Source organism: Callithrix jacchus, chromosome 9 (assembly GCF_049354715.1).
Source record: "Callithrix jacchus isolate 240 chromosome 9, calJac240_pri, whole genome shotgun sequence".
Taxonomy (NCBI): domain Eukaryota; kingdom Metazoa; phylum Chordata; class Mammalia; order Primates; family Cebidae; genus Callithrix; species Callithrix jacchus.
In genome coordinates, this window is record NC_133510.1 from 22,938,206 (window position 1) to 22,996,303 (window position 58,098).

General features: G+C 41.1%; 1 protein-coding gene and 4 pseudogenes across 2 annotated transcripts; 2 read left to right on the forward strand and 3 right to left on the reverse strand.

Annotated features, from left to right (window-relative positions):
* The first annotated feature begins 9,072 nt into the window (after positions 1-9,072).
* Positions 9,073-22,139, forward strand: CLEC4A (C-type lectin domain family 4 member A). Of its 2 annotated transcripts, none has more exons than XM_002752311.6 (6): positions 9,073-9,407; positions 10,993-11,109; positions 14,042-14,140; positions 18,893-19,044; positions 20,406-20,521; positions 21,678-22,139. In XM_002752311.6, exons 1-6 carry the CDS (start codon positions 9,332-9,334, stop codon positions 21,823-21,825), a joined length of 708 nt encoding a protein of 235 aa, XP_002752357.1. In that variant the 5' UTR covers positions 9,073-9,331; the 3' UTR covers positions 21,826-22,139. The 2 variants fall into 2 exon arrangements, with proteins under 2 accessions (XP_002752357.1, XP_078194133.1); XM_078338007.1 differs by having other exon boundaries at positions 9,090-9,407; positions 18,968-19,044; positions 21,678-21,971.
* Positions 22,140-23,260: 1,121 nt separating this feature from the next.
* LOC100385365 (glycine cleavage system H protein, mitochondrial pseudogene) lies at positions 23,261-23,788 on the reverse strand (annotated as a pseudogene).
* A 12,726-nt stretch (positions 23,789-36,514) lies between these two features.
* Positions 36,515-37,828, reverse strand: LOC100385725 (calponin-2 pseudogene; annotated as a pseudogene).
* A 10,686-nt stretch (positions 37,829-48,514) lies between these two features.
* Positions 48,515-49,889, reverse strand: LOC100386079 (homeobox protein Meis2 pseudogene; annotated as a pseudogene).
* Positions 49,890-51,096: 1,207 nt separating this feature from the next.
* Positions 51,097-55,061, forward strand: LOC100386431 (folate receptor alpha pseudogene; annotated as a pseudogene).
* Positions 55,062-58,098: the final 3,037 nt, after the last annotated feature.

The window sequence follows — 58,098 nt, forward strand, 5'->3', positions numbered from 1 at the left end:
TTTTATTTACTTGTGGGTCCTTAGCCTGGGTTTGTATAGGCTTGTGATGTTTTAACAGCATTTTTATTGTTTGACATTTATTTCAAAATTTTGCTAGGAGTCTCTCTCTGTCACCCAGACTGGAGTGCAGTGACCCAATCTCGGCTCACTGCAACCTTGGTCTCGAGTTCAAGTAATTCTTCTGCCTCAGCCTCCCGAGTAGCTGGGAGTACAGGTGCATGCCACCACACCTGGCTAATTTGTGTATTTTTAGTAGAGGCAAGGTTTCACCATTATTGGCCAGGCTGGTCTCAAACTCCTGACCTCGTGATCCGCCCACCTCAGCCTCCCAAAGTGCTGGGATTACAGGCATGAGCCACCATGCCCACTGTATTTAGTTTTCTTTTCAAAGACATACGATACAGGCTGGTATGTTTTCAAAAAAGCACTGATATACTTAAATTGCCTGCATCTGAGCCAGTAGTAAAATGATTGCCCATTGTGACTTCATGCTCTAACCTGTCAAAGGATAACATCATCCCCTCAATTAAAATAATTCATTAAGACTGACTATGGATTCTTTGGTTTGTTTTTCAACATTTTCTTTGTTTCTATTATGTGTATTCTGCCAACATACCTATTATTGGGAAAAAATGTCATTGAAGCATTTTGTGTGGGTGCTGCATCTGGCTGCATATTGGCATGCGACCACTAGAGGGCATGCTCCTCCTTGCAACTGAAACAGTTGTAGGAATTTGCTCAGCCTCCTGGTGGCAGGGGAAGCATTTTTATTTACTTATTTATTAATTTATTATTGTTATTATTATTTGAGACGGAGTTTCGCTCTTGTTACTCACACTGGAGTGCAATGGCGCGATCTCGGCTCACGGCAACCTCCGCCTCCTGGGTTCAGGCAATTCTCCTGCCTCAGCCTCCTGAGTAGCTGGGATTACAGGCACCCGCCACTGTGCCCAGCTAATTTTTTGTATTTTTAGTAGAGACGGGATTTCATCATATTGACCAGGATGGTCTCAATCTCTTAACCTCGTGATCCACACGCCTCGGCCTCCCAAAGTGCTGGGATTACAGGTGTGAGCCACCGCGCCCGGCCTATTTTTTTAATTATTTTTTCAACAATCTAAGATGGGACAGGAACAGGGGAAGCATTTAAAAAGAAAGAGATGAAGACTATCTATCTGGGTCATTTAATCTATGGAGTCTAAGCCTGTAATTGATCTAAAGTTTGTTGAAAATGTAGAAAAATAGCTGTTTTGGGCAGTCAGAAAATGAAGTACTGAATGATCTTTAATACTTCAATAAATATTTGAATAGGGAATATACTTAATTTTAATGACACCCCCCCTCCCATCTCCACCCATCATAGAGGATGAATGGGCAGTAAAGAGTTGTGGTCAGGAGCATGGATTTGGGAGAAGACAGACTACTGTGATACAAAATTTGTCTCTGTCACTTACTGGCTTTTTGACCATGGAAAAATTAATTGAACTTTGTTTGCCTCAGTTTCCTCATATACAAAATGAGAATAGTACCTATGGAATATTGTGACTGTAAAATAAATTTAAAAATTAAATTGCTTAGCTGGGCATGGTGGCTCACTCCTGTAATCCCAGTGCTTTAGGAGCCTAACGGTGGGAGGATCGCTTGAGCCGAAGATTTTGAGGTTACAGCGAACTATGATGGTGCCACTGCACTGCAGCCTGGGTGACAATGAGCTACTGTCACTGAAAAATAAATACATAAAGTAATTAAAGTGCCTAGAACAGGGTCTGGAATGTGGTCAGCTCCATTTAAATATCTGCTGCCGGTACTAGTACTGCTTCTAATTCTGGCTGTCAGGTGTGTAATGCGGTGGTATAAAAGCAAAATGACAGGAGTTCTTTTTTTATTGTCTTAGAAGTGAGGCAGATGCCTAAGACTGGGGCAGGAAGTAGGAAGAGTCATCTGATAGAGGAGAAATGGGGAGTAAGGAATGGTAGGGAGACATGTTTCTGACTGATTCTAGAGTGAGGATTTAACTCCTTATTCTCCTTATTTGTGATCCTGCTCAACCCCTTTTATAGCTTTTATACTATATACCTTTTCACAGAAACCCAACCAACTGCCTTCTTATCCTATAGTTTTTGAGCACTGATCATTTGCTTGGAACTAGCTAAGTGCTTTGTAAGGATTGTCTCATTCAATCTTCACACGACCCCCTGGGATTCTTACTTCTGAGAGGTCTTTTTTATTTTTTTTACTTCCCTCCCCACTTCACTTCTGAGAATTCTTAGTTCTTTTTTTTCTTTTTTTTTGAGATGGAGTTTCGCTCTTGTTACCCAGGCTGGAGTGCAATGGCGCGATCTCGGCTCACCGCAACCTCCGCCTCCTGGGTTCAGGCAGTTCTCCTGCCTCAGCCTCCTGAGTAGCTGGGATTACAGGCACGCGCCACCATGCCCAGCTAATTTTTTGTATTTTTAGTAGAGACGGGGTTTCACTATGTTGACCAGGATGGTCTCGATATCTTGAGCTCGTGATCCACCCGCCTCAGCCTCCCAAAGTGCTGGGATTACAGGCTTGAGCCACCATGCCCGGCCGAGAATTCTTAGTTCTTACTCTCTGGGATGGGTAGTATGGTTATCCATATTTCACAGATGAGGAATCAAGCATAGAGGGGTTAAATGACTGTACTAATCTGTACCTAAAGTGATAATATGCTAGTGTCAAAGCTAATAGTTAATGAATTGATTGTAGCTACCTCTGCACCTTCATTTTATGAAAAGGAAATCTCCATATTCATATTAATATTCCAGCAAGACTGATCTAAATTATGCGCTGCACTATTTCATAGTACAGTGCCTTTGTATGCTCTGGTCTTTCTGCCTCAAATACTTTTCTCCTAAGTTCCTATTCATTATAGAACCTTTCCTCATAAACTCAAGCAGAAACTATCTCTTCTTTCTCCTTTGTGCTACCACTGGACAATGTATAACTGGGTCTTATGCGTCTCCCACTGTATTGAACTTTATGTATTTTTAAAGTAGGAATCATGTCCCTGTCTTCCCCCGTTCTCTGACTTTGAATTCAATGTTTGACACATGATAAAGACAGGATAAAGTATATAGAACAGTGTGAGCACCCCCCTTGCTTGCCCTTTTCTCTCCTCAGTCCCTTCTGCAAAGTCAACTATTGTCAATGATTTTGTATGCGTTTCTCTAGACATCTTTTTTTTTTTTTTGAGATGGAGTCCGGCTCTGTTGCCCAAGCTGGAGTGCAGTGGCACAATCTTGGCTCACTGCAACCTCTGTCTTCCTAGTTCAAGCAATTCTCCTACCTCAGCCTCCCGAGTAGCTTGGACTACAGGTGCATGCCACCATGCTCGGCTAATTTTTGTATTTTTAGTGGAGATGGGGTTTCACCATGTTGGCCGGGCTGGTCTTGAACTCCTGACCTCAGGTGATCCACCTGCCTTGGCCTCCCAAAGTGCTGGGATTTCAGGGGTGAGCCACTGCCCTGGCCTTCTAGACATCTTTTAAAGCATTCTCTTTCTGTATTTATCTGCCTATGCAAAGATCCTTTAATAAAATAAAAATTACATGTAAATTATTTATATTATTATTTAAAAAATTAATAATGTTTTGAAGTTCTTTCTTTGCCCATGCATTTGTCTTTGCTTGTGTTTAGTTTGTGCTTAGCACTATTAAGGCTCTCTAATGTATGGATGTACCATAATGTATTTAGCCTCTGTCCTCATTGATAGTAACATTTCCCACATTTTTCACACTAAATTTTATACTGAACATCTTTTACATATAATATATACTTAAATGAAAAATTTAAAGGACAGATTCCCCAGAAATGGACTTGTGGGTGAAATGTGATTAATTAAAATAAAAAAAAAATAATTTCAACTTTTTTTTTTAGACCCGGGGGTAAATGTGCAGGTTAGTTATGTGGGTATGTTGTGTGGTGCTGAAATTTGGGATGTGACTGATCCCATCACTCAGGTATTGAGCATAGCATCCAACAGTTTTTCAACCCTTGTCTCCCTTCCTCCCTCTCCCAACATTTAAAATTTTGATAGGTTTGTTGCTATATTATCTTCTGCCTAACATATATACTTAATATAAATCCTGAGACCGTTTGCTTCTCTATTTACTTTGTCAACATATTATTTAAAAATATTTTTATATTTAGTTAATATATTGGGCGAAAACATATGCATTTTTCTCACTACAGTGAGATTGTACTCTTTTTACATATTTATTTACTGTCTTTTTTTTTTTTCTCATGTGTTGTCACGTGTTTAAGTTTTAGTTGTGAGTTTGTCTTTAGTGTGTATTTTCCTCATGGGCAGTCCTGGGTTGTGGAAGTATTTCTTTGGAGTGGTTTTGCATTTGCCTTTTCTGAGTCCTCAGGGAGCAATGGCCACCGTACCTGGCCATTAATAGGTATATATTACGGGCCAAGTGCTGTATTGACCAGAGCAAGTCAATTTGGAAAGCAGCTAAAATTGGAGTCACCCTCTGATTAAATTTGTGACCATCTACTCCCATCCGTTCTTTATGACCCATCTGTATTGGCAAGATGAGTGAATTAAATCAAGAATATAATAGGAATTGCTTATGCTTCAGTTTTGAATCCTTTGCTAGTGGTACTACTTTTTGTGATTTCATTATAGATGCTTTACTGCTTTTGATTTTATTTTGCTAGGAAGGTGAAGTTCAGGAGCTTCAGTTTGGCTTTTGATCACAATGGACCTTATTTCACAGGTCAGGGAGACAGTGGGATTCTGGACAACAGCAATTTGGGAAATAACTGGAGGGTGACTTCAGGCTCTCAGTATATCTGCTGCTTTTGTGGGGATAGGAAACTTCGTGGACTTGGAGTGTCTGTGATGCTTTGGGAAATATATGGGTATTCTCCATATATTTCTTTATCAGTTTTTGAGATCATGTTTTATCACAATTAGGCCTCTAGTTTTCACTTAAGAGACATAGCAAAGCTTGAATTCAACTGAATTTGCAATTTTTAACTGTAGATTCCAACTAAAACTTTGTTTTTTGGCCTTTTCAGCCTGTAGCTACGAGCAATAAAGAATTCTTTTTAATATAGTTATAGAACTTCTAGTTTTCAGTTTTTACCTTGGGTTAAAAATTTAGAGGTCGAGCACGGTGGCTCACGCCTATAATCCCAGCACTTTGGGAGGCCGAGGCGGGTGGATCACGAGGTCAAGAGATCGAGACCATCCTGGTCAACATGGTGAAACCCTGTCTCTATTAAAAGTACAAAAATTAGCTGGGCATGGTGGCGCGTGCCTGTAGTCTCAGCTTCTCGGGAGGCTGAGGTAGGAGAATTGCTTGAACCCAGAAGGCAGAGGTTGCGGTGAGCCGAGATCACGCCATTGCACTCTAGCCTGGGTAATATAAGAGGGAAACTCCGTCTCAAAAAAAAAAAGAATGTAGGACCCTTTGAATTTGTTATTCTCTTCCTTTGGATTATCTAGTGCCATAAGAAGCAACTATTCTACTCTGCAGTTCTTAAATTCTTTCCCTTGGGGTTGTTTGGGCTTTTTTTTTGTGGGGGGGAGGGCGGTGTGGAGTCTTGCTCTGTTGCCTAGGCTGGAGTGCAGTGGCATGATCTTGGCTCACTGCAACCTCTGTCTCCCTGGTTCAAGAGATTTTCCTCCCTCAGTCTCCCAGGTAGCTGGGATTATAGGCACCCACCTCCACACTTGGCTAATTTTTGTATTTTTAGTAGAGACAGGGTTTCGTCATGTTGGCCAGGCTGGTTTTGAACTCCTGACCTCAGGTGATTCACTCACCTTGGCCTCCCGAATTGCTGGGATTACAGCATGCAATCAGTAATAGTAAAGCATATCTTCCTTGAAATTTTAAATACATAATAACAGATGTTTTACTGTTTTATCTCTGTGCCTTAGCAGATCCTCTTTTATACTGCCTAAGGTACTTGTGCCCCATTTTGGAGATCACTGTCCAAGAGATCTCTTGGTTAAATAATTTAAAGGAGTAAGGGGGTAGATTCTATTATTGTTTCCAAGTGTTTATGTTCTCGTTTGTGAAAGGATTAAACTTTGATACCCTTGACATGTCTTTCTGTAGGCAAAGTACATTTCCCTGTCTCACAGGTTTGTCCAGGTAACTTGCACTGGCCAACAGAATCGCAGTGAATACAATGTACACGTTATCTGAATAAAGGAGGCTAGCTACCACATGGTTCAGCTTATGAGGAGCTATTCTGTAATATCAGCTCCAAGAATGAGAAAACACTTGGAGAGGAACCAAGCAGAGTTGCAGTCAACTCCAAGCTGACCCTAAGTTCATGTGTAATGTGAGTGAGAAATACCTGTTTGTTGTAAGCCACTTGGATTTTGGGATTGTTGGTGATACAGTGTAATCCAGTTATAATGTAACTTATTCCAGGGAGAGAGCTATAATTTTAGGAATATGTTTTGCTTTCTAATTATGAGCTTAGATCATAAAGCCTCTGAGAATCAATGATCATTATTTCAGGGACTATGTGTGTATACCTGTCTATGTGCCAGTGCGAGTTAGGTCCAATCATTAATTGTGGGGAACTTAAAATTCCCTTATCCTTCCCTTATGCTTTGTGATTCCCCTTTCCCTATTAAATAATTTGATTCTAAATAAAGCAGTAGCAGTTTAGGCAGAACAAGGTAGGTGTCTATGGTGGGGTGGCTGGGAGAACAGCAGTGGTCTGGCACAGGGTGAGAGCTTTAGCAGGGTGAGAAGGGTGACGATGCAGGCTGTTGGCTTGATGGTGGTGCTGGAGCCCAAGCAGAGTGAGAAGATCCCTGTGGAGGTGGGAAAGTGTTCTGGCATGGAGAACCAGAGCCTGTGCAGGACAAGCAGATGTCCACTCCTGGCAACGGCCTGGTGCAGGGTATCAGAGGATAAGAGGATTGATGAGGGTATCTACAGTAGGGAAGCCTGATATGAGAGGTCAGAGCCTGAGAGGTAAAGAAGGCATCCATGTGGTGGGATAGTCAGGTGCAGTGAGTTGGAGCACAAGCAGGGTGAGGAGGGCATCCATGCATGAGGTGACCTTCTGTAGGGAGTCAGAGTCGCAAATGGGTGAGCAGAGTACTCTGGGGGGGGCTGGTATGGACGTCAGCATGTGGGATGGGTGAGGAGGACGCTCAAACTTAGTGTTGGCCCAGTGGGGGTTGGGACTCAGCACTTAAGCAGGATGAAGAGGGAGCGCTTCCTTGCTGAGGGTAGACCTGGGGTGGGTTTCAGAGACCAAGCATGATAAGGAGGGTGTCAATGTGTGGGGTAGCCAATCTGCTTAGGGAACTCACATCCTAAGCAGGGTGAGATGGGAATTATTGCTGGGGGATGGAGGACCTTCATGGAGTGTCAGAGCTTAAGCAGGTTGAAGAAAGCATCTATGCAGAGGGTAGCTTTGGTGTGGATTTCAGAAACTTGGCAGGATAAGGAGTGGTCCATGTGGTAGCACAGCCCAATGAGGAAGTCAGACCCCTCCAGGGTGAGGGGGCTTCCACCCATGGGGGTGACCTTGTGTGGAGTGTTAGAGCCTAAGGGGGTCTAAGTGGTGACTAGGGGACCAGCATCAGGAATCAGAGTGTAAGCAGAGTGAGGAGGGCTTTCCTGCAGAGGAGTGGTCTAGCACTGGGAGTCAGAACCTTGGCAGGGTGAGAGGGATGCTTGTGGGGGAATGTTCATGGGGGTGGGGAGTGGGCTGACCCTTTGCCAGCACCCTCAAACAGAGTGAGGAGGGGGGCATGAGTGCAGGGAGTGGCAGCTTGGAATGGGGAGTCAGAGCTCAACTAGGAAGAGAGGAGCATGTTAGCAGGTGGAGACTGACAGCATCCAGGAGATTGATCAAATAAGGAGTAGGTGAAAGGCAATGAAAGCAGGTTTCTTACTGCCACAGAAAGGAGTTAGGAATGTGGAAACGGAGAAAATTAGAATGAACCCTGTGGTGTTAGATTGGAATTAGAGGAATTAATGTGCACTCATGGTGTTCAACGTATTTAGATATAAAAATAATACAGAAATATAGAGGTGTGTGTTTGTGTGTGTGCATGCATGTGTGCATGTGTGTTATGCAGGAGAAGGAATTAGCTGGGAAAGATTAAAAGGAGGATCATTTGTGGAGAGTTGAGGGCAGAGAATCCAGGTGTGAGTGGAGAGCATATCTATGGAGCGATTCCACGTGAAGGATTTAATATTTGGAGTGTTTTCCTTTAGGCCTTTGGAAAAACTCATATTTAGTGCTTTAAGTTTATCCCCTTCTGTAATGTGATTCTAGTTACTTATCCTAACTGTCGAAAAATAGTCATATATATTGGAGGTGGTGTGGGATTAAAAGGTTAGGGAAGCAGGGAATAAAGGCTGGCCTTCCCTCTCTTCCAACATCCAATAAAGGGGGCTGCTTTCTGGAGTTCTGGAGGTTCTAGCAAGATGAATGCAGACCCTTGAGAGAGTTAGTTACCAATAAGGAAACACAGAGAGTATGGAGGAGTAGCTTCAGAAGGTGTGGGGTTTAAACTTTGCCTTCCCCACCATGCAAGAGGAAACTGACTCTTCCAGGTGGGGAGGTTGATGCTGAGTTTTGTGTCAATTATACTCTTAGAATGTGGTACCAAACATGTTATCTACTTCCTTTTATTCAACTAGATGAGTGCAGAGGCACCAGATAGGCACATATCCTCCAGAGGGCTCTCATGAGAACTAAAACTCACAGTAAACACTGAAAACCTCAGTCCACAGAAGAGCCTTTCCTCAGGACCAGTAGAGTGAGAATCACAGCCTTTAAACAACTGCAAGCAAAAGTTGCCTGATCAGCCAAAAATGATGAGAGGAACGCAACATAAGCAAGTCTTTGTTCAGGTTTTTTTTTTGTCAAAAGTAGTTACATTTGTATGTGGAAACACACAAATTGTATTTTTTTTTTTTTTTTTTTTTTTTTTTTTTACCAGTGAGGAACATGATTCTCAAGAAAGACTTCTCTAATTGCTTGGTTCCTCTTCTTTTTCCTTCCTATTTCTTTCCGCAACCTTTTGGGTTCCCACTTTAATTACATTTGCTTGCAGTTGTTTAAAGGCTGTGATTCTCACTCTACTGGTCCTGAGGAAAGGCTCTTCTGTGGACTGAGGTTTTCAGTTTTTACTGTGAGTTTTAGTTCTCATGAGAGCCCTCTTGAGGATATGTGCCTATCTGGTGCCTCTGCTCTCATCTAGTTGAATAAAAGGAAGTAGATAACTTACTACCATGTTTGGTTCTCATTTATAAGATGTTTTAAGAAAGATTGAAATACATTTTCTGAAGAAAGCAGGCCTCTTCGCAATATGATTTCGGAAATCACTTATGCTGAAGTGAGGTTCAACGATGCATCCAAGTCCTCAGGCATCGACTCTTCTGCAGGTAAAGATCATTTTCTGGGGGTCAGAATGAATGATGAGATGAAGGATGAGGAGAGGGTTTATGAATAAGGCATAGGTGTTGTCAGTTGCTGGTTCTCTGATTATGTCTGGGAAACACAAGAGTCCCAGAAGATCAAGTAGCCTACAGATACACATTACAGGGTGTATATTTGTATTGTGGGGAAGAAAAGATTTTTCTGCCACCCTCTTTAGCCTCCACTCTGCTTCCTATAAGAGACAGAGGTGAGAGAAATTAACTCCAGTTCTGAGCTAAGGAGTGCTCTGATGCACCTGTGTTTTCTGAGGCTGAGTGGGGCTGGGGTTAAGAGATTGAGTACAGCTTCTGAAACTATCAACCCAGATGCAGGGGGTCCTGATGAATTGGTGAGATTTGGTTTTTGATCAGTTAGAAGGAAAGAGTTTGGGTGGACAGTGGTGAGGGTATATTTGTTAGTATTGGATGAAAATGAAACAAAAGGCCTTTGCAAATGAAAGACTAGAAAGTCTACACAAAGGAAGTCAGTTAAAGCTCCAGGAAACTTTTTCTGAAATCAGAAAATCTATTTTATGTTGCATCTCTGAGACAGACTCTTTTACATTTGGGAGTAGACGCAAGGTAATTTGGGTGTCATGTGTAATATCTCAAGTATAGAGCAAAAGAGAGAAAAGAATGTATACAGAGTAAGAAACTATGAGGGAAGGACTATATTTGTGCTTTCTAAAATACCTCTGTGAAGCTGTGGAGAGCACGTTGGGAATCTTTTTCCCCCCTTAAAAACTTTATATAATTTCTTTATTATATAAGTATTAATGTTCATTATGAAAAAATTAACTAGCGGTACACAGACATTTGAATTACAATTCTCTTATCATCTAGAGAAAATCATAATTTGCATTTTAGTGAATATCCTTCCACATACAAATACATATAATGTGCATATATATTTTACTAAAAATGTAATCATATTATATAATACTGAAGTTTTTCACCCCATCGTTTGACAAAATATCATAACTTTAAGAAAGTGATACCTAACCATGAAATGGTAACTAAAAAGACTAACCTTATTCTAAAGATGTGATGAAGGATGATTATAAAGATTTGCTATAGGATTATTTAAGGTTGGAAACAACCTATTATTTAAATAAACGATGAAATACTATGCAACCATAATAAGGAGTGTTAAAGAAGAAAATATAATGGTATGAAAAATGTTCACGATACAGAGTCAAGGAAAATAACAGATCAGAAATCAGTATTTATGGTACGTCAGTGATGTGGGCAAATTTGCATATATGTATATACACATTCAAAAATTTACTAGAAATATACCAAAATATGATATATTATAACTTATATGGCATAACAGTTATCCTCAATTGTAGGAATTTGTACTTTTATGTATTTTCTAAAGTTTCTACAATGAATATGATTATATCCTTTCTATTCCTATTCTCATATGATTTCATGTCATACCATTAGTAACTGTGTGTCATCCAAGAAAAGGGAGAGAAAGAGGAGGAGGAAGAAGAGGAAGTAAGGACAGAATTTATTACTGATAAAACTAATTTGGCTTCTTCTTCAGCTTCCAAGGCAAGGACTGCTCCTCACAAGAGTAGTACTGGGTTTCCCAAGCTGCTCTGTGCCTCACTGCTGATGTTTTTCCTGCTAATGGCAATCTCGTTCTTTATTGCTTTTGTCAGTAAGTATGCCAGCTGAACCATAAACAATATCTGCTGCACATGAAGAGAGGGTATCCTTTAAAAGTTGACATTTGAAAATGAGTTTATTCAGAAATCTGAAATGAAATTTTCTCTGGGGAGACATAATTCTTGGAAGTCCATTGTACATTTTGCTCTAGATTTAGTTACTGTCCTGTAAAAATATTGGAATCCATCATCATTAGAGAAACTGAAGCATTAATGTGGGTGTATGTATTTGTGTTGTAGAGTGAAATCTATGTGGCATCATCTCTATACTAGACACTATGTGAGGACTAATCTGTATTTCCTTGGTAGCATTTATCAGGCCACTCTTATCTGAATGCATGCTTATGTTTTGGGATCACCAGGTAGACAAGAAGGAGATGGGAATAAATATTTCAGGAAGAGTTCTTCACTGACTTTTACTCTAATTATTTCTGTTCTGCTCAAGACTGTGTGGGATCTAAAAGCCAATTTAGCAAATTAGGTGAATTGCTGCATATCTTCAGCTTTCAGCATTTGTTGGATGTTTCCCCCCCTGCTCTGTCAGCCAGGCTGGGCCCAGTGGTGCAATCTTGGCTCACTGAAACCTCCACCTCCCGAGTTCAAGTGATCCTCTCACCCCAGCCTCCCAAGTAGCTGGCATTACAGGTGTTCCATCACCATGCCCAGCTAGTTTTTTTTGGTATTTTTAGTAGAGACAGGATTTTCTCATGTTTCCCGGGCTTGTACTGAACTCCTAGGTTCAAGCAATCTGCCTGCCTCAGCCTCTTAAAGTGCTGGGATTCGAGGTGTGAGCCACCACGCCTGGCCCCAAATTTGTAAAAGGCATAAAAACCAGTATAATGTCGGTAGATTCTTTATTCATTCCTTTGGTCATTTCATTGTCCGTCTACTGGATGTCAGGCACTGTGCCAGATAGAGAGTCAAGAAAGCCACAGTTCTTTGTCTCAAGAAATTTAGAGAATGGTCAAATGAACCAGTGGGACCAGTGGTTATAACATTGTATGGTTAAGTGTTGTACAGCTAAGAAGTATAAGTGCACAAGGCTGAGGTAGGCTTCCCGGAGGAGGTGACATCTAGAGCTGTGCGTACCAAGAATGACCTAGAGATATGAGAGAGCATGGAATTTGGGGAAACATACGTATGCACGACTGGACTGAAACGTAAGTATGATGGAACATACAGTGTTAGGAACTAAGAAATGAAGTTGTAGGCGACAGAAATAAATAGGACTCAGCTCATGAAGAGTGCTGTATATCGTGATAAAGAGTTTGAGATTATTTTCCCTCCTAAAGGTTATCAATTATCTTTTGCTGGCTAATAAGCTGATCTAAAACTTAGTGAATTAAAACAGCAACTATTTATTTAGCTCATAAATCCGTGGCTAAGAAATTTAGTCTGGTGTCAGTGGGGAGATTCCCCCAGTCCTGGCTGAATTCACTCCTGTATATGTGGTCAGGTACTGGTCACAGGCAACTTGGCTTCTGAGGAAGAGGATGTTGGCTGGAATGGCAGGAGAGATTTGGCCACATTTCTCTTATCATTCATCAGGCTAGCCTGGGTTTGTTCACATGGCAAGTGGCAGGCTTTTAAGATTGAGAGCGAAAGTAAGCAAGGCCTTTCGAAGTCTCACCTTGGAACTAGTGCAGAGTTGCTCCTGCACATTCTGTTGGCCAAAAGAAGCCTTACAGGCAGCCCAGATCCAGGTGGTGGAGAGATAGACCTAATTTCTTGATTGAAGAAGCTGAAAATCACATTGTAAAGCAGTGTGGATACAGGGAATGTTGAAAGTTGTGGCCATTTTTGCCATGTCACAGTCATGGAGAAAATTGAAGAATTTTAAACAGGGAATTGATATAATCAGTAGCAGGTTTGGGTTTGGAAGATGATGATTTAAGTTTTGGGCATGTTGAGTTTTATATGACCGTGAGAACCTCAAAGGGGCATGTCCACTGGGAGACTCATTTGTCTGGATTTAGGGAGAGAGGGCTGAGCTTTGGAAGTCCTTCACATAGAGGTAGTAGGTGATGCCATGGGAATATATGATATCACTCAGGGAGAGAACTTAGTATGAGAAAGAGGGATAAGGATGGAACTCTGGAAAATGTTATATTTTAAAGGAGGTGGATGGAGGAAAAGGAACTTATAAAAGAATGTAAGATGCAGCAGCAAGAAATGTAAGACAAAAACAGCAAAGAGTAGTGTCCCAAGCGCTAAGGGGGGAGGTAACTGGGGTCAAGCATTTAAGGAAGACAAATAGGAAGATAACCAGGTAACCCTAGGATATTACTGAACATCCATTTCAGGTATGGTTTTAGTGAAACAGTGGAAGTAAAACCCAGAATACGATTGGTTAAGGAACAAATGAAAGGTAGGGATAAAAGAGAAGAAGTTCAGTTTCTAGAGGGAGAGGTGGGTTCATTTTAAATTAAGAGAAGCCAGAGATCATTGGTGTGCTGAGAAGTATGAGCCAGTTGGGATGGAGAGAGTAATGGAAAGACGAGGAAGAAAATAATGTCCTCTTGTAAATTCTCCATTCTCTAAGGTAACCCAGAACTCCTCAGATTTAGTTTGCCCCTCTCCCCTCTGCTGCAGAGTCCCAGGGTGTGCACATCCTTCAATACAAGTGTTTATTGCCATCCATCCCCCTACCTCCAGAGTTAGCTTTTGTATACATCTTATATTAACTGTTGAAGGAGAATGTGGAATCTCTTTAGATCCATTATGATGGAACTGTTGTGTCCTCTTCCAACTACTGATCTTTTAGCTATTCCTAGAGATATCTATAGTTTCAAAATGGGAAATCTTTTCCCTCTACTCAAGTAATAGGGCATTTGTAGGATTCGTTTCAATAAAGAATGCAAGAAAGTAACGATAAGGAGCAAAGTAAATGCTACCAGGAAAAAAATGGTTTATTCTCTTTTCCAGTTTTCTTTCAAAAATATTCTCAGCTTCTTGAGAAGAAGACTACAAAGGACCTGGTTCATACAACATTGGAGTGTGTGAAAAAAAATGTGACCACAGAAGGTAAAAATTAATGTGCCTAGAGTTCAGTTGCTGACTATACTATGTAAGGATCCCAAGTCAATATTTCCAATAAAGATTCCAAGGTAGATCATACTGAGAAGTTGAGTCTCACAATAATTCAAGCTACAAATATACAAATATATAGGACATAAAATTCTTTTGTTATTGTTTTTTTGAGACATGGTCTCACTTTGTTGCTCAGGTTAGAGTGCAGTGCTGCAAACATGGCTGGCTCACTGCAGCCTTGACCTCCTGCACTTAAGCGATCCTCCCACTTCAGCCTCCTGAGTAGCTGAGACTACAAGCACAGGCCACTACACTCAGCTAATTTTTGTAGAAAAGGGGTTTCTCCATGTTGCCCAACCTAGTTTTGAACTCCTAAGCTCAAGCGATCTGCCTGTCTCAGCCTCCTGAAGTGCTGGGATTACAGCCGTGAGCCACTGTGCCTGGTCGTAAAATTTGTCTATATACTCATATATCTAATTTGTCTATGGAAAAAAAATAGAAGCATAATTGTGAAAAAGGTTATATTGCTTTTAGACTTCTTCAGCCTTTGCTTCTTTCTGAATTTTCTATATGCATTTTCTCTTTTTCTGATATATCAGTTAAAACCATTTGATGAAAATGTGATGATGGTTTTATTATGGATGTGAATTATTTAAATTTTTTAAATTAATAGATTATTATTATTATTTTCGAGATGGGGTCTCACTCTGTTGCCCAGGCTGGAATACAGTGGTGTGACTATAGCTCACAATAGCCTTGATCACCTGGGCTCTAAGTAATCCTCCACCTCAGCCTCCCGGTAGCTGGGATCAAAGGCGTGCACCACCACACTTGGCTATTTTTTTTTCTTTTTGAATTTTTGTAGAGAGAGGGTCTTGCCATGTTGCCCAGGCTGGTCTTGAACTCCTGGCTTCAAGCATTCCTCCCACCTCAGCCTCCCAGTGCTAGGATTACAGGAGTGAGCTACCGTGCCTGGCCAATAGATTATTTTTAAGAACAATTTTATATTTACAGAAAAATTGAGCATGTAATACAAAGAGATCTCATTTTGCCCCTGCTCTGCACACATGCTGTCCCCATTATTAACATTTTACATGAATATAATGTATTTTTTACAAATAATTAACCAATATTGGTATATTATTATTAATTAAAACGCACAATTTTCAGATTTCCTTAGTGTTCACCTAATGTTTGTTTTCTGTAATAGGATCCTCATCCAGAACAACACATTACATTGAGTTCCCATGTTTCTTGAGGCTCCTATTCGCTATGGTAGTTTCTCAGATTTTCCTAATATTTGATGACCTTCACAGTTTTGAGCAGTACTGGTCAGGAATATTGTAGAATGTCCATTAGAATTTGTCTGATGTTTTTCTAATAATTAGACTGGGCTTATTGGTTTTTGGGAGTAAGGTTGCAGATGTAAAATGCTATTTTCATTACATCATATCAAGGGTATGTATTATCAAAATGATTCTAGGCCAGGTGCGGTAGCTCACACCTGTAATCCCAGCATTTTGGGAGGCCGAGAAGGGTGGATCACCTGAGGTCAGGAGTTCGAGACCAGCTTGGCCAACATTATGAAACCCCATCTCTACTAACATACAAAAAATTAGCTGGGTGTGGTGGTGGGTGCCTGTAATCCCAGCCATTCAAGAGGCTGAGGCAGGAGGATCACTTGAACTCAAGAGGCAGAGATTACAGTGGGCTGAGAGTGCACCATTGCACTCCAGCCTGAGCAACAAGTGCAAGACTCCATCTCAAAAAAAAAAAATGATTATTGACTATCGATGTTGATCTTGATCACTTGACTAAGGTAGTGTTTATCAAGTTTCTCCACTGTAAAATTACTCTTTCCCTCTCCCCACCCCCTGCTTTCCATACTACACTGTTTGGAAGGTATAGCCCACAATTAAGGATTGGGGAGTTATGCTCTCCATTCATGAGGGTGGAGTATGGTATCAGTCATGGTCAGCAGGCTGGAGACTCAGGAGTAAGAGTTGCAGTTTGAGTCCAAAGGCCATCTGCTGCAGAACCTTGAAGAACCAATGCTGCAGATGAAGTCCAAAGGCAGTCCACTGAATTTCTTTTTGCTCAGAAGTCTTCTTTTTGTTCCATTCAGATCTTCAACTGATTAAATGAAGTCTACTTACATTATTGAGGGCAGTCTGCTTTGCTCAGAGTCCAGCAATTTAAATGTAAATATCATCCAAAAACATCCTCACAGAAATATCCAGAATGTTTGACCAAATATCTCGGCACTGTGTGCCAGATAAGTTGACACATAAAATTAACCATCACAAGTATCTATATAATTTATTTGAAATTTTGCCCAAATGATATTTGTCTCTTTATTCCATTTATTTATTTATCCAGTCATTTATTTATATCTGCATGTACTCATGGATATATATATATATATTTTTTTTTTTCTTCAACTTTTATTTAAAGTTCTGGGGTACATGTGCAGGATGTGCAGGTTCGTTTCATGGGTAAACGTGTGCCATGGTGGTTGCTGCACAGATCAACCCATCACCCTGGTATTAAGCCCAGCATCCATTATCTATTATTGCTGATGCCCTCCCTCCCTACGCCTGCTCCCTCCACCCCATTGTGTGTTGTTTTTCACCATTTGTCCAACTCATGGATATTTATTTTAAATTTTGGATTACAATTCAATCCTACTTTATTTTGTAGTTCCAGCTTTGGACATTGGAAACTCTTTCATTTGACTCCTGTGACCCTTTAACATATCACCACAATGTGTTTTTACTTTTCTTTTGGGTTAGCACTTCCTCACTTTCTGGGACTGCAAAATGCTTGAGACTCACATTGTACATTTCATGTCCCTATCCTAAAATCAGATATTTCTTTGAGGAACCCTAATTGCTTTGATTGAAGAACAGTGTTCTATAAATTTTGATAATTTGTATTATCAAAATTGAATCATTCAGTTCAATGGATTTTTTAAAATTTCCGTTTAGACGTCTCCTTTGACTGCTGGATTATTTAGAAGTATGTTGTTTAGTTTCAAGTGAGTGGAGATTTTCCTGTGTTCTTTCTTTTATTAATTTCTGGTTTGTTTTCACTGTGGTTGGAGAAGATTATATGATTTCGGCAATTTAAAATTTGTTGAGGTTATTTAATGTCCCAGGATATGTTGGTTTGTTTTAGCATATATTCCAGGGGCACTGGCAAAGAATGGGTATTTGGTTGTTGGGTGGAATGTTCTATAAATGTGGATTAGATCCTGGTAGTTGATAATACTTTTAAGTTCTTCTGTGTTCTTGCTGATTTTCTGTGTAGTTCTGTCAATTTTTAAGAGAGATGTGTTGATGTATCCACCTAAAATTGTATATTTGTCAATTCGTCCTTTCAGTTGTATCAGTTTTGCTTCATACATTTTGGAGCTTTGTTTGGCCTACCTATACACATTTGGGGTCACTTTACAAGGGTCTGTTTATTTTTCTTTCTGTCTAGTTTTGTGTGTGTGTGTGTGTGTGTGTGTGTGTGTTTTCAGACGGAGTCTTGCTCTGTCACCCAGGTTGGCCTGCAGTGGTGGCATCTTGGCTCACTGCAACCTCTGCCTCCCAGGTTCAAGTGATTCTCTTGCCTCAGCCTCCTGAGTAGCTGGGATTACAGGTGTGCGCCACCATGCCCAGCTAATTTTTATATTTTTAGTAGAGATGGTGTTTGACCATTTATTTATTTATCCAGTCATTTATTTATATCTGCATGTACTCATGGATATATATATATATATATATATATATTTTTTTTTTTTTTTCTTCAACTTTTATTTAAAGTTCCGGGGTACATGTGCAGGATGTGCAGGTTCGTTTCATGGGTAAACGTGTGCCATGGTGGTTGCTGCACAGATCAACCCATCACCCTGGCATTAAGCGCAGCATCCATTATCTATTATTCCTGATGCCCTCCCTCCCTACGCCTGCTCCCTCCACCCCATTGTGTGTTGTTGGCCAGGTTGGTCTCAAACTCCTGATATCAGGTGATCTGCCCACTTTGGCCTCCCAAAGTGCTGGGATTACAGGTGTTAGCCACAGCTCAGCCTTTTCTGTTTAGTTTGTTTCTGTTGTTCAGGTGATAGTTTCTGTTGTTTTGTCTTCCAATTCACTCTATCTCCTTCATTCTGCTATTGAGTCCATCCACGGAGCTTTTTATTTTGGTTATCCTATTTTTCAATTATAAAATTCCCATTTGGTTTTTCTTTATATCTTATATTTCTTTGCTGAAGCTTTGTAGTTTTTCATTTGTTTCAAGGCTGTTTGTATCTCCTTGTTGAAGCATTTTATCAATGGCTGCTTTAAAATCTTTTTCAGATAATTCTAACATTTTTGTTGTCTTGATTATTATTTTTTACTAAATTAGAAAACTTACTGGTTCTTAGTATAATGAGTTATTTTCCATTGCACTCTGGACATTTTTGCATTATAGTCTCAGAGTCTGGATCTTATTTAAACATGTTTTATCAATAGCTGGCCTTTTCAGATACCATGTCAGCAGGAGAAAAGGGGCCCTGCCTCCTCATTACTGCCTGATTGAGGTAGACTTGGCTTCCTTACACCTGAGGGGCAGGAGCTCTTGGTTACGTCGGAGTGGAGATGGGAGTTCCAGTTTCTATGTGGTCTCCCTTGGCTCTTAATTTTAATAATCCACACACTTTAAAAAGCATTATTTATATTGCACTCTAGGGAAGAGTATGTGTCCCTCTTCCCAATACAGAGACAGCCTGGAACTGTTGCCCAAAGAACTGGAAGTTGTTTAGTTCCAACTGCTACTTTATTTCTACCGAATCAGCATCTTGGCAAGAGAGTGAGAAGAAATGCGCTAGAATGGAGGCTCACTTGCTGGTGATAAACACTCGGGAAGAGCAGGTACTTTCTATTAGATAATGGGGCTGTGAGCCCTGCCTGATCTTTGTATATCTCTCTTGGCTAAGAAGGAGGTTTTTGTTATTTTGGGATTTTTGTGCTGTGGCAGAAGGCTTTCAATAAAATAGAAAGGGCTCCTACACCTTTATATTCCATACCTTCTTCCTGCTTCAGTAAAACTAACCTCCCCAAAAGAAATTGTGGCATTAAAGATATATGAGGGTTGAATGGAAGGATGAAAATATTTGAGTCTGAAATATCAATTTGTTATTTCAACATGTTAATGTTTTATACATGATTAACTATGTAGCAGAGAAGAGGTATTAAATTGAGTAGAGAAAATAAATAAAGTTAAATAATGATGAATCACAACATTCAGGAATGAAATTAAAGAATCTCTGAAGTTATGAAAGGAAAATGACTGAATCTGCCAAAATTTTCTCATGTATAACTTTGAAGAATGTAATCTCTTAGTGAAGAAAAGAGGGGAAGCAAACCTGAGATGAGAATTTATTTTGATCATAGAAATTGCTTCCATACTGGTTTGGCATGATGGCTCATGCCTGTACTCCCAGCACTTTGAGAGGCTGAAGCTGGCAGATCACTTGAGGCTGGGAGTTCAAGACCAGCTTGGCCAATATGGTGAAACCCCGCCTCTACTAAAACTACAAAAATTAACCAGGCATTGTGGCACACACCTGTAGTCTCAGCTCCTGGGGAGGCTGAGGCATGAGAATTGCTTGAGCCTGGGAGGCACAGGTGCAGTAAGTTGAGATCATGCCATTGTACTCCAGCCTGGGCAAGAGTGTGAGACTTCTTTCTCAAAAAAAAAAAAAAAAAAAAAGGCATTGCTTCCATATGTACTGAAAATCATGGTCACAAATGATGTATTTGATTCTGTCCTGCTCAGCCAGAGACCTGAATTCCTATGCAGAACTCCCATGTAGCTGTTGCTTGATCCTTTCCTTTTCTTCTCATTTCTCTAAGGTAGTTTTTTTTTGTTTTTTTGAGACAGAGTCTTTTTCTGTTGCCAGGCTCCAGGCTGGAGTGCAGTGGTGTGATATCTGGTTACTGCAACCTCTGTCCCCTGGGTTCAAGCAATTCTCCTGCCTCAGCTTCCCGAGTAGCTGGGACTATAGGTACACCAGCATGCCCAGCTAATTTTTATATTTTTAGTAGAGATGGGGATTTCACCATGTTGGTCAGGATGATCTCGATCTCTTGACCTGGGAGGTCAAGAGACCTCGTGATCCACCCACCTCAGCCTCCCAAAGTGCTGGGATTACAGGCGTGAGCCACTGTGCCCGGCCTAAGGTATTAAGAATTCAGTTCAAGCTGTGACTCCTTTTTTCTCCACCCCTCAGAATTTCATCTTCCAGAATCTGGAAGAAAATTCTGCTTATTTTGTGGGGCTCTCAGATCCAGAAGGTCAGCGACATTGGCAATGGGTTGATCAGACACCATACAACGAAAGTTCCACGTGAGTATAGAATGAGATAAAAGAATCTTTTGTCCTGGATCATGCAGAGAGCTTAGGGTATTCTAGCTATCAGTTCTAAAATTAGAATAGCTCACTCTTCTTTTAGCTCTTGGGCACTAGGTTAAATAACTTCATTATGTCATTTAATTTGTACAAGAACCCTATGAGGCATACGTTTTCCCACTGTAGATATGAGGAAATTGAGTTTGGGTCACCTAGTGGTGTCAAAAATAGTTCTCAGATCAAGGGGGATCTTACTGTGTTTGTAACCAACAAGTATATTTACCTGTCTCTACATAGTGAAAATCCATGTTGATTAAGACCATAACCAATTATTAAGATTTAATATTTCTTTTTTTTTTTGGGGACAGAGTCTTACTCTGTCACCCAGGCTGAGGGCAGTCGTGCAGTCATGACTTACTGCAGCCTTGAACTCCCTGGCTCAAGTGATCCTCCCTTTTCAGTTGCTGGAATGACAAGTGTGTGCCACCACACGCAATCAGGTTAAAGATTTCGTATTTCTTATGAAGCAAAAATGCTAAATTCTGATACTCTTATATCTCATATTTATGTAATTCTTTAAAAACTCAAGTAGTTTACTGGATTACCACCTTTGATCCCATATCCACTGTGTGAAATACATAGTGATATTACTCTAGTTTCCAGTTTTTAGATAGAAAAACTGAGAATCAGGGAAATTAAATTACTTATCCGGTAACAGGGATAAGTAGAAGATCCAAAATATTTTACTAGTTGTAGTCTAGAAAGACTTTAAAAACAGTGCATTAAAAAAAGGAAAAGGAAAAAACTGTATTGACAAGTGGGATCAGGGTGAAATCTTTTCATCATTTGAGAACACTCTATAGGTTGACAAACCCATAGAAAAAGGACATAAGGATGGACGAATAGAAGAGAATCTCTAGAAAATCTGCTGTGAGGATATTCAAAGCACTAAGATAGAGAACACTGAGAGATGTAGGCGGTTTTCAGGGAAAATGCCAGAAATGTAGATAGAGGAGAAACTGGATGACAAATGGCTGAAAGGTGGATTTGGGCATATCTGACCCTAAGTGCCATGAAGTTCATCCCTAGCTCCTCGCCCCTGTCTTTAACCCTTTCGAAGCTCTGTTGGAAGAAATCTTTTTTTCCTTTTCAGATTCTGGCATCAAGGTGAGCCCAATGATAGGAATGAGCGCTGTGTTACGCTAAATTTTCGTCGTTATCCCAGAAGCTGGGGCTGGAATGACGTTTCTTGTGACGGTCATCAAAGTTCAGTTTGTGAGATGATGAAGATCCATTTATGAACTGAACATTCTCCATGAACAGGTGGTTGGATTGGCATCTGTCATTATAGGGATAGATAATAAGCTCTTCTTATTTATGTGTAAGAGGGGGTCTATAGAATGTAGGTGGGCTGTCAACTATTCTACTTACGAGAGAATTGGTCTGTACATTGATTGACTCACTTTTTCATAAAATGAGCATTTACTGAGCATTTTTTCATGTGCCAGAGACTGTACTGGAGACCCCTATTGTGCACACATGGAGAGAACATGAGTCTCTCTCAATTTTTGCCTGGTTGCTAAAGAATTATTTACCAATAAAATTATGTGATGTGGTTTCTCCTCCTATCTGGTTTTCTCTTCATCCCTGCTATATTGATGTATAATTGACAAATAAAATTGTATATTTTTTAGGTTTACATATGTTATGAAATGATTATCATAATCAATTTGGTAAACCCACACCGCTTTCTTAAAACATTATGAGATTTTTTAGCTCAAAGCTGTTGTTCATGTCAGTGTACTTTATGTGTGGCCCAAGACAATTCTTCCAGTGTGGCTCAGAGAAGTCAAAAGGCTGGACACCCCGTCTTACATGTTTTGGATATTAACCCCTTGTCAGATATATAGTTTGCAAATATTTTCTCCCATTCTATAGGCTGCTCTTTCATTTTTTTATTGTTCCCACTGCTATGCGGAAGCTTTTTATTTTGATGCAATCTCATTTGTCTATTTCTGCTTTTGTTTCTGGTTTTCTTATTTTTAAATGAAGTTGAATATTTGACTTCTTATTTTGCTGCAAAGCTGTTGCTTCACTGTATAAAACTAGCACCAGCAAATCTACTAGCTTTCAAAATTAAGATAGTGTTGTTCTTCATCTGACACTGTACATTCATCAACAAAAAGTTCTCCACTCCCAATGAAAGACGATTAAGTATTTTGAACCAAATCCAGATATAGATGTAAGCAAGTGACAATATTACATAAGGCTTAAGACAACAATGTTAGCCTTGAATTACATACTATTAATAACTAGATTTTACCATAGATAATTTCATGAATTCTGAATACTAGAGCCTAGTCTAAAAATCATAGGGTATTGTGAAAAAGAAGCATATTTTATCTGCAATAATTAGAATTTTTTTTGTTGTTTTTGAGATGGAGTCTTGCTCTGTTGCCCCGGCTGGAGTGCAGTGGCATGATCTCGGCTCACTGCAACCTCTGCCTCCCGGGTTCAAGTGATTCTCCTGCCTCAGACTCCCAAGTAGCTGGGATTATGGGCATGTGCCACCATGCCCGGCTAATTTTTATATTTTAATGGCGATGGAGTTTCACCATGTTGGCCAGGCTGGTCTTGAATTCCTGCCCTCAGGTAATGTGCCAGCCTTGGCCTTCTAAAGTTCTGGGATTACAGGCATGAGCTGTACTTCATCTAGTTCTGAAGGGTTACTGAGTGTCACATGATCAGCCAATCATCTTCATAACACTTGGCCTCCCAAAGTGCTGGGATTACAGGTGTGAACTGTAATTCATCTAGTTCTGAAGGGTTATTGAGTGTCAACATGATCAGCCAATCATCTTCATAACAAGATTTGTTGACAACTCTGGATTTTCTTCAAGGGATTCATTAATTTCAGTTACTTTTCCTGATTAAGGAGTAAAGAGTTCATTAGTAGCTTTCATACTTTCCAAAGCACCAAAGTCATCTTGTTTGTTCAATTTTGTCCCAACTTCAGGCTTACTGCAGTAAACAACAGCTCCCAAAGATTCCTGTGCAAAATTGCTGATTTCCACTGTTCCAATACCATTTTCTGTTATTATGCATTCATATTCCTCTGTGAATTTATGCACTGAAAGCAGAACGTGTTTGGACGGCGCCTTCCCTCAGCCACCAGAGCCTCTGCAGGCAGGGTGCAGCAGGCACCAAGGGTGCATGCAGGCTTCAGACCACTGCCTGCAAACTCCATGCCACTCTCAGTTCCATGTTCACAGGAGCTTTTCTTCTTACAGCTATTAAAAAAAATCATTGCCCAGGCTTTTTTTTCCTATTTTTCTTTCTATGAATTTTATGGTTTTAGGCCTTACATTTAAGTCTTTAATACATTTTAATTTTCATGAGTGGTGTAAGATAAGGTTTTGGTTTCATTCTTTTGCATGTGGATATCCAGTTTTTCTAACACTATTAATTGAGGAAACTGTCCTTTTTTATTTTGTATTCATTCTTGACACCCTTGTCAAATATTAGTGGACCATATACCTGGGAGTTTATTTTAAAATTATTACTAAATAATCACTTAAAATCATAAATTTACATACACTCGTATGTTTATTGTAGCACTATTCACAATAACATAGACATGGAATCAACCTAGATGCCCATCAACCGTGGGCTGAATTTTAAAAAATGTGGCACATATATACCATGGGATACTACACAGCCATAAAAATGAAAATAGTTAAAATAATTAGCCATTTTAATTATTAGGAAATGGCTTTAGCCACACACAGTGACTCATGCCTGTAATTCCAGCACTTTGGGAGGCTGAGGCAAGTGGATCATGAGGTCAGGAGTTTGAGACCAACCTGGCCAACATGATGAAACCCTGCCTCTACTAAAAATACAAAATATTAGTTGGGTGTGGCAGTGTGTAGCTGTAATCCCAGCTACTCAGAAGGCTGAGACAGGAGAATTGCATGAACCTGGGAGGTGGAGGTTGCAGTGAGCCGAGATCACGCCATTGCACTCCAGCCTGGGCAACAGTGTGAGACTTCATCTCAAAAATAAAATGAAATAAAATAAATAAATAAAATAACTTTATTAAATAATTATTTCAAATAATTATTAATTATTTAAAAAACTTTCAAAACTTTCAAAAAGAATAAACAAGTTAGATATAAATGTAACCAAAAAGTAAAAAATCAGTATGCTGAAATTATTAAAACATTGATGAAGGAAATTTCAGACACAAAGCAATGAAAAGATATCCCATGTTTATGTAGTGGAAGAATTAACGTTAAAATGTTCATACTGGAGTAATATTAGCAAGCTAATTTACACTAGAAGCCTTTAGTGCTCATCCCCACACAAGGACATCTTGATGAGAATAACTAAAGGAGGCTACAAGAGTATAACAAAGGAGAAGCATAAACTCTGTAGAGCATGGAAACCCAGAATGGCCTTATAGAGAATAGAAGGAAACACCTTGCCTTTGCCCCCTCCTCCCTCAGTTGGGATCAAGTCAGAACGAGGAAAGACTTCTCACTGCAGAAAAAAGGTAAGTAAGAGGCCCTCTGCAGCCTCTATCACCACATTGGACACCTATAGTTCTCACCACTGAAAACTCCTGCACTTGTCATGGGTGCAAAGCCCACCCCAGGAAGCTTCTTGGGGTCCACATGCCTATGCTCCTCCCAGAGGAGTTGACATTGTGCCCCATTCCTCATGGCTGAAGGGGCTACTGTACTGCAGCATCTTGGACCTGGAACTACTGCTGGAGTGTGTCCTGCTCTATATGTGAGAAGCTATGGCACATTTCTATTTCTGAGACTTTGTTGAAACTGAACCACCCCAGTTTGGTGGAATACCATCCCTGAGCTGGGCTGCTGTGGGACTACCTTGTGGCCGAGTGGCATTATCTTAGCTGCCCAGAGGAATCATGCTCCTGACTCTATTCTGAAGTGGCACTCTGCTTCCTAGGGAATTAGTTCCTTGGTCACCCAGAGCAGTCATGGCCCCTGGGCCAGTACTGAAACAATATATTGCCTCTTGGGGAATTGGTATTTTGGCTGAGGCATGCATAGCCATCACTGCATCTATTAGGAAGTAGAGCCACCACACCTGTCCCAATGGGTACACTAAAACCCATCTGCAGGTGAAAGCTTTCCTATTAAAGCCACTCTGTAATGTTCAGAGGTGCTGAATGATCCACCAGACAAGCAGACATCAAAGTAGGGACACAAGAAACACGATAAAGCAAGAAAACATGACACCACCAAAGAAACACAGTAACTCTTTAGTAACTAATACCAAAGAACAGACAAAGCAGACAACCTACAGAATGGGAGAAAACATTTGCCAGCCATACATCTGACAAAGGTCTAATATGCATAATCTATAAGGAACTTAAACAATTTCAACGAGCATAAAACTAATCCTATTAAAATGGGCAAAAAACATGAACAGACACTTCTCAAAAGAAGACATGCATGTGGCCAACAAATGTATGAAAAAAATGCACATCATCACTAATTGTTAGAGAAATGCAAATCAAAACCACAGTGAGATATCATCTCACACCAATCAGAATGGCTATTACTAAAAAGACAAAAAATAACCGATGCTGATGAGGCTGTGGAGAAAAGGAAACATTCTACTGGTGAAAATGTAAATTAGTTCAGCCTCTGTGGAAAGCAGTTTGGAGATTTCTCAAAGAACTTAAAACTACTATTCAACTCAGTATGCCCATTACTGGGTATATGCCCAGGAGAAAATAAATTGTTCTCTCATAAAGTCACATGCACTCAATGTCCATTGAAGCACTATTCACAATAGCATAGACATGGAATCAACCTAGATGCCCATCAACCATGGACTGAATTTTAAAAAATGTGGTACATATACACCATGGGATACTACACAGCCATAAAAATGAAATCATGTCCTTTTCAGCAACAAGAATGCAGCTGTAGGTCATTATCCTAAATGAATTAACACAGGAACAAAACTCCAAATTCTGCAGGTTTTTACTTAAAAGTGGGAGTGAAACACTGAGTACACACTGATATAAAGATTAGAACAAGAGACACTGGGGACTACTAGAGCTGGGAGATTGGGAGGGCAACAGGATTGAAAAAATACCTATTGGGTACTATACTTACTACTAGGATAATGAGATCATTCATACATTAAACACCTCAGCAACACACAGTATTCACTCATGTAACAAACCTGCACATGTACTTTGGAATGTAAAATAAAAGTTGAAAACAGAAAAAAAAATTACAATAAAAGAGAATGAAATCATGGCCTTTGCAGCAACTTAGATGCAGGTGGAGGTCGTTATCCTAGTGGTTAATTCAGAAACGGAAAACCAAATACCTCATGTTCTTCTGTATAAGAAAGAGATAAACATTGGGTACACATGGACATAAAGAAGGCAACAATAAACACTGGGGACTACGAAGAAGGGGAGGAAAAAGGGGAGAAAGGGTTGAAATACTACCTATGGGGTACTGTGCTCACTACCTGGGAGCTTCATACCCCAAACCTCAGCATCAAGCAATATACCAGTGTAACAAACCTGTACCTGTACACTGAATCTGAAATAAAAGTTAAAATGATATAAAAAAGAAAATACTTTAAAATGTCATATTGTTATAAAGAAGCCAGCAAAAAATACATAGGTAAAAATGTAGGTAAAAGTATTACAAAGATATGTCAGGAAGTCAATGAATAAACCATATTATGCTAAAAAAAAGATGGAAGACTTAAATGTAAACTGAAACTACAAAACTCCTAAAAGAAAACAAGCAGGAGAAGCTGCTTGATGTTACTTTAACAGTGGTTTCTTAGATATCACAACAAAAGGCCAGGCTAGAAAAGCAAAAATACATAAATAGAACTATATCATACTAAAAAGCTTTTGTGTAGCAAAGAAATTAATTGACACAATGAAAAGATAACCAACAGATTGGGAAAAAATATTTGGAAATAATAAATGAGATAAGGGGTTAATATCCAAGATTTGTATAAAACCCATACAACTCAATAGTGAGAAAACATACACTACAACCAGATTTTAAAATAGTCAAAGGACTTGACTATCAGGATTTCTTTAAAGAGGATATGAAAAGGGTCAGCAGGTACATGAAAAGGGGCTCAACATCACAAATCACCAGGGAAATGCAAATCAAAATCCCTGTGAGATGCCACCTCACACCTGTTAGGATAGCTATTATCAGAAAGACAAGAGATAACAAGTGTCGTTAAGAGTGTGGAGAAAAATGAACCCTTGTACACTGTTGGTGGGAATGCAGATTGATGCATCCACTACGCATAACAGTATGGAGACTCCCAAAGAAGTTAGAAATATGACTCAGCAATTCCTTTTCAGGATATATACCCAACAGAAATGAAATCACCACCTTAGAAATATGACTCAGCAATTCCTCTGCAGGATATATACCCAACAGAAATGAAATCACCGCCTTAAAAATATGACTCAGCAATTCCTCTGCAGGATATATACCCAACAGAAATGAAATCACCACCTGGTAAAGACATCTGAACTCTCACATTCATTACAGCATTATTCACAATAACCAAGATATGGAAACAGCCTAGGTGTCTATCAAAGGATGAAAGATTTAGAAACACACACACACACACACACATACACACACAAAATGGAATATTTTCAGCCTTGAAAAAAGAGGGAATTCTTTCATTTGTTGTAACATGGATGGACCTGGAGGATATTATGCTAAGTGAAATAAGCCAGACATAAAAAGACAAATATTGCATGATCTCACTTATATGTGGAATCTAAAGAAAGGATCAAATATATATATAGACATATAATAAAACAGTGGTTAACAGAGTTGGAGGGGATGTGAAGATGTAGGTTAAAGGGTACAAAGTAGTAATCTGTAGGATGGACGAGTTGAAAGATGTACAACATGAGGACTATAGCTAATAATAGTGCATTATATTCAATATTTTTACTGATGAGTAAATTATAGCTGCTCTTGCCAAGAGGCAGAGGGGATGAAACTAATGTGATGATGGATATGTTAATTTGTTCCACTATATTACCCATTTTACTATATATATGTGTGTATATATATATAGTAAAACATATACACTACAACAAAATTATATATATATATATATATTTTTTTTTTTTTTGAGACAGAGTTTTGTTCTTGTCCAGGCTGGAGTGCAGTGGCCCTATTTCCACTGACTGCAACTTCTGCCTCTTGGGTTCAAGTGATTCTCCTGCCTCAGCCTCCTGAGTAGTTGGGCTTACAGGCATGGGCCACCATGCCCGCCTGATTTTGTAATTTAGTAGAGATGGGGTTTCTCCATGTTGGTCAGGCTGGTCTCGAACTCCCAACCTCAGATGATATACCCACCTTGGCTTCCCAAAATGCTGGGATTACAGGCGCGAGTCACTGTACCCGACCTATATAGATCTTATAATATCATGTTGTATATCTTAAACATACACAATTAAATTTGTTGAAAAAATAAAGTGTCCATGCTACTCAAAGTGATTTACAGATTCAATGCAACCTCTATTAAAATTTGAGTATTTTCCCAAAAATAGAAAAAAATCCCAAAATTTATTTATTTATTTATTTTTGGGACAGAGGCTCGCTCTGCCACCCGCGCTGGAGTGTATTGGCACCATCTTGGCTCATTGCAACCTCCGCTTCCCAGGTTCAAGTGATTCTTCGGCCTCAGCCTCCTGAGTAGCTGGGACTACAGGCACGCGGCACCATGCCCGGCTAATTTTTGTATTTTTAGTAGAGACAGGGTTTCAACATATTGGCAAGGCTGGTTTTGAACTCCTGACCTCATTATCTGCCCGCCTTGGCTTCCCTAAGTCCTGGGATTATGGGCATGAGCTACTGCGCCTGACCAAAAAAATCCTGAATTTTGTATGGAACCACAGAAGACCGTGAGTAGCCAAAGTAATGTTGAGAAAGAGGAACAAACCCGGAAGGAGCTAACTAGGTCTCTTTTTTCCCTTTAGAACCTTCTGCCACGTGAGGACTCAGCATTTGTAGCACTTGTTTCTTTTTGCCCTTCCAGCGTGTGAGAAGGCAGCAATATGGCACATACCCTTATATGACACTGAACCTGTCTGTACCTTAATCTTGCACTTCCCAGACTCATACTATGAGAAATACATTTCTGTTGTTTATAAACTGCCCTGTCTCAGGTATTATTTTAAAAATAGCAACAGAAACAGACTAATACACATGATGTACCTTTATTCATTCTTATTATTATTTTTTTAGATGGTGTCTTGCTCTGTCACTCAGGCTGGAGTACAGTGGCCCGATTTGGGCTCACTGCAACCTCTGCCTCCTCCTGAGTATTTGGGACTACAGGTGCGCACCTCCATGCCCAGCTAATTTTTGTATTTTTAGTAGAGACGGGGTTTCACCATGTTGGCCAGGCTGGTCTTGAACTCCAGACCTCATGATCCACCCACTTTGGCCTCCCAAAGTGCTGGGATTACAGGCATGAGCCACTGTGCTCCGCCCATCCTTTTACTTTTAATCTATCTTTGCCTTTATATTTTATGTAGGTTTCTTATAAAAACACATAGTTGGGTCTTTCTTTTTTAATCCACTCTAACAATCTTTGTAACTTGATTGGCATATTTAGACTATTTACATTGAAAGTGATTATGGATATTGTTGGGTTAATATCTACCATATTTGTTACTGTTTTCTACTGATTGCTATTGTTGTTTCTTCTTGGCCTCCACTCTTTTCTACATTCTCTGGTTTTAACTGAACATTTTATTTTATTCAATTGTATCTCCACTCTTAGCATACAAATTATACTTTAAAAAACTTTTCAGTGTTTGTCTTTGAGTTTGATGTATATATTTATAGCTAATCCATGTCCACTTAAAAATAACATTATACTGCTTCACAGGTAGTGTACATAACTCAACAGTATCCTCAATTCCTCCCTCCATCACTTACAATTCTATGATCGCCATCATAGAATTTCATTTTTCCATATGCAATAATCACCAAATACATTGTTGCTACTGTTATTTTAAACCAACTGTTATCTGTTAAGTCAATTAAAAATAAAAAGTAAAAGATTTGATTTTAACTTCTTTCCCTCCTTCTCTTTGTAAACTTGTGTAAATCTGAGTAAGTAACCTATATAATTTTCCTTGTTTCTGAAGAATTTCTATTGACATATCTTGCAAGGGAGGTGTACTGGCAACAACTTCTTTCAATTTTTGTTTTTCTGAGAAACTTTTCACCTTTATTTTTGATTTTTCTTTGAGACAGAGTCTTGCTGTGTCATCCAGGCTGGAGTGCAGTGGCATAATCTCCACTCACTGCAACCTCTGCCTACTGGGTTCAAGCAATTCTCGTGCCTCAGCTTCCAGAGCAGCTGGGAACATAGGCACCTGCCACCACACCTGGCAAAAAAAGCCTCTTCACTTTAAAAAAACATTTATTTATTTAGTTGTAATTGTACATGTTAATGGGGTAAAATTTGATGTTTTGATGCATATTTATGTGGTATAATGATCAAATCAGGATATTTAGCAAACCCATCACCTCATGCATTTGTCATTTTTGTGGTGAAAACATTTAAAACCTCTCATTTAGCTATTTAAAAATATGTAATACCTTTCTGTTAACCATCACCAGGTTACTGTGAAATAGAGCACCAGACATTATTTCTCCTATCTAGTTGTATCTATTTTTATTTATCAACCTTGTCCCTTCTGTCCCTTCTTCTCCCCTCTTCAATCTCTGGTGCCTACTATTCTACTCTCTGCTTTATGATATCTACTCTTTTTCATATTTTTAATTTTTGTGGGTACATAGTAGGTGTATGTATTATGGTTTACATTGGATATTTTGGTATAGGCATGCAATGTGTAATAATCACATTGGTATAAATGGGGTATCTGTCACCTCAAGTATTTATCTGTTGTGTTACCAATAGTCTAGTTTTTTTTTTTTTAGTTATTTAAAAATGTACAATTAGGCCAATGTGGGTGGATCACCTAAGGTCAGGAGTTCGAGAGCAGGCTGGCCAACATGGTGAAAGTCTGTCTTTACTAAAAAAAATACAAAAATTAGCCAGGCATGTTGGTGGGCTCCTGTAATCCCAGCTACTCAGGAGGCTGAGGCAGGAGAATTGCTTGAAACTGGGAGACGAAGGTTGCAGTGAGCTGAGGTCGCGCCATTGCAGTCCAACCTGGGTAACAAAAGTGAAACTCTGTCTCAAAAAAAAAATTATATGATTCATTCTATTTTTTATTCATTCTATTTTTTATACCCATTAACATCCCCAATTCTTTCCCATCTTCCCCCACACTATGCCTCGCAGCCTATAATAACCACCCTTCTACCCTCTATCTTCATGAATTCAATTGTTATAATTTTGAGTGGTCACAAATTAGTGAGAACATGTAAAGCTTGTCTTTCTGCACCTGGCTTATTTCAGTTAACATAATGACCTCTAGTTACATCCATGTTGTTGAAAATGACAGAATCTCATTTAAAAATATGTAATTTTATTGTAAGTTCTGGGATACATGTGGTGGATGTGCAGTTTCATTACATAGGTAAACGTGTGCCATAGTGGTTTGCAGCATCTATCAACCCATTATTTAGGTAATAAGCCCAGCATGCACTAACTGTTTATCCTGATGCTCTCCCTCCCCCAACCCCACCAATAGGCAACAGTGTGTTTTGTTCCCCTCCCTGTGTACATATGTTCCATTATTTAGCCTCCACTCATAAGTAAGAACATGCAGTGTTTGGTTTTTCTGTTCCTGTGTTAGTTTGCTGAGGATAATGGTTTCCAGCTCCATCCATGTCCCTGTAAAGGATATGATATCATTCCTTTTTATGGCTGCATAGTATTCCATCATATATATGTACCACATTTTCTTTATCCAGTCTATAATTGATGGGCATTTTGGTTGATTCCATGTCTTTGCTATTGTGAATAGTGCTGCAATAAACATTCACATGCGTGTATCTTTGTAATAGAATGATTTATATTCCTTGTATATATATTTAGTAATGGTATTTTTCTGGGTCAAATGGTATTTCTATTTCTAGGTCGATGAGGAATCACCACACTGTCTTCCACAATGGTTGAACTAATTTACATTTCCACCAACAATGTAAAAGCATTCCTATCTCTCTGCAGCCTTGCCAGCATGTGTGTTTTGTTGACATTTTAATGATCACCATTCTGACTGGTGTGAGATGGTATCTCATTGTGGTTTTGATTTGCATTTCTCTAATGATCAGTGATATTGAGTTTTTTTTCATATGTTTGTTGGCCACACAAATGTCTTCTTGTTCTTTGCCCACTTTTTAATTTTATTTTTTTTGTAAATTTGTTTTAAGTTTCTTGTAGAGTCTGGATATTAGGCCTTTGTCAGATGGATAGATTGCAAACATCTTCTTCCATTCTGTAGATTGTCTGTTCACTCTGATGATAGGTTCTTTTGCTGTGCAGAAGCTCTTTAGTTTAATTAGATTCCATTTGTCAATTTTTGCTTTTGTTGCAATTACTTTTGACATTTTTGTCATAAAAATCTTTTCTCATGCCTATGTCCTGAATGGTATTGCTTAGATTTTCTTCTAGGGTTTTTATAGTTTTGAGTTGTACATTTAAGTCTTTAATCCATCTTGGGTTAATTTTTGTATAAGGCATAAGGAAGGGATCTAGTTTCAATTTTCTGCATATGGCTAACCAATTTTCCCGGTACCATTTATTAAATAGGAAATCCTTTCCTCATTGCTTGTTTCTGTCAGGTTTGTCAAAGATCAGATGTTTGTAGATGTGCAGTCTTATCTCTGGATCTTTATTCTGTTCCATTGGTCTATACGCCTGTTTTTGTACCAGTAGCATGCCGTTTTGGTTATTATAGCCTTGTAGTATAGTTTGAAGTTAGGCAGTGTGATGCCTCCAGCTTCATTCTTTTTGCTTAGGATTGTCTTGGCTATATGGGCTCCTTTTTGGCTCCATATGAATTTTAAAATAGTTTTTTTCTGATTCTGTGAAGAATGTCAATGATAGTTTAATAAGAATAGCATTGAATCTATATATTACTTTGGGCAGTGTGCTATTTTCACAATATTGATTCTTCCTATCCATGAGCATGGAATATTTTTCCATTTGTTTGTGTCCTCTCTGATTTCCCTGACCAGTAGTTTGTAGCAGTAGCTTCCCTGAGCAGTGGTTCTCCTTGAAGAGATCCTTTGCTTCCCTTGTTAGCTATATTCCTAGGTATTTTATTCTCATTGTAGCAATTATGAATGGGAGTTTATTAATGATGTGGCTCTCTGCTTGTCTGTTGTTGGTGAATAGAAACACTTGTGATTTTTATCACATTCATTTTGTATCCTGAGACTGTGCTGAGGTTGCTTATTGACTTCAGAAGCTTTTGGGCTGAGACGATAGGGTTTTCTAGATACAGGATCATGTCATCTGCAAATAGAGACAGTTTGACCACTACAAGCAGAAGTCCAGGAGACTGACATGGTAAGAAATCTTACCTTTTACTGGCTTTGTTAGGTCCCATAGTCTCTCAGTCATAGCCTCTGGAGTTAACAGGGTGATTTGGCCTCCTGGCTGGCTTTCCAAAATTGTACAGGAGGGGAAACTCTCTTCAGCCTCTGAAGATTTGATCATCAAGTCTGTGAGATAAATTAATAGTAGGAAAAGTAACAGGAGAAAAATCATTTTAATTATGTGCATATACACAGGAGTCCCACAAAATGTGAGACTCGAAAAAGCATCAGATGATGGCAACTTCTGTTAACATCCCAAGCTACAGAAACGAATAGGGGTCTGGGGCTTCTGGAGGGTCGTGGTGACAAAAGTTGTGGAAAGATGAGAAGAAAACAATGCGTGAGTGAATAAAGATTGCCTTCTTATGCAGATAGTCTCTCAGCTAATAAAAGTTGTCTTGGAGCAGCCCCTTAGAAGAATGGATGACAGCTGGTGACAGAGTCTGTCTGGGTGTGGTGTGTGGTGTCCTTCAGTTGCCTCCAATCTCTTCTCTTACAGCACAGCTAACCTTCCCTGGCTGTTGAGATTCCTGTTCAGCGGACTCATGAGCTTGCTTTTGGAAAATCTATTTTTAGGAAGATAAGGGGACTTCAGAGAAAGCCCTTTCCTGCACTTCAGGGAAGAAAGAGGAGTGAGAGACAGGAGAGCAGAAGGTCAGTGAGGCGTTGGCTTTCCTTTAGTTTAAAGCACTCAGACCACCAAAGTGCTAGCCACTGGGATCACGTTCTCTGAACCCCAGTATGGCCAATAACACCTGTTTGGGAAATGTTGGTTTATTTGGTAATAATGTGTTATTTTGGATTACTTAACATTAAATAAGAATGAAGTTAGGAGCTCAATGTAATGATCAAAATGGAAATCCTTTAATATCCTTTAAAATGGTAACCCATTAAATTTAGAATAAAATAGGTGAGAAGGCATAGATTTTTAAAAAATACATGTACAGTAGATTTTCTGTTCTTATAAAAACCATTATTGATTTTTTTTCCTTCTTACAAACAGGTTTTATTGCATTTGGTCCACAGCTGGGTTTCACATTATCTCATGCAGCAGGGCCCCCGGGTGACGGTCCCTGTGCAGTACTTGGCAGGGTGTGTTGCCCGAGGAGATGGAGCAGTAGAGCTGGTCAGGCCCAGAAGGGAGGAGGGCTGGGGCTCCTGAAAACCTACTGAGGCACCGGGCACAGTGGCTCATGCCTGTAATCCTAGCACTTGGGGAGGCCGAGTCAGGCAGATCACGAGAGGCCAGGAGTTCCAGACCAGTCTAGGCCACTGTGGTGAAACCCTGTCTCTACTAAAAATACAAAAATTGGCCAGCGTGGTGGAGCACCTGCAGTCCCAGCTACTTGGGAGGCTGAGGCAGGGGAATCCCTGGAGCTCGGGAGGTGGAGGTGCAGTGAGCGAAGATCGGCCCACGGCACTCCAGCCTGTGCAACAGCAACAACTAAAAAAAAAAAACCACTGAGGCTACGGGGAGGGCAGGGTAGCATGGAGACGGGGTCAGGCTTAGCCCCAACAACTCAGAATTCCGCTTCATTGTACAGGCTTCATTTTCCCCAACAGGCCTGGGGGCAGGTCTGAGGGTCCTAGGGGAAATCTAGCCACTTGGGAGCCTGAGACATTTAGCATTGTGGCCAGGCCCCCTTTCCAGGGGACTCATTATCCAGCACCCTCTCCACTGTCCCCACCCCATTCCTTCGGGGGGAAAAAAAGTATTTTTCTTTTTCTTTTCCTTTTTGAGACGGAGTTTCGCTCTTGTTACCCAGGCTGGAGTGCAATGGCGCGATCTCGGCTCACCGCAACCTCCGTCTCCTAGGTTCAGGCATTTCTCCTGCCTCAGCCTCCTGAGTAGCTGGGATTACAGGCATGCGCCACCATGCCCAGCTAATTTTTTGTATTTTAGTAGAGACAGGGTTTCACCATGTTGACCAGGATGGTCTCGATATCCTGACCTTGTGATCCACCAGCCTCTGCCTCCCAAAGTGCTGGGATTACAGGCTTGACCCACCACGCCCGGCCATAGTATTTTTCTTTTGTTACTGCTTCCTGAAACTTTTGTGGGTACAGAAACCACAAACTGATTGGGTGACAAAAGTGAGAAGAGACGAGGCAGCCAGAAATCTTCAGGGACCCGCTCCCTCCAAGCCCAGGGCTCTTTTTCCCAGCATAGCTCGGCCCACAGCCTGGACATGCCAGCAGGGACCCTTCCCCCCGACACCCGGTGGCTCAGTCCTGTGAAGGACCAAGGCAAGTGGGAAAAAGCCCTACTGTCTGATCCCAGGAACCACTCAGAGGCCCTCGGCTGATTGGCAGACCTGAATAGGTCAATTGAAAAAAGAGGAAAACAGAAAAACTCAGAAATCCAGACGGGGAGATGGCGTGGGGACAGAGCATGCTGGGAGCCTCAGCAGCCTGCCTCCTCCTGGTAGTAAGGGGGATATTCAGGGGCCTCCCCTGGGCCCGGGCAGTCGCCAGCATGGGAGGGAGCCAGCCACTGTGCCTTGCGGGCAGACCTTGGGGTCGTATAACTGCCGGCCCAGGCTGAAGACCTGGCAGCTCTGATTGGCGCCCTGCGTGTAGCCCATCTGCAGGGACATGGAGGAGTTATCACACTTGTTGGTTCCCAGTTTGGTGTCATAGATGTGCTGCCGTGTCCTGGGAACCGTCATGCCCACCTGGCTGGCACACTTGTTGGTGCCCTTCTGGAGGCTGATGGTCGAGTGGTCCATGGGGGGCACGATGTGGTTCTTGGGGTCGTAGAGATGCCTCCTCGTGCTGCACACGGTCATGCCCATCTGGCTGGCGCATTTGTTGGTGCCCATCTGCAGCTAGATGACGCACTGGCTGGCCTTCATGGTGGCGTCGTCGAAGTTCCGCTCCTGCTTCTCCGAGTACTTGATGCCGATGTCCACCCCGCTCTGCAGCCCCTTAGTCTTGGCCTTGCCTGCCAGGGCGAGAAGAGACACCTGCACCTGCATCACGTTCCCGCTCTCAAAAGGTCGTTGGCCTTGAACAGGTCCACAGGGCTCATGCCGTAGCTGACCATGGCCTTGATGAAGTTGGAGAGGTTTTCTAGCTGGTGCCAGTTCTGCATGGAGCGGTTGATCTTGGGGACTGAGCTGGCTGTAGCTTGTTCATGAGTGTGCATGAGATAATCCCGTCCTTCAGGCACTTCTGGAAGTCGGGGCTGATGGAGAGACCGGTGAGTCCCTAGATCCAGCTTCCGAGCTCTGCCTCTTTCTGAGGGTCACACTTGGACAGGAGCCAGTTCTCTCTCTCTCTCTCTTTCTTTCTTTCTTTCTTTCTTCCTTTCTTCTTTCTTTCTTCTCTTTCTTTCTTTCTTTTCTCTCTCTCTCTCTCTTTCTTTCAGACAGAGTTTTGCTCTTGTTACCCAGGCTGGAGTGCAATGGCGCGATCTTGGCTCACTGCAACCTCCGCCTCCTGGGTTCAGGCAATACTCCTGCCTCGGCCTCCTGAGTAGCTGGGATTACAGGCACATGCCACCATGCCCAGCTAATTTTTTGTATTTTTTAGTAGAGATGGGGTTTCACCATGTTGACCAGGATGGTCTTGATCTCTTGACCTCGTGATCCACCCGCCTCAGCCTCCCACAGTGCTGGGATTACAGGCTTGAGCCACTGCGCCCGGCCAGGAGCTGGTTCTTGACCTTGGCTGACAGCTGGTACTAGGAGCCCTTGTTGAACTGCGTGGAGCTCATGGCTGGTGGGCACAGTGGTCGGACGGGGGCCGGACAGGCGGGGCCTATTATTGATTTTTAATTATTTTAAATTTAAACCATTTTAAAAGTCCTTTTATACAATGTAGTGAACAGCAAACCTGGCCATTTAGAAAGAAAAATCTAGCCTTGCTCTCCACAAATCTTGCAGAACAGTTTTCAGTTTCAGGATTTTGAAATATATTTTGAATAGACCAGTCTTTTTGAAAATGGCTAGAGACTTTTACAGTATTAGAACTGACACTTTTTTAAATGTCAATTTTATTTTATAAAGTGACAACTTTTTATTGTTAACTAATAGTAAACATTTTGTAAGGAAATGTAAGGAAATTAAAACAGGTTTTATTTTTAAACAATTAGTTTCAAAGGAAAGAGCAATACTGACCAGATAAGGAAGTACTTAACTGTATTTCCTGAGAGAAGTTACACACACACACGCACACACACACAGACTCTTCAAAAGCCAAATTCCAACAGTGCAGCTATTGTCTTTTTTGTGGCAATAATTACTTCAATCGAGTAAGTGAATGTTTCTGCTTGAAGATATAATAACTTGAAGATATTGCTCAGTTTGATGATTAGAACTGTCAATCTAAATGAGTGACAGAGACTCTCCAAAACAGATTTTTCAACAATAGCAAGGGCTTGCAATCCAGGGTGTGCATGTGGTGGTGAGCCATAGGCACATCTGAAAAGGTTGGAGGAAAGGCAAGCTTATAAAGGCTAAAGGGGGAAGATTGCATAAGTCGTTTTGAAACAAACTTCTTGGTTGTTGAAGCTCATAGCAGGAATTGGCAGTTATTCATTGGAACACTGACTGTGGCTGGGGGATGTCTTCACAGAAATATCTTGTCTGGAATTTTTGTGGTTTTTAGATAGCTATTGCAACAATTCTTATCATAGTCATCAGTGCATGAGAGGCCCTTTTCCAAGGCCTCCTGGCTCTAATTTGTTAAAGTTGACTTAAGTGACTTCATGTTGATACTGACAACTTTCATAAAACTAAGTTCTTCTCAGCTCATTTAATGTTTGTGGCCCCCACCAGAGGGTCTGATTTATTTCTTATGGCACGTGGGTTCCTGAATCATGTTGTCAAGAAATGTGGGATGAATGTATGTCTTTATCTAAAAAGTTTCAGAAGCAGAGACTGAAAATGTGGCAATTTGTATGGAACAAAAGTTTCCTTGAAAATCCTCCATTTATGATCCTAGCTTCCGAGATCTAACTAAGGAGGACAGAATCTTGTTCCAAGTTGGGGGCACAAGACGGGAGGCCAACTGAGCTCTGTCAACCCCAGGGTTTTGGATTGAAGTTTTTGTCAATGGTTAGCAAGAGCCTCAGCTGAGGTAACCTTCTTGCAGCTACTAGGAATAAGATGGTGGCCATTATACATGAAGCCTGACCTTAATGCAGGGGTATTATCTCCTCTTGGGTGCGCAGTGGAATTTCCATTCTTGCCATGCTCTTGAAACTTCTTTTGCAAAATTATGACAGTAAGAGAAATCTGGCATAGTTGACTCCAACTTGCTTCTAACCTCCAAGCTGTCCTTGGTCACTCCTGGGTGTAGGCCCAGCTAAGTTTGGAAGAAATTGAGTTTATAGTTTAACTTAATAGCAAGGATGATAATAGCTCTTCCCTGAACTAAACCACCATTTTAAAACTAATGAAAGACCACAAAGCTAGGATTATGAGAGGAACCTAAATTCTGCTAAAATACAGGCATAAAAAGTAACCAATCATTGTTCTGGAAGTTATAAGGTTTGTAACAACTGCAATTACCTCTGTAGATAACATCACTACTGTAGAACCTACGATTGTTTTTTTGAGATGTTTTTCAGGCTGACCCCACCTGGACTTGTGATTCATGACTCAACAGGTCCTGTGGTTTCCCCCTAACCCCAAGGCAGACTCAGCCCATGAGGACCTTACCTCACACTGCTATGATAGCATACCCAACCAATCAGCAGTACCCATTCCCTAGTCCCCTGTCCACCAAATGATCCTTGAAAAATTCTGACGTTTAATTCTTCTGGGAGACTGATTTGAGTAATATCTCCATCTCAGACATGCCTGGCCTCATGTTAATTAAACTCTTTCCTGCAATACTGTGGTTTCAGTGAACTGGTTTTTTCTGTACAGCAAACAGAGAGAACCTGTCAGGCAAGTAACACTTGCCTGCTAAGTATTACTTCTATGCTGACTCAGGGCTGAAGGCTTTCCTGGAACATGTGGGTCTTTAGCCTGTCCTCACAAGATGTCAACTCACAGTGAGGCACAGCCTTTTGGCTATTTTCATTTACGGGGCTTTAGTGTTAGATCATATGGTGAGTTTTCCATATTTCTGCTTTGTAGCACATTTTTGGTAAATATTTTGTATAGTTTCGTATGCTAAGTTTTTTCATTCCTTGACTCATTTGCAAATACGTCTGGAACCTTTAAGCTTGGAGCCACTGGGGGTATTGTGTCCTGTGTCTCATATATTTTGCCAAAACTTCTAGGACCAGCCATAGGAAGGAAATGGGATTTTTTTTTTTGTGTGTGTGGCACCATGGAACTGAATCAAATGTGTTTTTTTGGTTCACACGGTGGGACACAGGTTTGGAGGTTAGAAGAAGGCACAAAGTCTTGTGGTAACTCAGCCAACAGTAACAAACAGTGAGCTATTTGTAGTGCAGTCTTTGCCCAGTCAGTCTCCATAATTCCAGACTCTGGAAAGTCTTCTAAGGATTGGAATGTGCTATTTGTAGTCAGTAAGGCAACAGACAGGGAGGTGGGTGGAAACTGACAATCTGGGCTTACCCTAGTAACTATGCCTCTCCCTACAACCCCCTAGACACAAGGCTCTGACTTTTTCTTTTTTTGTGAGACTGAGTCTCACTGTCGCCCAGGCTGGAGTGCAGTGGTGTGATTTTGGCTTGCTGCAACCTCCACCTCCCAAATTCAGGTGATTCTTCTGCCTCAGCCTTCTGAGTAGCTGGGACTACAGGCACATGCCGTGACGCCTGGCTAATTTTTTGTATTTTTAGTAGAGACGGGTTTCACTGTGTTAGCCAGATGTTCTCCATCTCCTGATCTCATGATCCACCTGCCTCAGCCTCCCAAAGTCCTGGGATTACAGACGTGAGCCACAATGCCTGGCCTCGGCTCTGACTTTTTCTAAGAAAAAGCTCCTGACTCCTGAGTGTAGCTATAAGAATTTCAGATATGTTTTTATGTGTAGACATCCTGTTTCAGCCCACGTGACTTGCTGGAAAACCCCAAAGAAAAGGACAAGTCTTCTGCCAAAGGGAAGGCCCGGGAGTGTGGGCGCTTGGGCAGGGCCTTCAGTCTTAGACTAATTTCTCAGAGAAAACTCTGTGGAAGTGGAGACTGGGATGGGCATTCCTTTTCTCTTAATTTCCAGTATTTTCTGGGAAATATTTGCTCACACTGAATGTTATTTACTTGTGCATTTGTGTGCAAGGGTCCCTTCCCAGAACTTAAAGTATAATTAAAAAAACATAAAGCAATGCAAAAGCCTCTTTCACTTTATTTTATGCTATACTTGTATATATTTTAGCTCCCATGCATTTGGGAGATTTTGGTGGTCTGATGATGGACTTTTTTTTGGTTGGTAGGCTATTAATTACTACCTGTCTTTCAGAACTTGTTATTGGTCTATTCAGGGATTCTTTCTGGTTTAGACTTGGGAGTGTGTATGTGTCCAGGAATTTATCCATTTCTTCTAGATTTTCTAGTTTATTTGCATAGAGGTGTTTATAGTATTCTCTGATGGTAGTTTGTGTTTATGTGGAATCAGTGGTGATATCTCGTATATTTTTTTATTGCATCTATTTGATTTTTCTTTCTTCTTTATTAATCTGACTATTAATAAAATATCTATTTTGCTGATATTTTAAAAAAACAGCTCCTGTATTGAATAATTTTTTTGAAGGGTTTTTCTTGTCTCTATCTCCTTCAGTTCTGCTCTGATCTTAGTTATTTCTTGTCTTCTGCTAACTTTTACATTTGTTTGCTCTTGCTTCTCTAGTTTTTAAAATTGTGATGTTAGGGTGTCGATTTTAGATCTTCTGCTTTATCTTGTGGTCATTTAGTGCTATAAATTTCCCTCTAAACACTGCGTTAGCCATGTCCTAGAGATTCTGGTATGTTGTGTCTTTGTTCTCATCGGTTTCAAAAAATTTATTTATTTCTGCCTTAATTTTGTTATTTACCCAGTAATCATTCAGGAGCAGGTTGTTCAGTGTCCATGTAGTAGTGCAATTTTGAGTGAGTTTCTTTCTTTTTTTTTTGAGACGGAGTTTTGCTTTTGTTACCCAGGCTGGAGTGCAATGGCAAGATCTCAGCTCACCACAACCTCCACCTCCTGGGTTCAGGCAATTCTCCTGCCTCAGCCTCCTGAGTAGCTGAGATTACAGGCACATGCCACCATGCCCAGCTAATTTTTTTTGTATTTTTAGTAGAGACAGGGTTTCACCATGTTGACCAGGATGGTCTCGATCTCTTGACCTCATGATCCGCCCGCCTCAGCCTCCCAAAGTGCTGGGATTACAGGCTTGAGCCACCACGCCCGGCCTGAGTGAGTTTCTTAATCTTGAGTTCTAATTTGTTTGCACTGTAGTTTGAGAGACTGTTTATTATGATTTCTGTTCTTTGCATTTGCTGAGGAATGTTTTATTTCCAATTATGTGGTCAATTTTAGAATAAGTGAGATGTGGTGCTGAGAAGGATGTATGTTCTGTTGATTTGGGGTGGAGAATTCTGTAGATGTCTATTAGATCTGCTTGGTCCATAACTGAGTTAAAGTCCTGAATATCCTTGTTAATTTTCTGTCTCATTGGTTTGGCTAATATTGACCATGGGGTGTTAAAGTCTCCCACTATTATTGTGTGAGAGTCTAAGTCTCTTTGTAGATCTCTAAGAACTTGCTTTATGAATCTGGGTGCTTCTGTATTGGGTGCATATATATTGAGAATAGTTAGCTTTTCTTGTTGCATTGTTCCCTGATTTGAATGTTAGCCTGTCTTGCTAGGTTGGGGAAGTTCTTCTGGATAATACCCTGAAGAGTGTTTCCCAACTTAGTTCCATTATCCCTGTTACTTTCAGGTACACCAATCAAACATAGGTTTGGTGTTTTCCAATAGTCCCATATTTCTTGGAGGCTTTGTTTGTTCCTTTTCATTCTTTTTTCTCTAGTCTTGTCTTCATGCTTTATTTCATTAAGTTGATCCTCAGTCTCTGGTATCCTTTGTTCCACTTGATCGATTCGGCTATTGATACTTGTGTATGCTTCATGATGTTCTTGTGCTGTGTTTTTCAGCTCCATTAGGTCATTTATGTTCTCTAAACTGGTTATTCTAGTTAACAATCTCCCTAACCTTTTTTCAAGGTACTTAGCTTCCTTGCATTGGATTAGAACCTGCTCCTTTAGCTTAGAGATTATTACCCACCTTATGAAGCTTACTTCTGTCAATTTGTCAAACTCATTCTCCATCCAGTTTTGTTCCCTTGCTTGTGAGAAGTTGTGATCCTTGGAGGAGAAGGGACATTCTGGTTTTTGGAACTTTTAGCCTTTTTTGTAAAAGGTTTCTCCCCATCTTCATGGATTTATCTACCTTTGGTCTTTGATGTTGGTGACCTTCGGATGGGGAGTTTGAACAGACATCCTTTTTGCTGATGTTGATGCTATTCCTTTCTGTTCATTGGTTCTCCTTCTAATGGCCAGGCCTCTCTGCTGCAGGTCTGCTAGAGTTTGCTGGAGGTCCACTCCAGACCCTGTTTGCTTGGGTATCACCAGCGGAGGCTGCAGAACAGCAAAGATTGCTGCCTGTTCTTTCCTCTGGTAGATTTGTCCCAGAGGATCACCCACCAGATATAATCCGTAGCTCTCCTATATGAGATGTCTGTTGACTCCTGCTGGGAGCTGTCTCCCAGTCAGGAGACATGGGGATCAGGGACCCACTTGAGGGAGCAGTCTGACCCTTACCAGAGCTCAAGCACCATGCTGGGAGATTCGCTGCACTGAGCTGGCAGGCAGGGATGTTTAAGTCTGCTGAAGCTGTGCCCATAGCTGCCCCTTCCCCCCAGGTGTTCTGTCTCAGGAAGATGGGAGTTTTATCTGTAAGCCCCTGACTGAGGCTGTTGCCTTTTTATCAGAGATGTCCTGCCTGGAGAGGAGGAATCTAGAGATGCAGTCTGGCTATAGTGGCTTTGTTGAGCTATGGCCGGCTCTGCACAGTTCCAGCTTTCCAGTGGCTTTGCTTACACTGTGAGGGGAAAACCGCCTTCTCAAGCCTCAGTAATGGCAGATATTCCTCCCCCACGAAAGTTGAGTGTCCCAGGTCAACTTCAGACTGCTGTGCTGGTAGTGAGAATTTCAGCCAGTGGATCTTAGCTTGCTGAGCTCCATGGAGGTGGGTCTGCTGAGCTAGACCACTCGGCTTCCTGACTTCAGCCCCCTTTCCAGGGGAGTGAACTGCTCTGTCTTGCTGGCATTCCAGGTGCCACTGGGGTATGAGAAAAATACTTCTTGCAGCTAGCTAGGTGTATGCCCAAACGGCCATCCAGTGTCGTGCTTGAAACCCAGGGCCTTGATGTGGTAAGCACCTTAGTGAATCTCCTGGTCTGTGGGTTGCAGAGACCACGGGAAAAGTGTAGTATCTGGGCTGGGCTGGAGTGTTCCTCACAGCACAGTCTCTCATGGCTTCTGTTAGCCGGGGGAGGGAGCTCCTCGACCCCTTGTACTTCCCAGGTGAAGTATGCCCCACCCTGCTTTGGCTTGCCCTCCATGGGCTGCACTCACTGTCTAACCAGTCCCAATGTGATGAACCAGGTACCTCAGTTGGAAATGCAGAAATCACCACCTTCTGCGTCGATCTTGCTGGGAGCTGCCGACTGGATCTGTTCCTATTTGGTGTCTTGCCAGGTCTACTTTTGCTTCTTATAAGCAGGGGAGGGCACTAGTAGTCTTTAGTCATCTAAATCCATTTTCAGTAATTAGGTGATTCACAAATGAGCGGCTGGATCTGGGATTGTCAGTCTCCTTCTGGTTTACTCTTACTCCTAGAATGTAGGAATCCAGTTCAACCTAAGTCAAACAGCAGCAATTTACTATTAAGATGTATTTTTAATCAAAACAATTATTTAACTTTGTTTCATTAATAAAATATGATACTAATTCATTAATTTTTTGGAGAGAACACTCAGAGTGGATGGAGAGACTATGCTAAATCCGAGGCTAAAGAATGAGGCAGCTGTGAACCCTGTGCATGGTGCTTGAATGCCAGGGCAATTCCCTGCCACACAGCTGCATACCCAGCTCCCTTAATTGCCCCTTTTCCCGGAAGCTGTGTCAGGGAGCTGAGGGACGCTCACTCTTGCCCTCGACCTCTGAGATCCTAGCTATAGGGGACCCCATGTCTCCTATGTATGAGCTGGCAGGGTGATCGCCCTGAAAAGCAGGCAGAAACAGGCTTTTGGACAACATAATGCCCAGGAGCTTTTGTGCACTGGGCAGCTCCAATAGAGAGCAGCTACAGACATCCATCCCCCAGGTTTCTCCATACCCCTCTGGGAGGCAGGGGCACCAGGTGACTTCTGAGCTAAGACAGTGGGTCCAATTTCCCTGAGGAACTGTGATGCATCTGCTTTATAAGCCCTTCTGCCCACCGACCCCTCCCAAGGTCCATGTTTAGCTGCCTTGCAGGATTGGGTGCACATTGCAACCCCCACAGCCCAGCCTCAGTGTTTTGCTGCATCTGAGTACTTTTCTGGTACGTCAAGAGCACAATGGATTGCCTCAGGGTAGCTGGAATGTAAACGTGAGCCTCTGTGGGATGTCCTGGTGCCCCAGGGCTGTAGCATGCAGTTTGGGAATGTGGTGCCAAGATCTGCAGCTGGCATTTGAGTGAGGGAGAAACCTACATCTTCAGAACACTGAGAAGAGTGAGATGAGCAGCCTTCTGGGCAAGGGCAGAAACAGGGAATTCTCCTTCCACCAGGCCAGTCCAGAGAGACTGTGGCATATCTCCCGTCTGCAGCCTTGCACCTAACAAAAGATACCTGGGCACTGTGGCAGCAATCAGAGCAGGCTCCCTCAAGGACCAGGAGTGGAACTGGTGAGGGGGCCATCTCTCTTCCCCACCCTACACAGAGCATGCCTAGGAACTCTAGGTATTAACCTAGCTACTGGTCATTACTCTTAAACCCCATCTACTGGACCATGGCCTAAACCACAGCAGCAAAACTTATCCCGCTTATATGTGCACCTGTGAAACCAAACACAATAATTTACCTACACATAAAGATTCTATACAGACTTCGACCCTCTGAAAGCATCTAGAAATAAAGTCAACTGAATATATTCAACTTACACCACAGTTAAAGGAACACTAACCCTTCCAGATGAGAAAGAATCAGGTAAGAACTCTGGCAATCCATGGGCATGGTGGTGCACATCTGTAATCCCAGTACTTTGGGAGGCCAAGGCGGGTGAATCACGAGATCAAGAGATAGAGACCATCCTGGCCAACATGTAGAAACCCTGTCTCTACTAAAAATACAAAAATTAGCTGGGCGTGGTGGCACGTGCCTGTAGTCCTGGCTACTTGGGAGGCTGAGGCAGGAGAATCACTTGAACCCAGGAGACAGGTTGCAGTGAGCTGAGATCACGCCTGGGCGTGAGAGAGAGACTGCATATATATACATACACAAAACAATTCTGGCAATCCAAAAAGCCAGCGTATCCCCTTACTTCCAAACAAGTCCATTAGGTTCACTAATGATTCTTAGCCATTCTGAAATGACTGAAACATCAGACGTAGAATTAAGAGCCTGAATGACAATGAAGATCATCAAGATTCAAGAAAAACTAAAACTTACTCTAAGGAATCCAAAGAATCCAGTAAAATAATTGAAAAGCAGAAAGATAAAATAGCCATTTTAAGAAAGAACCAAACTGAACTTCTAGAGCTGAAAAACTCACTTCAAGAACATAATACAATTGGAAGTATTAGCAGCAGAATAGACCAAACTGAGGAAAGTTCTTAGAGCTTGAAGACTGGTTCTTTCAGTCAACTTAGTTAGACAAAAATAAAGAAAAAAGAATTAATAAAGATAAAGCCTCAGGAAAATATGGAATTATGGAAGGAAACCAAATCTACAACTCATTGTCACTCCTTAAAGAGGAGAGAGAATGAGAAACTTGGAAAATATATTTGAGGATATAGTCCATGAAAATTTCCCTAATCAGAGGTGGACATGCAAAGCCAAGAGGTACAGAGATACCCAGCTACATACAAGATGACCAGCCCAAGGCACATAGTTATCAGATTCACAAAGTTAATGCAAAAGAGAAAATCATGAAGACATCTAGAGATAAAGGGCAGGTCCCGTACAGGAGGGAACCTCATGAGGCCAGCAGCAGGCATCTCCACAGAAACCTTACAAACGTTCAGAAGAGATTGGTGGCCTATTTTCAGTATCCTTAAAGAAAATAATTTCAACAGAGAATTTAAAATCCACTCAAATTTAGCTTCATAAGTGAAGGAGAAATAAAATCCTTTAGAGACAAGCAAAGGCTGTGGGAATACATTTCAACTACACTAGCCTTACGAAGGGTTCCTAAGAGAGTCCCAAGACAGTATGAAGGGAATTGAAAGAATAACATCTGCTCCCACAAAAACACACATAAGCACATAGCCCACAGGCACTATAAAGCAGCTATGCAATCAAGTCTACATAACAACCAGCTAGCGACATGATGACAAGATCAAAATCACACGTGTCAGTACTAACCTTGAATGTAAATACGCTAAACACTCACACTTAAAGGGCACACAGTGGTAATCTAGATAAAAAGATAACACCCAACCATCTGTTGTCTTCAAGAGGCCCATTTGTTTTTTGTTTTTGAGATGGAGTCTCACACTGTCACCCAGGTTGGAGAGCAATGGCGCAATCTTGGCTCACTGCAACTTCTGCCTTCTGGGTTCATGTGATTCTCTTGCCTCATACCAAAATCTGGCAGAGACATGACAAAGTAAAAAATCTGCCAGCCCATATCACTGATGAATATAGACAGAAAAATTAATTTCTGTTTTTTCTTTCTTTCTTTCTCTTTCTTTCTTTCTTTCTCTTTCTTTCTTTCTTTCTTCTTTCTTTCTTTCTTTCTTTCTTTCTTTCTTTCTTTCTTTCTTTCTTTCTTTCTTCTCTCTCTCTTTCTTTCTTTTCTTTTTCCCTCCCTCCCTTCCTTCCTTTTTTCTTTTCTTTCTTTTTTGAGATGAAGTTTCACTCTGTCAGCCAGGCTTGAGTGCAGTGGTATGACATAAGCTCATGGCAACCTCCACCTTCCGGGTTTATGAAATTCAACTGCTTCAATCTCCTGAGCAGCTGAGATTACAGGCATTCATCACCATGCCTGGCTAATTTTTGTATTTTTAGTACAGATGGGGCTTCCCCATTTTGGCCAGGCTGTTCTTGAACTCCTGACCTCAGGTGGTCCACCTGCCTCAGCCTCCCAAAGTGCTATTATAGGCATGAGGCACTCACCTGGCTGACAGAAAAACTTCAACAAAGTGCTACCAGTGTGTTGGGGTGGTGGCTGCTATCTCTTTACAGCACTCTCTTTAAGTGTCTGTGAGTTGCCTGGACACCTCAGCCCACTCATTTTATTGGGCATGAATGTCCATAACCTGTCCACCAACATTGGGATCTACAGAATTTAACATTGTGGGGCTCTGTGCTGACACAGTCATTCCAGGGTGGTTAGGGGTTCCTCTGTGCATCATCATGGCTGGGTGGTGGGGATGGCTTGGCAAACATGAATGCATTGGGGGTCTATGTCTTAACTGAGTAAGGTGTGGGGTCATCTGGAGAGGAGTGTAACTTGGCTGTGCCATACTCATTCCCATAGGACCACCCTGAGAAAAGTAGTCCCCTGGCATGCTCTGCAAACCTGTAGGCCAGATCCCCATGTGTTGCTAACCATCTAACACAAAGCTCCCCATGGACTGACCCTCTGGACTATATGCTGCTCCTTGGCTCACTGCTCGATTTGACTGGTCAATCATGGGCTGTGCTGTTCTTCTTTTGGCATTAATAAACCAGTTGTTTACTTGGAGTATTGGAAGTCCTGTGTATTGCACTGCTTCTTCTGCACTTCGGAAGGGTACGGATGTGTGAGATGCTGGAAGAGCCATGCTCTCATGATATTTATTGCTACTTTGGGGAGAATGCCTCTTATCTTCTGGTGCTTTTTGTCTTTATCTGTATCATCATTGTCATCTGTACCAGGTGAAGCTACACTGTTGTCTAAACCATCCCCTTGCTCACTGCTGTTGTCTCAGCTCTGGGAGGCATGACCCCCACTGGAGGGCCCTGAGGTGCCTGCTGAGTGGGTTGAGGTTGCATCATTGTGGTCTCACCAAGAAGAAGGGTTATGTCAGTGAGATTTGTGGAGGAGCCTGAAAGTTCTTCATGATCTGACTTGGTACTGCTATCTCTTTCTTCAGTGATAAGGTTGATGGACATTTTCCCCTTCAAGCAGCTAATGTATTGGTGGCAGAAGTTATTGCACAGTTCATGAACCTTTCCTAATTCCAAAAGATGAAACCTTAGTACTTGTATTGCTTGTATCATCAAATTGCCCACCTCTGGATTTGAGGAGAAAAGTGGCTTTTCGGCATGAACCTGCTTGGCGAAGACTGTGATGTCCTTGTTGGAGGAGTCAGAGGAGCAGACACTCCCGCCGGCCACTCCAGGTTCCTGGGGAGTGCAGGTTGCCAGCTCACACTTCTCAAAGACCAGAGCTAACAGAGGAAACAACAGGTGCCCATAGATCGTGTCCTTGTCCTGCCTCAAGGTGTTGACAGTGGATCCCATGCTGGCCAGCATGACATTGGGGTGTGGGGTGTGCTGTGTGGCATGGAGCAGAAGCCTGTGGTTCAGGTGGTGAACTGGGGGGATTGGCCACAGTGGGTGAGGGTCTCTGTACATGGAAGTGGGAACCCCTACTCCATTCATCCTGCTGTAATGGGGCAGCTCATTGTATTCTAGTTCATTTTCCCATTACTTCCGGCTCCTGCTTAACTGGGTCATGTTGGGGATATTTGGCATGGCACTCTTGCTTTTGTTCTTTTTAATTACATGGCCTCCCTCTCCTCTGCCCACTAATTACAACACCCTGAAGGCTTCCTGCTAAGGTCCAAGGGCAGCAAGCTCTGCAGATGATACCACTATTGGGGTAAATTTTTTATTAAGTGGCAATTCTTTTCTGTGCAGATTCAGCAACCTTGTCAATACTCATTTTTTCCAGGACCAGAAGAGACAAACTTAACTCAGAGCACATTCCCTCCAAGCAGTGTGGACAATGGACCACCCTGAGAGTCTTTGGGGGCCATGGTGGAATGGGGAGGGAGGAAGTGAGGAGTGAGTCATTTGGGTCTGATATTGCCAAGGGCCCAGACTGCTTCGTTAAGTGGGACATTGATCCTCTTCTCACCAGGTGGGGCCTGCTTGTGGGAATTTCAGCATCCTCAGCCAGGGGTTTACAGACAGAACTCTGATATCCGTGAGAGGAGCTCTTAGGAGGAGTGTGGGAGTTCAGTCAGGGTAGTGTCAAAAATATTAAGGAAAACATATTAGAGAAAGTTATAGAATATAGTCACAAACCTTCTTGGAAGGATGAGAAGTTTGCATAGTTTCACTAGAAGTTTTAGCTGAAGGCAGCTTTAACCTCTTTACCTTTAGTTGATAAGAAAAGCAATTAGCTAGGGAATGTGGGGGAGTTTATCTGAATAACTTGTTTACTCATGTGCTTCTATAAACTAACCTTTGATTATTCCAAACTGCTCTCTCAGGGGGAGGTCAACCAGAGATATTACCCACTAGTGGCATTTGCTTTAGGCCACAGAACCTGTCCTTTAATCTCTACTCCCTAGTGGTGTTGATTCAAGGCCTTTGTCATTTAATGTGTGCTGAATAAAGGCCAGAGAGGTCAGTGTGTTGGGGTGGTGACTGCTATCTCTTTACAGCACTCTCTTCAAGTGTCTCTGAGTGGCCTAAACACCTTGGCCCACTCATTCATTGTATTCTGTGTGTGAGTGAATTTATTCATTCATTGTTGAGTCAGGTTCTGCAGGACAAACCCCTACAGGTAGTGACCTTGAAAGAGGTGGGGCAGTTGTGGTATCATGGGTCAACAACTTTAGTCTTTTCTGCCTGCTGCCTCTGGAGAATCAGGGAAGCCTGGATGAGGAGGATTTCCCAGCAAAGCACACCCACTCCACCAAGAGGCAGTCGGACTGCTTATTTAAATGGGTCCCTGATCCTGCTCCTCCTGACTAGGTGAGATGTCCCAACAGGAGTCTCCAGGCACATCATATAGGAGCATTCTGTCTGGCATTAGGTCAGTGCCTCTCTGGGACAGAGCTCCCAGAGGAAGGAGCAGACTGCCATCTTTGCTGTTCTGCAGCCTCCACTGGTGATATCTTCAGGGGCAGGAAGGAAACAGATGAATAGGGTCTGGAGTGAACCCCCAGAAAATCACAGCAGCCCTAGGAAAGAGAGGAATGATTGCTAAAAGAAACAATCAGAAAGCAACAAGAATAACATTAACAAAAAAGACCCCACAAAACCCCCCTCCAAAGGTCAGCAGCCTCAAAGATCAAAGGCATATAAGCCATGAAAATGAGAAAGAATCAAGGCAAAAATGCTGAAAACTGAAAAGAAACCCAAAAAACAGAGTGTCTCTTCTACTCCAAATGATCACAACATATCTCCAGCAAGGGCACAGAACTGGGCTGAGGCTGAGATGAATGAATTGATAGAAGTTGGCTTCAGAAGACAGGTAATAATGAACTTTGCTGAGCTAAAGCAGTATGTTCTAATTCATTGCAAAGAAGCTAAGAATGATAAAACATTACAGGAGCTGTTAACCAGAATAACCAGGTTAGAGAGAAATATAAATGACTCAACAGAGCTGAAAAACACAACATGAGAACTTCACAATGCAAACACAAGTATCAATAGCTGTATGGACCAAGCAGATGAAAGGATGTCAGAGGCTGAAGACTACCCTGTGGAAATAAGGCAGGCAGACAAGATTAAAGAAAAAAAAATGAGAAGAAACAAACACCTCTGAAATCTAAGGGATTGTGTTAAAAGACTGAACCTATGACTGATAGGGATACCCAAAGATACAGGGAGAATGAAACCAAGTTGGAAAATCCACTTTAGGGTAATATCATCCAGGAGAACTTCCCCTACCTAACAAGACAGGGAAACATGCAGGAAATACAGAGAACCCCAGTAAAATACTCCACAAGAAGATCAACCAAAAGACATATAATCACCAGCTTCTCCAAGGTAGAAATGAAGGAAAATATGTTAAGTGTAGTCAGAGAGAAAGGCCAAGTCACCTATAAAGGGAAGCCCTTCAAACTAACAGCAGACATCTCAGTAGAAATCCTAGAAGCCAGACGACATTGGGGACCAATAGTCAATATTCTCAAAGAAAAAAATTTCCAACTGAGAATTTCATATTCAGCCAAACTAAGCTTCATAAGCGAAGGAGAAATAAAATCCTTTTCAGACAAACAAATGCTGAGAAAATTAATCACCACCAGGCCTGTGCTGCAAGAGATCCTGAAGGAAGCACTAAACATGGAAAGGAAAAAGCATCACTGAAGTACACAGACCAATAAGACTATGAAGCAACTACATAAACAAATCTGCAAAATAACCAGCTAACATCATGATGACAGGATGAAATTTACATATAACAATATTAATCTTAAATGTAAATGGGCTAAATGACCCAATTAAAAGACACAGAATGGCAAGCTAGATAAAAAGTAAAGATCTATTGGTGTGCTGTATTCAAGAGACCCATCTCACACGAAAAAAGACACACATAGACTAAAAATAAAATGATGGAGAAAAATTTACCAAGCAATTTGAAAACAGAAAAAAGCAGGGGTTCTAATCCTAGTTTCTGACAAAACAGACTTTAAATCAGCAAAGGTAAAAAGAGACAAAGAAAAGCATTACATAATAGTAGAGGGGTCAATTCAACAAGAAGAGCTAACTATCCTAAACATATATGCACCCAATACAGAGCATCCAGATTCATAAAACAAGTTCTTAGAAGCCTAAAAGAGACTTAGACTCCACACAATAATAGCAGAAGACTTGAACACCCCACTGTCAATATTAGACAGATCAACAAAACAAAATTAACAAAGATATTCAGGATTTGAACTCAGCTCTGGATCAAGTGGACCTTATAGATATCTACAGAACTCTCCACCCCAAAGCAATTGAATATATATTGGTAGCTCCACATGGCATCTACTGTAAAATTGATCACATAATTGGAAGTAAATCACTCCTCAGAAAATGCAAAAGAACTGAAATAAAAATAGTCTCTCAGATCACAGCACAATCAAATTAGAACTAAAGATTATGAAACTCACTGAAAACCACACAACTTCATGGAAAATGAACAACCTGCTCCTGAATGAGTCCTGGGTAAATCACGAAATTAAGGCATAAATCAAAAAGTTCTTTGAAACCAACGAGAAAAAGAGACAATCTACCAGAATCTGGGATGCAGCTAAAGCAGTGTTGAGGGAAATTTATAGCACTAAATGCCCACATCAAAAAGACAGAAAGATTTAAAATTGATACCCTAATGTAACAACTGAAAGAACTAGAGAACCAAGAGCAAACAAACCTAAAGCTAGAAGACAAGAAATAGCCTAGATTAGAGTGGAACTCAAAGAGATAGAGACAGAAAAAAAACCTTCAAAAATGATGAATTCAGGAGGTGAATTGAAAAAATTAGTAAAATAGATAGATTGCTAGCTAGACTAATAAGGAAAGAGAGGAGACTCAAATAAACACAATAAAAAAATTAAAGGGGATATCACCACTGAAACCAAAGAAATACAACCAATCATCAGACAACATTATAAACACCTCTATACAAATAAACCAGAAAATCTTCAAGAAGTGAATAAATTTTTGGATGCATACACCCTTCCAAGACTGAACCAGGATAGACCAACCCTGAATAGACCAATAACAAGCTCTAAAATCGAGCAGTAATAAATAGCCTACAAACAAAAAAATAGACCAGGACCAAATGGATTTACAGATGAATTCTACCAGAGGTATAAAGAGGAACTGGCACCATTTCTTCTCAAACGATTCCAAACAACAGAAAAGGAGGAACTCCTCCCTAACTCATTCTATGAGGCCAGCATCATCCTGATGATACCAAAGCCTGGCAGAGATACAACAGAAAAAGAAAACTTCAGGCCAATATCCCTGATGAATATCAATGCAAAAATTCTCAATAAAGTACTGGCAAATTGAAATCAGCAGTACATCAAAAACCTTACCCGTCACTATCAAGTTGGCTTCACCTTCAGGATGCAAGGCTGGTTCAACATATGAAATCAGCAAACATAATTCATCACATAAACAGTTCTAAAGACAAAAAACACATGATTATCTTGATAGATGCAGAAAAGGCCTTCTATAAAATTCAATATTCCTTCGTGTTAAAAACTGTTAATAAACTATGTATTGAAGGAACATACCTCAAAATAGTAAGAGTCATTTATGACAAACTCAAAGCCAATATTCTACGGAATGGGCAAAAGCTGGAAGCATTCCCCTTGTTTTCTACCCATATAGACTCAACTGGAACCACTGCAGAGAGATGGCACCTGCCTGCAAACAGCATTTCATCCAGGATACCTGCCCCTACAAATGCTCCTCCAACTTTGGGCCCTGGATCCAGCAGGTGGATCAGAGCTGGTGCAAAGAGCAGGTACTGAACATGCCTCTGTACAAAGAGGATTGTGGGCAATGGTGGAAAGATTGTTGCACCTCCTTTACCTGCAAGAGCAACTGGCACAAGGGCTGAAACTGGACCTCAGGATTTAACAAGTCCCTATTGGGAGCTGCCTTTTCATTTCTACTTTCCCACACCCATTGCCCTGTGCAATAAAATCTAGAGTTACTCCTACCAGGTCAGCAACTACAGCCAAGGGAGTGGCTGCAGCATCCAGATGTGATTTGACCTGGCCCAGGGCAACCCCAACGAGGAGATGGCAAGGTTCTATGCTGCAGCCTTGAGTGGGGCAGGGCCCTGGGTGGCCTCTCCTGCTCAGCATGGCCCTAATGCTCTTCTGGCTGCTCAGCTGACCTCCTTTTACCTTCTGATACCTGGAAATTCCCACCGTGTTCAACCCCACAGCTCCCAACTAATTGGTTTCTGCTGCATGGTTGGGCCTCTGACAGCCACTTTGAATAAACCAGACACCCCACCTCCCCCACAAAAAAGAAAAAAACAAACAACCCTCTTAAATCCCATAGGCAAATGACATAAACAGATACTTCTCAAAAGAAGACATTCATGTGGTCTACAAACAGTTCAAAAAAAGCACAACATCACTGATCATTAGAGAAATGCAAATGAGAACCATAATGAGATACCATCATGCCAATCAGAGTGGCAATTATTAAAAAGAAAAGAAACAACAGATCTGGCAAGCCTGTGGAGAAATAGAAATGCCTTTACACTGTTGGTGGGAATCTAAATTAGTTCAACCATTGTGGAAGATAGTGTGATGATTCCTCACAGAACTAGAACCAGAAATACAATTTGACCCAGCAATCACCTTACTGTATATATACCCAGAGGAATATAAATCATTCTCTTATAAAGATATATGCATGTTTATGTTCATTGCAGACTGTTTACAATAGCAAAAACAGAGAATCAATCCAAATGCCCATCGATAATTGACTGAGTAAAGAATGTGTTGTACATATACACCATGGAATACTGTGCAGCCATAAAAAGGAATGAGATTTTGCCCTTTCCAGGGCCATGGATGGAGCTGGAAGCCATTATCCTCAGCATAAGTGGGAACTGACCATATTCATGGGAACTGAACAATAAGAACACATGGACACAGGGAGTGGAACAACACACACGCCTGTTGGGAAGTGGGGTGGGGGAGGTAGAGCATTAGGAAAAATAGCTAATGCATGCTGGGCTTAATACCTAGGTGATGGATTGATAGGTATAGCAAACCACCATGGCACACATTTACCTATGTAACAAACTGCACATCCTGTACATGTACCCTGGAACTTAAAATAAAAATTAAAATAAAAAAAGCATATCACAAAGAAAAAAAAAAGACTCCACCAAATGGATATTAGAACTGAATATCAGTTTTAAGGTTTCAGAATACAAAATCAACACGAAAAATCAGTAGCATTTCTCGACACCAGTAATGTCCAGGCTGAGAATGAAATCAAGAACACAACCCTGTTTACAATAGCCACAAATAGAATGAAATACCGAGGAATCCAGCTAAACACAGATGTGAAAGATCTTTACAAGAAAATCTATATCACTGAAATAAATCAGAGATGATGCAAATAAATGGAGAAACATACCATGCTCATGGAGTGAAAGAATCAATATCATTAAGATGATCATACTGGCCAAAGCAATTTATAGATTCAATGCTATTTCTGTCAAACTAACAATTCATTCTTCACAAAATTAGAAAAAACTACTATAAAATTCATATGGAACCAAAGAAGAGTCTCAATAACCAAAGCAAATTCTAAGTAAAAAGAACATAGGAAGAGGCATCACCCTACCTGACTTCAAATTATACTGTAAGACTACAGTAATCAAAACAGCATGATACTGATACAAAAATGTCTATGATACATAGACAAATGGAACAGAATTGAAAGCTCAGAAATAAAGCCACACACCTAAAACCAACTCAACTTTGCTAAAGTTGACAAAAACAAGCAATGGGAAAAGGACTCCCTATTCAATAAATGGTGCTTCAATTGTTGGCTGGGGCATAAGCAGAAGAATGAAACTAGACTCTTATCTTTCACCATATGGAAAAATTAACTTAAGATGGATTAAAGATTTAAATGTAAGACTTCAAACCATAAAAACCATAGAAGAAAACTGGCCAGGTATGGTGGCTCACACCTGTAATCCCAGAACTTTGGGAGGCTGAGGCAGGTGGCTCACCTGAGGTTGGGAGTTTGAGACCAACCTGATCAATATGGAGAAACCCTGTTTCTACTAAAAATACAAAATTAGCCAGGCATAGTGGCACATGCCTGTAATCCCAGCTACTCAGGAAGCTGAGGCAGGAGAATCCCTCGACCCTGGGAGGTGGAAGTTGCAGAGAGCTGAGATTGCACCATTGCACTGCAGCCTGGACAACAAGAGTGAAACTCTGTCTCAAACAACAAAAAGAAAAAGAAAAAGAAATCATAGAAGGAAACCTAGGAAATACCCTTCTTAACATCTTGACAAAGGATTTATGGCTAATTCCCCCAAAAGTGATTGACAAAAACAAAAATTGGCAAGTGGGACCTAATTAAACTAAAGAGCTTTGGCACAGCAAAAGAAGTGATTACAATAGAGTAAACAGACAACACACAGATTGGGACAAAATATTCACAAACTATGCACCTAATATCCAGAATCTATAAAATACTTAAATTTATAAGCAAAACTTAAAAAAAAACCTCATTGAAAAGATGTGATCAGAGACTTTTCCAAAGCGGTTATACAAGTGGCCAAGAATATGGAAAAATGCTCATCATCACTAATCATCAGAGAAATGCAAATCAAAACCACAATGAGATACCATCTCACACCAGTCAGAAGGGGTATTACTAAAAAGTCAAAAAACAACAGATGCTGGTGAGGCTGTGGAGAAAAGGGAACACAAACTCTGCTGGTGGGAATGTAGCTTAGTTCAGCTACTGTGGAATGCAATTTGAAGATTTCTCAAAGAACTTAAAACAGGGCTACCATTCAGTGCAGAAATTCTATTAGAGTATATATCCAAAGGAATATAGATTATTACACCAAAAAGACACATGCACTCATATTTTCATTGCTGTGCTAGTCATTATTGCAAAGACATGGAATCAACCTAGGTGCCCATCAATGGTGGATTGGATAAAAAAACGTGGTAGGGCAGGCGCATTGGCTCACACCTGTAATCCCAGCATTTTGGGAGGCCAAGGTGGGTGGATCACGTGGTCAAGAGATCGAGACCATTCTGGCCAACATGGTGAAACCCCGTCTCCACTAAAAATACAAAAACTTAGTGGCACATGGTGGCACATGCCTGTAATCCCAGCTACTTGGGTGGCTGAGGCAGGAGAATCGCTTGAACCC

Bases quoted from the DNA above. Each gene is read 5' to 3' on its own strand.
- CLEC4A (XM_002752311.6), top strand. From the start codon at position 9,332: ATGATTTCGGAAATCACTTATGCTGAAGTGAGGTTCAACGATGCATCC. The intron at 19,045-20,405 runs GTACTTTCTATT...TCCACCCCTCAG, and splicing joins TAAACACTCGGGAAGAGCAG to AATTTCATCTTCCAGAATCT. The intron at 20,522-21,677 runs GTGAGTATAGAA...TTTCCTTTTCAG, and splicing joins CCATACAACGAAAGTTCCAC to ATTCTGGCATCAAGGTGAGC.